At 33.4% G+C, this 71152-nt stretch overlaps 7 protein-coding genes and 1 non-coding gene across 16 annotated transcripts in view; 4 read left to right on the top strand and 4 right to left on the bottom strand.

Moving 5' to 3' along the window:
* LOC18055620 (protein NDL1) overlaps positions 1-2616 on the bottom strand; it is a 3941-nt gene extending 1325 nt beyond the window's left edge. Inside the window, exons 1-8 of the mRNA XM_006451360.2 lie at positions 2321-2616; positions 1289-1388; positions 938-1035; positions 723-811; positions 518-578; positions 348-434; positions 177-254; positions 5-61 (exon numbers count right to left, since the gene is read on the bottom strand). Coding sequence (XP_006451423.1) covers positions 5-61; positions 177-254; positions 348-434; positions 518-578; positions 723-811; positions 938-1035; positions 1289-1388; positions 2321-2392 — 642 coding nt within the window. The 5' untranslated portion in view covers positions 2393-2616. The remainder of the gene's footprint in view (positions 1-4; positions 62-176; positions 255-347; positions 435-517; positions 579-722; positions 812-937; positions 1036-1288; positions 1389-2320) is intronic.
* Positions 2617-17320: 14704 nt separating this feature from the next.
* LOC18055619 (pentatricopeptide repeat-containing protein At2g33680) lies at positions 17321-22522 on the top strand. 6 transcript variants are annotated; one of them, XM_006451356.2, is made up of 3 exons: positions 17321-20203; positions 20622-20739; positions 21451-22522. In XM_006451356.2, the coding sequence occupies exon 1, from the start codon at positions 17437-17439 to the stop codon at positions 19984-19986; it is 2550 nt and encodes an 849-aa protein (XP_006451419.1). In that variant the 5' UTR covers positions 17321-17436; the 3' UTR covers positions 19987-20203; positions 20622-20739; positions 21451-22522. The 6 variants fall into 6 exon arrangements, with proteins under 6 accessions (XP_006451419.1, XP_024033806.1, XP_006451417.1 ...); XM_024178038.1 differs by having other exon boundaries at positions 20513-20739; XM_006451354.2 differs by having other exon boundaries at positions 17321-20739; positions 21451-21524; positions 21624-22522.
* A 492-nt stretch (positions 22523-23014) lies between these two features.
* LOC18055618 lies at positions 23015-26727 on the bottom strand. The gene is made up of 5 exons (XM_006451353.2): positions 25838-26727; positions 25344-25396; positions 23909-24075; positions 23682-23833; positions 23015-23583 (listed from the first exon to the last, which is right to left on the bottom strand). Exons 1-5 carry the CDS (start codon positions 26643-26645, stop codon positions 23135-23137), a joined length of 1629 nt encoding a protein of 542 aa, XP_006451416.1. The 5' UTR covers positions 26646-26727; the 3' UTR covers positions 23015-23134.
* Positions 26728-30682: 3955 nt separating this feature from the next.
* On the top strand, positions 30683-33968 carry LOC18055617. Its single transcript, XM_006451352.2, has 7 exons — positions 30683-31004; positions 31108-31218; positions 31463-31531; positions 31755-31886; positions 33188-33265; positions 33348-33482; positions 33562-33968. Exons 1-7 carry the CDS (start codon positions 30795-30797, stop codon positions 33742-33744), a joined length of 918 nt encoding a protein of 305 aa, XP_006451415.1. The 5' UTR covers positions 30683-30794; the 3' UTR covers positions 33745-33968.
* A 1293-nt stretch (positions 33969-35261) lies between these two features.
* On the top strand, positions 35262-40368 carry LOC18055616 (pentatricopeptide repeat-containing protein At1g62260, mitochondrial). Of its 4 annotated transcripts, none has more exons than XM_024177385.1 (4): positions 35262-37776; positions 38144-38246; positions 38492-38560; positions 40285-40368. In XM_024177385.1, exon 1 carries the CDS (start codon positions 35599-35601, stop codon positions 37609-37611), a length of 2013 nt encoding a protein of 670 aa, XP_024033153.1. In that variant the 5' UTR covers positions 35262-35598; the 3' UTR covers positions 37612-37776; positions 38144-38246; positions 38492-38560; positions 40285-40368. The 4 variants fall into 4 exon arrangements, with proteins under 4 accessions (XP_024033153.1, XP_024033154.1, XP_024033152.1 ...); XM_024177386.1 differs by lacking the exon at positions 40285-40368 and adding an exon at positions 38824-39117; XM_024177384.1 differs by lacking the exon at positions 40285-40368 and adding an exon at positions 38783-39117.
* Positions 40369-40449: 81 nt separating this feature from the next.
* LOC18055615 (probable protein arginine N-methyltransferase 1.2) lies at positions 40450-44647 on the bottom strand. Its single transcript, XM_006451350.2, has 9 exons — positions 44291-44647; positions 44127-44137; positions 43317-43472; positions 43104-43167; positions 42862-43004; positions 41783-41870; positions 41464-41579; positions 41182-41332; positions 40450-40892 (listed from the first exon to the last, which is right to left on the bottom strand). Exons 1-9 carry the CDS (start codon positions 44571-44573, stop codon positions 40687-40689), a joined length of 1218 nt encoding a protein of 405 aa, XP_006451413.1. The 5' UTR covers positions 44574-44647; the 3' UTR covers positions 40450-40686.
* Positions 44648-57233: 12586 nt separating this feature from the next.
* On the bottom strand, positions 57234-63555 carry LOC18055613 (xaa-Pro dipeptidase). Its single transcript, XM_024178153.1, has 16 exons — positions 63361-63555; positions 63206-63255; positions 63042-63102; positions 62816-62911; positions 62567-62716; positions 62220-62351; positions 61637-61764; positions 60619-60661; positions 59586-59669; positions 59458-59499; positions 59214-59284; positions 58953-59006; positions 58744-58849; positions 58579-58647; positions 57749-57892; positions 57234-57591 (listed from the first exon to the last, which is right to left on the bottom strand). The coding sequence occupies exons 1-16, from the start codon at positions 63496-63498 to the stop codon at positions 57472-57474; spliced, it is 1488 nt and encodes a 495-aa protein (XP_024033921.1). The 5' UTR covers positions 63499-63555; the 3' UTR covers positions 57234-57471.
* Positions 63556-68433: 4878 nt separating this feature from the next.
* Positions 68434-68540, top strand: LOC112095930. Its single transcript, XR_002904090.1, has one exon. It is a non-coding gene; the product is annotated as a small nucleolar RNA R71 (small nucleolar RNA).
* The last annotated feature ends 2612 nt before the right edge of the window (positions 68541-71152 follow it).

The following is a 71152-nucleotide window of genomic DNA, read 5'->3' as shown; positions in this document are numbered from 1 at the left end:
TGACCCTTCTACATGCTTGAACGATATCCGACTCTGGGACTTCAGCAGTACCTCGAACTTCCTATCATAATTCATAATAATCCCATCAATCAACCTATCCTATAAGTAAAAGAATATGTGAAACCAACAACAAGAAAATGACTTTCCAGCCTTCCAGGGCAGAAAAGCTAGAATACCTTGCTAAAATACCGCTGAAGCAAAAACTCCTTAAGCAATCCAGACATGCCATAGAAATATAGCAAATTTGACATCACCTGCAGATTACAAGTGATCTCCAGTGATATGGCCGAAAAGAAAGTACAAACATTTGGATATAAGAATAACCAACAGGATCAGAAAAAAAGAACCTTATTGTAAAACCATTCTGACCAAGAGGGTGCTTTGCATAAAGGAGATACAAGTATCAAACCAAGAACACGTTCTCTATATTTCATCTGCAATGCAATGCCCTCGTCAATTTATAGACATGAAAATCATATAGAAAACATTAATCGTAGCATCAGATCAGAAAACATACAGCAAATAAGGTGAGAATATAAGCACCCGCAGTTACACCCATACACATCACTGCACCAAGTCTGAACAAGAAAAAAACTTCATGTCATCAGAAAATATGCCAAAAAACCACAAGTACAAATTTCAAGAAAAAGCAGTTACTGCCACCCAAAAAACAACTCCATATATATTTTTAACTCCTTGTGAATAGCATCGAAGCATCATACCCAAAGTAGTTGAGAACCTCAAGGATCTGATCAGCCAAGTCATTGACAGAAGGAGCAGGATCATCTGGACAAATTGGAGCAGCTCCCAACTGCAAGAACTCTTATGAAAATGCGAGAAAGGAAACTCTGTGAATAATGGTGGCCAGCCATTGAATGTAAAATAAAATAATCATTAAGAATATAAAAGTTGAGCTCAAGTGAACTAAGTTACAGACCTCATGCCCAGGAGGACATATATGGTATATGCAGAAGTTGTGAAGCAGCATGGAGGCTGCCTCAGGCCAGAAAAACAATCCTTGGAAGCATGACATATCTGATCAACAAATTAACAGAACACGGAGAAGCAAAGCAAGTATCAGTTTGAAGATCTTCATATCACTAATTGAGAAACAAATGCAGGGGAAGCTAACTTTCTGATTACTAAAAGACCAAAATTCCCCACTCCAAAAAATAACAACAGACTAACAAGGATGAATGGATTGATGAGGATTAGACTTCACAAATACAATATCAATAAATTTATTACAATCATCTGCAACTAACAAATCTGAATCCATTCTACTTACGATTTAGAGCTAAATCAGGATAAGTTATCAATGCAGGCTTGTCTTGGTCTCCATAGATAATAACAGACACAGAACCGCGGCCGGTGGGTACATGATGTTCCTGAAAAGTTTTAATAAACACATTACTAACAAACAAATAATTGCGTGAGAAAAGAACAAAGCAGAAATTTTCCAGCTAATACTAAAAGCTATTAACACTTGCAAACACTCAACTCCCATTAAATTTTCAGATGAGTCGGATACTTGTTCAGCAAGAATTGGCTTCAGTAAAATAAGAGCAATCATTTGTCTTCTATAGCTTAGACCCTTTAAAGAAAAGAAAGCTCCTACTTTAACCAGATAGTATTATTCCCTAAAAAGGGCTTCTTCCCCATGTGCTATAGTTTTTAGGGAAACATAAAATTACTTGATACACCAAATTAACAGAACTTATCAAAAAGTTAATAAACGAATCAAGAAATAATACCTAGTGATTCCTGATTTTAATCATTGTGTTCTTACAAAAGCTAAGACATCTTAAAAAGAATCTCTTGCATCAAAAGAAGACATTGACTTTAAAACTCAAATGTAACAAAAAAAAAATATTAATAATAACAGCTAGACATCAAAATATATTTTTTAAAAAAAAGGCATAAACAATGCTTCTGCAATGGACTGCCAGAAAAAAAAAAAAAGGAAGAAAGATAAAACATTGAATAAACCAAAAGAAATTGATTCCAGCTTCACAAGAAGAAATGTATAAATCCAAATGCGGGAACAAGAAAGTAAACGAAGCAAAATTAATTAAATTAACAAATAAAATCCAAAAAAGAATGTAATGTAGCATAAAAAAATACACATTAAACCTACTAACACTGAATAGTACTGTGACCGTTAAAAAAGAAAAATGTAAGGATCGGAGAATCACAAAAACCGACGCCGTATATTCTCCATCACACCGCAGAAATCGTTTCACAAGTAAAAACAAACAAATGAATAAAATAAACTTAAAAAGATAAACAAAGAATCGAGAAATGAAGAAAATTTACGAACTTTGCCACCGAGGTAGATCTTCTCCATGTTAACGGAAACGGATTCATTAGAATCATGCATAGCCACGGCCATGGCCGAGTTTCTCTCCTCTGTGTCTGAACTCTGTGATGAAGAAGAAGAAGAAGAAGATTAAAGAAAGAAAGGCCTTCAACAAATTTGGCCTCTCTCTCTCGCTCTCTAAAACTCTTTTTATCTTTCCCTCTCGCTCTGTCTTTTTTATTTTATTTTTTCAAAATTTATTTGCCCGTGATTTTATTGGCTTATATACAAAGCGATTCTTTGATTCTTTCCCTCTTCAATTCTTAAATAAAATAAAATAAAATGAAATAAAAAAACGAATTTCTCTCTCTTGGGAGCTAACAGCTAAATTAGCCTCCGCCGACGGTTTTAAATCACCTTCCCTAACTAACTTACGTTCTAAGTTTTTACCTTTTACCGCAGTTAATTTTCAATCCAACGCCATTTTAACACTCAATTAGTCACTCCAAATTTTTTGTAATGATAAGAAATGAATAATGATAGATATTTCAAAATTTATTTTAATTGATGTATAAATTATATAAATTAATTATATTATTTCACAATTAATTCATGAACGCTGTATTATCTGAAATAATTTTTTAAATAAAAAAATTTAGAGTATGTGGTAGAAACTAAAATTTACCCTAAACATATTAAATAACTTTCATCCGTTTGAGATTTACTGCTTCTTACAGAAACAATTGTGTCCGGTGTGAATATGGTTTCGGAATTTACGGAATTGCTTTTGCTTTTTGTTTATTTATTTATTTAGGCTAATACTAAGTTACATGCATGTACCTTACACCCCTCTCACATAAATAGTGAATGATGTGAGTCCACTCACTATTCATGTGAGAAGGATGTAAGGTACGTATGTGTAACTTAGAGGGATCCATTTATTTATTGTTTTTTACAAAGAAAAAATTAGAAATGATGAATGGCATATTAGGCCTATCATTTAGTTTGACTAAAAGTGAAATTTTTAGTTTAGGTGTCATGGAGTCATGGTGATGTGATGTGTACACCTGTCATTGGATGCTCTTTCTCTTGGTGGGTCCCATTTTCTCAAGCGGGGGCCACGGCCTTGTAGCCGTCGACATGTCATTAGTTTAGGGGACCTTCGAAGCTAAATCACAGATTGTTGCGGGCGTTTGCTTGCCGTTCATTTGACTCCACTCGTTAATCATGCGTTGGTCTATCATCTTCACTTTTCTAGTGGCAATTTTTATTAGCTTATAAGATTTTTGACTTGATTATTCATCACTTCTATAATTTATAAATAAAATTGTATAATTTCTTTTATTAAAATATAATATTTTTAACTCCCTACTTTTTTAAGGGTTCAAACCCAAAAAGTATTTAAATCATTCGACGGTGCATTAAGTTGTAATTAGAAGCATGGAAGAAATTAATTACTAAATTGAAAAATTAGCTAGAGTTTAGAATTGCATGTAGCCGTCTTGATGGATTTATTTGCAAAGGGTATCAAATTGTTTGATTACCATAATTATTACGAGAATAGAAAGAAATATATAGATGTTCAATGCTACCTAACATATGGTTGATGATAATTTGTTTAGTATTAATTATTTTTTGTTCTTTTTCGTTATTCTTCTTGTTTCTAAATTCAGCCTAAACTTTGATGACAAACAAAATCTTTCCAAAAGATATGATTAAGAGTCCATAAACTTATTTACAATAAGCATAATTCGCCATGTGATTAAGAATCCTTTTATAGTGAGAATATTTTTACTTTAGCAAATAGAGAATAACAATAAAATATAAAAATTACATATTTTAATATATTAGAAATTATATTTTTTTTCTATTTATATATTAAAATATATTTTTTTATCGAACAATAACATTCTTACTTTATTAAAATGAAGATGTACTTATTACAAAATTATTCCTCATGTTAAATATTAAATAATTATTATAAAAATAACTATAATGATTACATTTCGGCTGTGTTATACAATTATAAGTGTCATAATGGGTGCCAAATTGGATGCCAAAAGACCCACCATTTCATTTTCCTCTTGTTTTTTTATATTTGTTCTCATCAAACAAATAGAATTTGAACAAATCTTGCTTACCAAATGGTAATAAATTATTGTACTAACATATTACAGATGTTTGAGAGGTCTAATATTAAATTTTCTATTTGTAATAATTTATAAAAGCTTAATACTCTAATGTTGCAATTTTTATTATAAAAAGGAAAAATAAAAAATATTTCACCTCTTTAGGACTTTGGATTGATTTGGCCAGCTTGATGGGACACCAATCCACATGGCTGGTTTAAAGAGAGCAATTCCCAAGCTGCTAGGAATAATTAAGTATTGTAGATCCCAAGTGCATGAATAGGATTTAATGAATTTTAATTTAATTCCACAATTAATTTAATTCCACAATTTAATGGGTCCCCTTTTATCAAAATCAGTACACGTGAAAACGCTCTTCAATTGCTTTTCAAGCAATACAATTAAATTACAGGTGGTATGAGACAGCCATCCACCGTCTGCGAGTTTTTTTTTTTTTTTATTTAGAGAGTGAGAGGCCTCCCGTGAATATTCAAATTATCCTGTGAAGCCATTTAAAAAGTTTTGATTTGTAAGGCTTTTGAATCAATTTTCTACCTGAAAGTACTTGTGGTTTTAGTTTTGCCAATCAAATGGGAATCGAGCTCTGAATTAAGATTTGAATTTTTGATTGAAATGTGAATAATGTTGAATAATTTAAATTAAAAATAGAGATCTACCTCTAATGATAGTTATTCAAGCTTCAACTGTTTTTTATATACTCAAATTAACAAAATATGTCTTCTAGCCTATTTCACTTTATAGCCTTTCTCTTGTGATGGAAGATAAGTTCTTCTCAAGCATTCATTTTTTGGCTAGGTTAGGGACCTATTTTTTATAGTAGTATTTCATAATTTAAAAGACTTTACACTTTCTTTCATCAAAAAAGTAAAATTAATAAACTTGATCACTTACATTATGAAAGTCGTTAATAAACATTAATACGCTTTATCACTTTCGTTATGTATTTAATAACCTTTGTCACTTTCATTATGAAAGTAGTTAATAAACTCTACCACTATCTCTTAAACCAAGTAACTAGGTCATTAATATGAGTTTATATATTTATTTATTTAAACAAGTGAGTTATCATGTTGATCATATAATAAAAATTCTCACATTCTCGAATTTGGTCTACATGATAAATGAAGAATAAATTTATAACTTGATATGAGTATCAAATTATTAGTTACCCATGTACAATTAAAATTTTATAAACAATGCACGAATTGTGAGGGTGATGCCTCTAAAAAGAAACATTTCCTTCCATATATTACAAGTATAAAACTTTCTTGAATATAATCACTTTATGAATAAAAATTCATAAGTTATTTAGGGTTTAACTTAGACAGTCCCAATAGACTTTTCAAAAATTTTTATGTGCACAAATGACACACCTATACTCTTTACCAACATAGCCAATAATAAAGCTGAAAACAAATTCAAATTTAGCAAATAAAACCATTCAATCTACATGACCATTATACACTTTAGCTAGCAAAACATAACCATGGGATCTTTTAACATGAGCTTTATCTTTATATATGACCAACAGTAAGCCCATGCTCATAAATGTGACATCTCATAACTTAGGTTTATATCGATAAATTTATTTTTGGCTTCTACAATAATCGATGGTCTTTATATCGACATTAGTTTTCAAACCATTGATAAAATGTGTTAATCAAACTACTTGCATATTCTTTCAGAACATGTAATGACTTTATGTATATAACCTTAACTTTATTGCAAAATATTATCATCTATATATGAAATTAAAATTTCATAGCTCCCACTAACCTTAAGATTTATACTTTGATCACAATATTAATTAATAGTAAATTCAAACCTTCCTACAGATAGAGGTTGAAAAATGCATTCAATTTATTACATCTTTACTTACATATTAGATATATATGAGCTTTTAATGATAAAACTAGCAAATATGAACATAACATTAGAAAATTCCATATCTATGGGTCTAGGAAAAATTCTCATAAATTGATGCCCAATCTACTATCTTATTATAAATTAAAACATTAAAATAATTATCTCCCTGTGGGGCCAAATAACTAGTTAATGAATAATTGCAAACTTTTGATACCATATATAATTTTATTCATCTTTATATGATATTATATTCCTCATCAAATATATATCATCATATCTTGAATTGTTATGGCTACTTTTAAGATACAATAATATTTTAAAACTTAAATGGCATATTAAAAATAATTGGGTACAAATAACAGGCTAGAAGTTGATGTTTGTTATGAATCGGAGGGAATGGATGCTATAATTTAAAAGAATCGTATGTAAACAATTATTTAAAAATAATATCTGAGCAAACGATGTTTAAATCATAGAGAGACAAAGATTGAAGAAACAAGAGCAAAATACTTTCAGGGAGAAAATGAATTGTGTATTGTCATTAGTAAAGGAAGAGTAATATATAGGCATTAGTAGGTAGAGCACTCACATTTTTTAATTATAAAAAATATTAATGGAGAGAGCACTTAGGATTGTTAACAATAAAGAAGATAATGGGGAGAGTAGTAGTTGGTGGAATGCATATCTGAATTCCATGATTTACAACGCTCCCCTTTGGATTCACCAATTATTCATTAGTTGTGCTTAAGATTGTTTCATTAAAACCTTGCCAGTAAAACCATTAGGGCAAATCTGATCGAAGGAAAAAGAGTATAGTGCACAATTATCTAACATGGCTGCAAAATTCTTCTTTTTAAAATGTGCTCCCCTGATGACATTGGATGTGATTTTAAACTGCCTCATTAAAAACATTTGCTAGTAAAAACCCAATGGAAAAACATGGAAAAAAGGAAAAAAAGTATAGTACATATGCGTATAATATTATTATAATTCTTCTCTTGTAAGACCATGCTCCTCTTGTTGAGTGCTCTTCTTGATGAGTACTCCTCTTGAAAGCAACATGTATTAATTTAATAGTTTGTTAAAATGATGCATGCCGATGCCATATACAATTTTCTCAAATGTAGATGTAGGTAGAGCTTTTGTAAATATATCAGCTAAATTATCTATGAAGCATATCTGTTTGATATCAATCTTCTTGTTCTGTTGGAGCTTATGAGTGTAGAAGAAATTCGGTGAATATGTTTTATTATGTCCCCTTTAATGTATCCTCTTCTGAGTTAAGCTATAAATGCAACATTGTCTTCATATATCACTGTTGAGATATTTGAACTTGAAGATATTCTCACGTACTTTGAATAAGATGGATTACAGATCGCAACCATATGTATTCTCGACTAGTTTTATGTAGTGCGAGAATTTCAGAATGGTTGGAGGATGTTGTAATGAGAGTCTGTTTTGTAAACTTCTAAGAAATTGTTGTACCATTGAAAGTGAAAACATATCCTGTTAGTGAACGAGCTTTATGAAAATCAAATAAATAACCTCATCAGCCTAAATTTTTCGTTAGTTCATTAAAATAAAATAAACCTAAATCAATTGTTCCTCGAAGATAGCGAAAAATGTGTTTGACACCATTTCAATGTATTCTAGTTAGTTTAGAGCTAAATCGAGTTAACACATTAACAAAAAATGCTATGTTCGGTCTAGTACATTGTGCTAAATACATCAGAGCACTAATTGCATTTAAATGTGATACTTCAAGACCAAGTATTTGTTCATCATCTTCTTTAGAACGGAATGGATCCTTTTTAGGATCAAGAGACTGGATTACCATTAGGGTACTTAATGGGTAAGCTTTATCCATGTTGAAACATTTCAAAATTTTCTGAGTATAACTTGACTAATGGATAAAGATACCATTAGGTTTGTGCTTGGTCTGCAACCCGAGACAATACTTAGTTTTACCTAAATCTTTCATTTCAAATTCATTTTTCAAACATTCAACAGTCATTTGGAGCTATTCAAGAGTTCCTATTAAATTTAAATCATCAACATAAACTGCGACAATAGCAATTTCAGATTTTGATTGCTTGATAAAAACACATAGATAGATAGGATCATTAATATATCTTATTTTTATCAAATATTCACTGAGGCGATTATACCACATGCATCCATATTGTTTTAATTCATATAAATTTTTGTAGCTTTATTAAATACAATCTACGATGTGATAATTGACAAGATTCTGGCTTTATATATATATATATCCATATCAAGCGACCCATATAGATAAATTGTCACTATATTCATAAGACGCATATCAAGATTTTCTTATACAACCAAATCAATTAAAAATAGAAACATAATTGCACACATTACTGGAGAGTATGTCTCATTATAATCAATACCAGGTTTCTGTGAGAAGCCTTGTGCAACAAGTCGTGCTTTATATCCTATAACTTCATTATTTTCATTACGTTTCCGTATAAGTACCCATTTGTATCCAACAGGAACAGTCTTGACATCCTTAGGTGTTTGGACTACAGGTCCGAATACTTCACATTTGGCTAAAGAAGTCAACTATGCGTGAATTGCTTATTTCCATTTAAGCCAATCATGCTTTAGTCTATATTTATCAATGGTTTGCGGATCATGATCATTTACAATGTCAGTGGCTACTGTAAATGCAAACATATCATTGATGATAATTTCTTTATCTCCAATCACTTTAAGGGCTTGAGTCATATCTTGGGCATATGACTCTTTAAGGGGTTCTTCGAGGTATTTAGTCTCATTAAGGACCAAACGCATTTTAAAAATAGTATCATAAGTATAATCAATAAAAATCTCACTATTTCTAGATTCAAGTGCCTTTCAAGGCTTTGTTCCTCATGAAGAGTTTGTGTATTGTCAGGGTTTTTGGTATTTTCAGAGACTAGTTGCTTTTCTAAAGCAATTAATTATTTTAGATTTTTATCATCATTTGCAGCAGAACCTTATTTAATTGTTTTCCTTTTTCTCGGAACACTATCTTTTGAACCAATTGGTCTACCACGCCACAGATAATTCTTCAGTTGTACTTTTCATTAATTGTTCTTTAGGTACAATGACTCGGCCGAGCATATTAGCAGTTAATATATATGATTTGGTCACTTTTGCCATTTCTGTAAATGCATCTGACAATTGTTATGCAATTTGCTGTAAATGAACTATCTGACGCACTTTTTTTTCACTATGAGATGTGCGTGGATTTAAATGAGACAGATGGGGCCACTTTTCACTGAGGATCATGCCTAACCATATAGATATTTTTTCTTTCTCCTAATGGAGAAAAATTTGTCTCATCAAAATGATAATGCGCAAATCGTGCAGTAAATACATCACTCGTCAATGGTTCAAGATATCTGATAATGTATGACGAGTCAAATCCCACATATTTTCCCAATCAACGTTTGGGTCCCATTTTGGTGCGTTGCGAGGGTGCAATCAGCACTTGTACTGCGCAACCAAATATGCGTAAATGGAATAAATCTGATTGATGTCCCAATACCATTTGCAATGGGAAATATTTATAATAGGCAGTAGGCCTTAAGCAGATCACTGCCACAGCATGCAAAATAGCACGTTCCCATGTCGAAATAGGTAATTGACTTCGTAATAATAAAGTTTTGGCAATTACCTGTAAACGTTTAATGAGAGATTCTGCTAATCTATTCTAAGTATGTACATATGATACTAGGTATTCTACATCAATCTCAATTGTCATGCAGTAATTATTAAATGTTTTAGAAGTAAACTCACTAGCATTATCTAGACGTATGGTCTTGATTGGATAATCTAAAAAATTTGCACATAACCTGATTATTTGTGCAAGGAATCTTGTAAATGCAACATTACATGTAGAAAATAAGTAAACATGTGACCACCGTGCAGATGCATCAATTAAAACTATAAAATAACAAAATGGACCACTTGGCGGGTGAATATGTCCACAAATAGCTCCTTGAATCTTGTGTAAAAATGATGGAAATTCAAAATTAATTTTACTGGGTGATGGTCTAACTATAAATTTTCCTTATGAACAAGTAGTGCAACTATTCTCATTTGATAATAAAAATTTCAAATCTTTCAATGGATGTCGATAAGAATTTTCAATAATTCTACGCATCATTGTTGATCAAGGGTGACCAAGGCGGTCATGCCAAAATATAAAAGATTTTGGATCATATAACTTATCTTTTATGACTGTGTAACTTTTCTTTGATTTTATCATCGTATAATATAAGCCAAATGAGAATGCTGGAAGCTTTTCTAATATCTCTTTCTTTCCAAACATGTTAGAAGTAATGTATAAATAAATATCAAGCATTATGAATATCTAATTTCGTACTTTTTGCTAATATGATCATTGATCTTCCAGTGCCTTCTAAGATCTATTGGACCTGATATTGTATTCACATTTGCCTTAATTATATTTAAATTAAAAAAATACCTCTTGTTTCAAAGAATCGTATGTGTAGTTGCACTATCAGCCAAACATATTTCTCCATTAAACATTTTATTGAAATTTATATCTAGAGCAAAATTCGTGCTAATAACGTGTTATGAATTGGAGGGAATAGATGGTATAATTTAAAAGAATTGTATGTAAGCAATTATTTAAAAATGATATATGAGCAAATGATGCTTAAATCACAGGGAGACGAAAATTAAAGAAACAAGAGCAAAATACTTTCAGAGAGAAAATGAATTATGTATTGTCATTAGCAAAGGAAAAGTAATAAGCATTAATAGGTGGGGCACTCACATTTCTTAATTATAAAAACATTAATAGAGAGAACACTTAGGATTGTTAATAATAAAGAAGATAATGGGGAGAACACTATTTGGTGGAATCCACATCTGCATTCCACGATTTACAACAATGTCAACATTCTCCTTAACACAATCAAACTTTAAGTGTAGAGAAAAATATGGATTTTATTTATGCAACAGAAATAAAAAAAATTGAAATCTATTACAATAAAAATGTCATTTTATATCTTCATGCATTATATCTTATATCAAAATATCTTAAGATGCTATGGCTATTCTTAAGATATATGATTTATTTTGGCTCAAATAAATCAAATAATGCAATAATGACATTAAATATACACCATATGTTCAGTTCCACTAAACAAAATTCAGATTCATTAATTATATGTCTAGCATTGTTTTTATAAAATAAGATGTATGTCAACATCCAAATTTTATAGTTAAAACATAATTATATGTTTTAACTATTCAGTAAAAGAGTAAAGATTCTTAAAATTGGTAACTAAAAGACACAATATGAAGGTGAGAAAATTTTATCCAAGGAAAAAATAATTGTAGAAAATGATCAAATTCAAGCACTCACATATGCTTTTCAGTTTTCACCGCTAATGGTTGAATATCTTAGACCTTGAAATTAGAGCATAAAACTAAATGTATATATAAGTACAACTATAGCTCCATTTCTAACATCTTTATGTGAGTAAATCATGCCATGCTAGCTTCAATTGGATGATTCTAAGCACCCATCTCTGTTAATGTGATCACTTCTAGATTTAGAGGCGACACATTTATTCCATGCTGTCAAAAAAATTGTCAACTTAGGCACATAGACCGTTGTATATACATTTTAAGATAACAGCTACATAATCAAAGTACTCCAATAAAATCTTATCAAAGATGTACTTATGAAAAGCATATTACCTTTTAACGACATTGTATATATCTTTATTAAATTGTATTTGATGGTAAGTATTACAAAGTAACAAAGAACTATATATACTGAACAATATGAATTGAAGTAGATTCTGATACCACATGTTAAATAATTTAAATTATAATAGAGATCGTATCTCCAATCATAGTTGTTCAAACTTCAATTGTTCTTTATATACTCAAATTGACATAAGACATCATCTAGTCTATTCCACTTTATAACCTTTCTATTGTGGAGGAAAACAAGTTCTTAGTAAGCATTCATTTGTTAGCTAGGTTAAAGACCCTTTTATAGTAGTATTTCATAACTTAAAAGACTTTACACTTCCTTCTATCAAAGAAGTGAAATTAATAAACTTTATCACTTAGATTATGAAAGTGGTTAATAAACATTAATGCCTTAGAGGTACCATGTCACTTTCACTATATATTTTATAATCTTTATCACTTTCATTATGAAAGTGAGAGAAATTCTAGAATACATTAGAGGTATCATTTCAGTCATACAACAAGCAAATAATGTCATGACATGTATACATATTTTTTGAAAAACCATCATGCAAGTGGTGATTATATTAAATTCAATTACACATGTCATGCGTGCAGGAATTGATTGTAATACATTATAAGTATTCTAAAATTTTTCTGAAAGTGATAATAAACTCTACCACTATCTCTTAAACCAAGTAAATGGGTCATTAATATGAGTTTATCTATTTTTTTATTTAATCAAGTGACTTAAATGAATATATGTTCTGTATGCTTTCTTTTAGAGTAATATGTTAGATTCTTGGTCAAAGTTACTAATGAAATGCAAGTTACGCAACCCAATGGGGGGTGAATTGAGATTTTAAAAATTTATGCAATACAATTCGTACAACAAATCAATCTAACATCTTAATGGAATAGAAAACAATAAATTCAAACAAGCATAATAATAAAAGAGTAAGGGAAGAGAAAAACAAACACATAAATTTTTACATGATTCGGCAATTCCCGCCTACGTCCACGCCTCCAAGCCAACCAAGCTCGAGAATTTCACTATCCAAGTCTACCAATACTTCAAGTTCTTACAATTGACTTCCAAGGTGTCAATGAACCTTTACAATCAAGAGATTATCTCCTCAGTCTCTTCACCCTAAGTATTTCTCACACTTGTACACTCACAATTTGATAAAAACTGAAAATTACAACAAAAACTCTCTTTAAGAGTGAATATGCAAATAATAGCACAATAATAATTTAATCTATGATGATTTTACGATTTGGAAGCTCAATATATGTTATATGATCTTGTTTATTCTTGCATTAGTCCTTAAAATGAAGTTGGAATTGAGTTTTTATAGTTAAAGCCCGAAAACTAGCCGTTATAAATAAATTCCCGCAACCAAGCGGTTAGCCGCTTGATTTATCAGGCTAGCTGCTCATAACAGTGATATTACCATTAAATTTGAATTTTACTACAGTAACAATGTTCATTAAAATTACATTTTGGCCCAAAACTTTTTATAATTATACTATAGCCCAATACGTCATAAAACTTTGTAAACATGTCTAATTTCAGAATTTCTAAATAATACTTGTCGTACAAAAACTTTATGAAATTATGATATATTAGTATTTTTCAAAGAGGTCCTTTCAAAATTTAACATAATACCCATATTTTTCAAAGTTTTTAAAATCTTTCACTTTAGTCCAAAATTTGAAAATATGAGATTTTCCTCAGGCGGCAAGCCGCTAGCCTCAGGCGGTTAGCTGCTCATCCAATTTTGGATTTCAAATGTTTGGATTACCTTCGGGTCTTCAAACTTTCATAAATTATGGTATGACCCAAAACGTTTTAAATGTTTGCAAATAGATCCAACTCCAGAATTTAAAATAATGCTTATTAAATTCTAAGATTGTAAAACTTTTCATTTTAGTCTAAATTACTCAAATCCACAAAATACTTTATCTTATAAATATAAAACATTTTAGTTTATGAAAAGTAATTATTTAAACTAATCTCTTGAGTTTCTCAAATGCTAAATCATGAATCAATTAAATCATATCGGCTTTACAAGAATTTATCGCAAAATTTGTCCGTTGAGCTCTGAACTTTATTCTTAATTTCGTCGTTGTCCGTTGAATGTCTTGAACTTGATTTCACTTGATTTACTTGCATAAATATTATTCTTAAAAAACTAGTGAAAATGTGAAATACAATATTTATTAATTTTACTTAAGACACTTGTTTGTTGTCATCAAAATTATATTATGTATAGTCTTTTAGGCTAACAACTAAACCCTTGATTATCATACCATATGATAGGCATTATAACAAGCTTGATCTTGAGCTCATTCAACAAGAACTATATCTAGATCACCTCTAAGGTGGCTTGAGCCAAAGCTCTATATACCCTTTGTACTAGACCTTGAAACTAGTAGCTACTTTTTAAAGGACCAAAACATAAGATTAAGGCGGAGAAACATAGCATAACCAGCAACCGATTTTCTATAATTATTGATGCAGGCGCTATAAGAAAATTGATGATGATGCGGAAATATAGAAGTTTGATAGATAAGATAAATTATGTTTGTGGATAATGAAAAATTTATTGGAAAAATTTGAATGAACAAAATTAGGGTTCTAACCCTCTTTTGTACTAACCCTAAATATTGCGAATTTATCAAGGTGAACAAATCTAACATATTATTTTGTAATAAAATTCTCTTGATTTAAATAAGGAAAGAAAAAAAAAAGCATCCAAATATGTCTTTAAAAAAGATAAAAATCCTAAAAGTAATAAGAAAAATAGGTAAATATCTTAAAATTGAAAAACATCCAAGAAAGAAGTGGAATTTTTGGTTGGATGACAGGGTAATATGGCGTAAGCATTTTGAATTAGATTTGTCTTGTTGCAAGATTTAGAACGGTATGTTATACAAAAAAAAACCAAATACTTATAACTCAAGTTATGATCTATAGAAAATACCCTACCATGCTCATCTTATGAACCATCCTACATCAAATAACTTACAATGACAAATAAAAACTGTCATTTAGAAGGGTAGATAACAGTTGTCATATTTGTCATTTTAGGTGGAGCCACGAAAAGATGATATACAAAAACTCGTCGCAATTTACAAAAATAATTATAATATTTCAAATTAATTTCGTCGCAAGTGTCACATGGTTATGACTAGTAATGTCCATCACGAATTTTTTGAAATTTAAAATAATGAATTTTTTAAATTCCTAAATTCTACGAATTTATTTATAGAATTAAAATTTATTAATCTAAAACATCCTCCATTAGCAACAAGAAAAACTAGATTTGCAATTTCAATTTACATCACAAATTGTTAAAATTACCACAATAACATATAATGTACCGACTCAAATACATACTTAAAAGCTTAAGCACTCACTATAATAAGCAGAACAAAGACCGCCTCAATAGAAAATTTCAATAATTAAATATTCACATAACCTTGGTTTTTTTTTTTTTTTTTAGTAGCGACACCGACTACTGTATTTGGTAAAAGTAGAAAGCACCTGCAAGACAATAATTGCCTTACAATCAAATTTATAGTAAAAGAGGGTTGAAGAAATAGCAACTATTTTAAGGCACGATTTTGAGTAGAATTCACTTAATTTTAATAAAAGGTGATTGGTATAATTTTTTGCGAGTGCTTCAAAATGGTTTTTTTTTTTTTTTATATTTAAAATGAGTGAATGAGAAATTATTAACTCAAAATACATCTCTGTAGAGTTGAAAAAATTAAAGAAAAATGCACTTGTCCCACGTGGGAAAAGAGAGCTAAGGTTTAAAAGGTGTATGTAAAATCACTCAATGTGTGTATGCGCAACAACATATCATAGAGGCTTTTTTATCCATGGGAGGGGTTTTAATTTTTGGTGGTGAATTAACTGCTGAATTAAAAGCATAATCTTGTAACATAAATCCGTTAATAATTTTTTAAATAAATACAACAGTCACAGATGTTGTGATTTAATTAGCTAATTATGACTGTTGTGATTTAATTAGCTAATTATTAAAATTTTAGATGATTAACTGCAAGAATTAATTTAAAAGCATAATCTTGCAATGTAAATGAGTTAACAATTTTTTTAAAATAAATACAGCATTTACAGATTTTGTGATTTAATTGGCTGATTAAGTTGTGAATTAATTTTTTAAATGATTAACTGCAAGAATTAAAATCATAATCTTGTAACACCAATGAGTCAATAATTTTTGTAATAAATACAGCAGTTACAGATATTGTGATTTAATTAGCTGATTAAGTTGTGAATTGAAATTTCGGAAACAGACTTTGTCCTACCCTAAAGAAAGTTGTGAATTTAGCTGGTTAATAATTTTTCACAATTTTATATTGTTTACAGTTTTCAACTATTCCAATGCAGCAACTTTCACGTGTCTCGCACTCGATCCCATATCATTGCCTCATTGATAAAGAAAGTCTGCTTGCTTAGTATGATTGATTGAAATTGAATGCTCGGGCTATGGCTTTACCCCAATAGAACTTCAATAAGTTCCATCGGAATGTCAGCTCTCGTAGAAGAATATTTATAAGGTAAATGCTAAGTTACATTGAATATAACTTATATTAACTTACATAAACGATGTATGATAATATAACTTACATCTACTCACATAAACAGTATGAAGTATGGGCTCCTTACTTATAATTGCAATTCTGCAAACAAGCATGCCGAAAAATCAGAAGAGAAAGCTGTGTCAGAGCGGTTGGAGAAGTTGCTTTGGTGGTGGGTTTCCTTTGCGCACTTTGTACTGCTGAGTGCTGAATGGTTTCATTATTTACCATTAGGGCCTGTGCTTGGGCCTGGATTTCTCAAGTCCGTTGCAAAGCTGCCTAATGCCCAGGCTAAAGATAAAAGTCTGGGTTCGGCCCATGGCATTTAAAGTTTTATAACATTAAATTTAAATCTAAAATCTTTAGCCCCTAAAGATCACAGAATACATGTATCAAATGATTCAAATTAATTAATGATAATTGAATAATATTTCAAGAAATCGATTTATTATAAAAACTGGAAAATCCGGGACCGGGCTCAACTTTGCCCGGCCTAGACCCATGATGATTGTGAGCCTAGGCCGGCTCTCCGAGTTCAAACTGGACTTCCCCAAAAAACCCACGACCTGCCTCCACCAGGCCCGGCCCATTTACCATCTGCAAATGGTACCGACAACGATTCGGTAACAGACCCGAACCTGGCATATTTCGCAGAGCTTCTCTTACAATTGTAACCTGTATGCGTGTCGGGGTCGCTGTTGTCCTTCTTCTTCAACTGCCGTCAATTCGATTCTCTTTGTTTCTAAAATTAGATGGGATTGAATGAAATATGAGTTTTTTCCTTTAAATATGCGAGGCGCAATGCCCCGTCCGCTGAGCCTCTTATTGCCCTCAATTCATAAACCTCATAATACTTTACCCTCGTTATTGCTGTTTACACGGTCAAATACTTGTTCCCGTGTTCTTGCTGTAGCCGAACATGAATCCACTGATGATTTTGCCGAAAACTTCCCACTTGAGTTTCATCCAGTGTCCGGCAAGATTGCCAGAAAATTAAGTGAACCAAATGCGAGAAGCCGGCACGAGGACAGAGACTACAAGAAGAGGTTGAGAGAATATTCCTCGTTGCTGCATGACTCTGCTGCAAAAGGGTCTCTGAAAGAGGGGAAGTTGATTCATGGTCATGTCATTAAGTGCGGATTAGAACTAGATTCACATTTATGGGTTTCGTTGATCAATGCCTACGCCAAATGTGGGACCGTTGTGTATGCACAGAGGGTGCTTAATATAATGCCTCAACGAGATGTTGTGTCTTGGAGTGCCCTGATCACAGGGTTTGTGGCTCAAGGATATGGTAGCGATGGCGTTTGTTTGTTTTGTGCAATTCAAAGGGAAGGTGTGAGGCCTAATGAGTTTGCTTTAGCTACTTGCTTGAAAGCTTGCTCTATGTCTCATGATGTTGGTTTTGGGAAACAGGTCCATTTGGAAGCAGTAAAACTTGGGTTTTTTTCGGATTTATTTGTTGGTTCTGCTCTTGTGGACCTTTATGCTAAATGCAGCGGGATGGAACTTGCCGAAAGAGTGTTTAAGAGCATGCCTGAACTGAACGTTGTGTCTTGGAATGCGTTGCTGAATGGTTATGCTGAAAGTGGTGATGGCCAAAAGGTTATGCATTTGTTTTGTAGTATGAAAGATATGGAGAAGAAATTCAGCAAGTTCAGTTTATCAACTGTCTTAAAAGGTTTTGCAAATTCAGGTTATATAAAAGCGGGTCAAGTGGTGCATGCTATGGCTATCAGACTTGGCTGTGCGCTTGATAAATTTCTTAGTTGTAGTCTTGTTGATATGTACTCCAAGTGTGGGTTGGCGGATAATGCACTAAAAGTTTTCTACATCAGGATCAAGGATCCTGATGTAGTAGCTTGGGGTGCAATTATCACTTGCCTTGATCAGCAAGGATGCTGCCAAGAGGTAGCTAAAATATTTAATCTAACGAGAGAGTCGAGCGTCAAACCAAATCAATTTGTCCTTACTAGTCTTGTTAGGGCTACAACTGAGACAGGTGACCAGCGTTGTGGTGAGAGCATCCATGCCGTTATTTGCAAATATGGGTTCGAATCTGACACTCTGGTTGGCAATGCCCTGGTTAGCATGTATATGGAAAACGGATGTGTGTCGTATGGTTCCCAAGTGTTTGAGGCAATAGCCCATCAGGATTCAGTTTCATGGAATGCTCTTTTATCTGGATTTCAAGACTATGAAAGTCCTGACCAAGGCCTAAGAACCTTCTACCAGATGCTTTTAAAAGGATTCAAGCCCAACATGTGCACATTTATTGTCATTTTAAAGGCCTGCTCTAGCCTCTCAGATGTAGGTTTTGGAAAGCAACTACATGCTCATACCATAAAGCACAGTCTTGATGGTAACCATGTTGTGGGAACATCTCTTGTTGACATGTATGCCAAAAGTGGATGCTTGGAAGATGCGGGTGTAGCTTTCGACAGCTTGGCTAATAAAGACCTCTTTGCTTATACAGCCATAATTACTAGTTATGCTCAAGCTGGTGAAGCAGAGATGGCTCTTAAGTGCTTTAGAAAGATGCGGCTTGAAGGAATAAAGCCCAATGAATTTACTCTTGCCAGCTGTTTGAATGGTTGCTCTCCTGTGGCAACTTTAGCAAATGGACGGCTGCTGCATTCTATAGCAGTTAAGACAGGGCATCTACTTGATATGTTTGTTTCTACAGCACTTGTAGCTATGTATGCAAAATGTGGATCTATTGACGATGCAGAAGCTGTTTTCAAGGGCTCGGTATTAAGGGATACAGCATCATGGAACATGATGATAGGAGGATATGTGAAACATGGACTAGGAGAAAAAGCTCTTGAAGCCTTCAGGATGATGCTAGATGAAGGATATGTGCCAGATGAGATCACCTTCGTCGTAGTTCTTTCAGCATGTAGCCACATGGGTTTGATTGAAGAAGGGAAAAAGCACTTTAGCTCAATCAAAAAAATTTATGGAATAACTCCGACGATCAAGCATTTTGCTTGTATGATTGATATTCTAGGTCGTGCTGGCAAATTTACCGAAATTGAAAACTTTATCACAGAGACAAAGCTCACCCCAAATGCCTTGGTATGGGAGAATCTTCTTGGGGCTTGTAGCTGGCATGGAAATATTGAACTTGATGAGAAGGATGCAGAGAAACTCTTAGAACTTGAACCGAAGATGGAGTCAAATTACGTATTTCCATCTGACATTTCTGCCACCCAAGGTAGGTGGAATGACTTCAGCGGGGTCAGGGCACTTTTGAGTAGTCAGGGTATTAAAAAGGAGCCTTCATGTAGTTGGATAGAAGTTGATGGTTGAGTCCACATATTCAAGTCTCAGGATGGGTCGCATCTGAAAATCAAAGAAATTTATATAAAATTAGATGAGCTAGTGGAGAATATGATTTCGGTTGGACACATGCCTATAGCATTTTGAGTTCAGATATGATCAAGGGTCAGTTTGATCAAGCTGGTGCAGCAGGCAGGCATTTATATCGCCAGATTTGTCCAGATGTTTGCGGTTAATGGAATTTGAGGTAATAATATTTAACCTTCTACTTAATAATATTTAGCCTTCTACTGACTCTAAAAGCCAGTTAATTATAAGAACTTTAGCATTCTCTCTCTGTCTGTCTCTCATATTTTAAAATTTTGTTGTGTGTGTGGTTCAGGGCACTTCACTTTTGTTTGAAAAATGTTTCTGTTATTAAATTTAGAATGGAAACTGGATCTTTCAAGGTTGGATACTTGTATTTCTAATTATATCCACTAATCATTTATTTGCTATTATCTTTTTGCTTAACTAATCTGATTAATTCATTGATTGGATTGCATTGTAACTGAAGGCGGCAACGCATAAATCACTGAGATTAAAGTCAAATTGATGAAGGCAGAACTCAAGAAAAATTGTCTTTGTTTACCCTCTTTTTTCCACATTTAATTTAATTACTGCAGCTAGAGAATCAATTTCAGCAAGTTCATTGGAACATTATCCTCCTGCTCAAACTCTGAATGAAATGACACCGATGCCCGATTGGTTATGTGCTACCAAGATAAAGATCCTGATCCAATTGTAAGCAATTCCTTCCCGTTTTTCATTTGAAGGGCTTCTTTTCGCAGTATATTGTCATTTCTCAACGTCTTGGTATGTTTGTCTTTATTCTGACCCTCTTGCTGGGTTTCTAACTAATTGGCGATTTAGATCAACACTAGTAGCTTGTGCGATAAAGATAAACTAACAATTAAGGCCAATTTTGTCTGTATTTTGAGTTCATAATAAAATTAATCACAAGCATTTGTCTTTGTTACTTGATTACCGCAATTATTAGAAAATTGTTTTAAAATTCTCTTGAAAATACTAATCTAATTCTTCTTGGTTAAATAACGGTTATTCAGTGGTCAAATATGTGGGTACTTGTGCAATTACAAAATTAATTCTCTCACTGATAACTGTAGAAGTTATCACACGAGTCACCACAAAAGCATTTTTTCACCTGATGGATAAGCACCCACAATGGTTTTTATTGTGAAGACTCCATTCAAAACAAGAATGATAAACATATGATGTGGTTAGAAGTTACATAAACCTTACGCGTGTGGACCAACCAACTTTCTTGCCCTATCTACTCTTTCCTTTTTTTTATGGTGTAATTTAGATTTTAATTTTACTTTAAATTTCTAAGAAAGCCCTTTCCTGAGAATGTTATTTTTTTGGCTTTTGCTGTATAACAGCATGGTTCACCAATTTCTTTTCATTCAAAATTTCACTTGCTTATGCATGCAGGCAATATAACCCCTTAGGAGCATCAAAATGAGACCCTCAGGGTTCTTTTGACAGATCACCACACTTCTGGCCAGGTTTGGCTCTGATACCATTTGTCATCCTCCAAGTACAGTAGTTAAGAATTTTTTTGTCCTGGGCTTCATGCACACATCCTTTCATTAAAAATGCACTAGGCATCTGTAGGCAACATCAACTTCTTCTTCCTGGATGACATTGGATGTCAAACTTTAAGTCCTCATACTGTCAGTAGCTTCTCTGTTGAATGAGCACAAGGATCATCGTTGGCTTAAGATCAACCATTGACTTGGTAGAAGGTGAGAAATCTCAAATATCAGTCAATGCATTTTCACTGCTCTTCTGGAATTCAATGATATATTATTTTTATTAAAATTCATATGCTGATATTGACCATAAACTTTTATTAATGCTGATAATTTATCTATTTCTAGCTGATTGCTGTTCCCTTGTGTTACTATATTTGTAAATTTTCCTTATTTTTTGTCTTTCTCTCAAAATTTTCCAATTGAAATGGTGTTCTCTTACAGAATTTTGCTGGAAATTTCTTGTTCATTAACCATGGTTCCTGAAATTTTGGAGGAGATCCTTTTTCAAATAACTTGAAGAAGCCTTCCGTCCATCTGCAGCTGAAATTCAGATATTCCAAATATACAAAATAAACAAAATCTCCCACAGTGCCGCTTACATCAATATTTACAGGTGCTATCATATTTTTCTTTTTTGATGATTCAGGCATACACAACCCATGTTTATAAGGTGATGCTTCGACTCATGACAGAGCCAAATGTGTCCAACCGATAATATTATAATCCGGCTCAAGCCAACTATAAATGGTGAAATAATTGGAAATACGCTTTACAGAGATGGATTATGCTTAATTTCTAAATATGTAGGTAAGTAAACCATACAAGGGTGATTTTCATTTAGGTAAGCCTTAGCCTTGTTTATGTGAGTTTCTAAATATAATCCGTGGATGTTTTGTTGCCATTCTTTTTGTAAGAATAAACAGGAAGATATTAAATAGCAGTTTTTCCTGTGGCATTCAGGTTCTAAATTTCTGCTGCAAAAAGAATACTGCTAACATTCTTCAAAGATAATTACATATGTATCTCATGTTTGTACAAAGTGTAGAAAGATGAAATTCTCTCTTTTACTCTTTATATCCATTTGTTGGTTACTTTATCTTTTATTATATCATATTATCGTAGTGTTATTACATTGAACAATATTCTAAACACAGCTAAATCACAAAAACATATTAGTTGGAGACTGGACTACTGCTATAAGCAGTATGTGTTTCCCTATTTACTTACCAAAAAAAAAAAAAAAAGATGCTAATAACATGATAGACAACACTACCAATTAGTTATGCTAGAGCAATAAGGTAAACAATATAGATATTCCCTAGGTATACTGGGATTTGATTAGAGAATGAGCTACTTAATGGTCTTAGACCAGTCATGACTCATGACTAATGAAATTTTAATTCATAGGGACAAAACAATCATACCACAAATGATGACCTAATTAAGTGCTAATCATGGTATCTTCATATGCCAGTATTTCTATATTCAAATTAGTAAAACATTACATATCCATTAGAGAGTAGCATAAGAAAGCCACAGAGATGTCATCTTTCACCATCTAAGATCTATTGCTCCTTTGTTTACACATCTTCGTCAGAAAGTGGTTCTGCAATGTCACTCTCACTACTCGAACCTTTGTTACTGACGGATGAGAACCTCTCTTTAGTTGAATCACTAGTGTTTGAGAGGTCGAATTTGTGATACTTGATCTTTTTCTTCTTGCCAGAACTTCCCCTTTCTTTTCTTTTTCTCCCACTGTCTTCAGTCATTTTCATAGAGTGAGCAGCGGCAACAAATGCTGCATTCATGGATTCGTTAATCTCTTTGTTCTCCTCACCTTCACTTTCCTCTTCCTCTCCCTTGTTATCAATGTAAAAGAGAAGATTGTCATTTGCTTTTTTCCCCTCAATTTTTGATGATTGATGCTCATAGTCTGCTTTGGAATTATCTACAGCTAGTTTGGCACGAGATTTCAAAATTCTATCACCAAAAACTCGTATACCTTGATTCTCAAGACTTAGCAGCCATCCTAAGAAATAGACCAATTACAGCTCAATATTGGAGAAAATAAATTATTGTAACCTACGAGGTACAGACAAGAAGTAAATGGCATTAATAGCTGCTTACTCAAAAGAGCTTTAGGTGAGGATCCAATTGATATACTTGCTTTTTCATCCATGCCAATCTGGCTTGCGATCCATTTGATGATTTGAGAAGGTAATTTGGAACTCGAGAAGGCACTAGCATAAGAAATAGCTCTCTTCTGATCTCCATCTTCCCTGCAGTATGCACAAACGATGAGCAAAATGAGCGCTTCATCAAAATTTTCTAGAGCAATATTCAGTTATTCATACCTTGAAAACTCTATGGCTTCTTGCATAGCAATCAATCTTGTCAAGGAAAGACTTTTAATACGTTCATCTGGTAGATGGGCTGCTCTCTTAGGATTGAGGAAAGAATATTCCACCAATATCACAGCATCATATAAAACTTTCCTCAATAACACTTCATCATTGGAACTCTGCACATATTTTCTCCATTAGATAAAAGTTTTAAAATAACCAAAAAAAAAATTTCAAAAGTGGGAGCTTACTCCCACAAGAAAAAGGCAAAATTTGGCTAATAAATAAGAGTGCTGATGTTTACCCTGAATCAAACCCCAAGCATTACCAACGATGACACTGTTTTGATTCATTCTATTTTTTTTAATTTGAACTTGAACTTTTGCTTTTTACTTTCCCTTTTTCATCCCAATTACAGACCCCCTTTATCTTCCTTCTGGGCTACACGATTTAGCTTAGATAAAAACAAAAATGCAAAAGCAGAAGCAGAGCAACCTGCCACTAGTCAAACCACACGATTCAAGCATCTTCATTTGCTGTGATGTGTCGTTCGAGAATATGTGCAACTTAACAAAAAAAAGTCTTCCCATTTTATCAAAAACTAAATCAATTAGCTTAGGCCTCATTTTTCATCAAAAATATGAAAGAACGAATATTTAAATTCATCATGCATATATATAATAAATAAACCCAGGTGCAGAAATATCACGTTGGTTGTGGCTGTGGCAAGATGGCTGTGGGTGGTGGCAGTGGCAGTGGCTATGCGATTGGGTGATTTTAGGAGAATGTGGTTGTGGGGAGTCATGCTCTGTGGTTGGAGTTGTTGCTGCCACTTTGTGAGTGGTTGTGGCTGTTGCGTGATGGCTTGGCAATGGCGGTGGCTAAGGGTGGTGGCTGGAGCAAGTTGTGGCTGACTTGTAAATTTCTATGATGGGTAGTGGCGATTGGGCGATTTCAGGAGAATGGTTGTAGGGATGCTCTGTGGTTGGAGAGAGTTGTGGCTGTAAACATCACGATCTATATATATTTAGCTTAAGTAAAACAGTGCATTTCAAAGTGCTGCTGTTTGACTCAGGGTATGACTCAGTTGAAATAACATTTTCCTATAAAAAAATATTTGCAAAGTTGATAGCCCATTGCTCCAAGTAAATCGTGATAAAAAAGAAAAATTTGTAGCCCTCCAAATGGCTTACAAACCCATCTAAAAGGACCATATGAAAGAATGTGATGAAGTGGAAACAAAAACCAAATGAACATAGAGACAAATACATTTCCTCATTTTTTATTTTAGATTAAGAAATTGCTAGGGGGTCTGTTCCTTCTTAAAATTACATTCAAGTAACAGTCACATCACAGGAGCACAAGAGCATTACCAAGTGAGGCAGAGACCTACTAAGAAGTACAAACCAACAGGAGAAGACACATAAATGGAAGAAAACATACTAACCAATATGGAAGTAAAAAGAAAAGATGGCTCCAAAAGCATCTTCAGTAGGGTCTCTGGTAAGCAATTAAGAATAAGAAAGAGACTAATCAGACTAGAAAACATACTAGAATCAATTTTACGCTTAAGAAAACATATCCTACAAATACAATACAACTACTTATTTTTCTATCAAGTTCCTAAAGTGCACCTTTATTAATATATAATTGCCGACGTCCAATAACAAGGGCATATTTTCGGCAGAGAGAGTAAAAGTATTGAAGAATAGACTAGAGAAGTTGAATATAATAGTTTCACACTATAGATGAGAGCACATTCAAAACTTTCCAATCAAAACAAGGATTAACATACCAATATGTAGAAAAATGCAATGTTATTTGTAAAAGTTGAAAACAACAGATAGATCTAAAATAAGGGGATAAAAACTACCACCCGAATGAAGAAACTCCAAATTTCAATCTTTTGCCCTTTACAAAAGAGTAAGTAAGAGCACTCACCAAAGAAGTAAACATTTTGAATTTTGGTCATGGAGCTAACAACCCAACTTGTCAACTCTTTTTCCAACTCCTTCCCTGCATCCCCAACCATGAAATTCAAGCAAAATTTCAACAAAAACACCTCCACAACCACCACCCCAGCCAAGTGATTCACATCACACTCTCTTTCACAAATCCCTCTAAAAACATCAGCATTTACTAGCGGCAAAAAAGACTCTAAATTTCCATTTTTATCCATCCACAAACTAAAGAGATACTTGACCGGCACAATCGGATTCAAATCATTGTCACTGATAACATCACTTTGTCCATTCAAATTCTTGCAATAACACACAATTACAAACCCAAGAATCGCATCAATCAAAGACTTCAGCTCTCGTATCACTTTCTTGTCTCTCTTTGAACCCAAGTCCCTTCCTTTTAGTTCAACAGCCACTTTATACACTTGAAAAGCAACTGGAGCCAGCAATGCAATACTCTTTGAAGAACCACATGAACCTGAACAAGCTGATATCAACTGAAACAGGTCTTTTACTACTGATAATTGATTCAAAGGATCCTCATCCGTGAAATTAAGTCTTCGAAAGCTCAAAGCAACATAGACCCAGATGGTTTCGAGAGGTGGGTCAATCTTTGCTTGCATCAGTTCGTAGAATATGTCTACAAAATGAGTGAAATTTGGGGTTTCTTTTTTAATTTCAGCTACAACGCTCTGCATTGATTGGGCTAGAGTGAGATTATAATTTTCGCTGATTAACCCATTGGGATTCCGTTGGCTCGTGAGTTCGTTAAGGAGAGACGTAGGCATTTCGATTGTCAAAAATTTTCAATCGGCGAGAGAAATTAGGAAGTGAAGCTAAAGCAAAAACAAAAACCCTAATTTCTGTACTTTGGTCAGGGAGCAAGGTGTTTGGGTTTTAGGGGTTTGGTCCAGTCAGCATTAGACTTTGACACGTAAGCATTGTGTCTACTGTGTCTTCTTTCACTCCCTTTACGTGTACTGTTGCATCCTATTGGCTGAAAAAAGTAGGCCCATATTGTCAGCATCTAAACAACCAATCAGAAAACGCGAAACACGTTTAAGTGAAAGAATGAATTCTCGGGGGGGTTTTTAATTAAAGATGCCTTAAAAATGGGGTATTTAGTTAAATATATCTTATAGTTGAAAATTATCTATATATACTTTTTTATGTGGTACATTATCTAAAATACCCTTAAAGAAAAAATATAAAACACACACAACTCACCTCCAACACTTTTTACTTCTTACTCTTTTTAACTCCACACAACAACAACTCACTCCACACTCTCAAAATCACTCATGCACAGCTAATGCACTGAGAATTTAGTTTGAGCTGGGTGCATTATTCATCTCATGAATAAGGTATTTGAAGCTTTATTTTTATTTTGTGTTATTTATTCATTTTGTTGGCATTATATTATATTTAGGGGTTTTGTTTGGTTTGTGATAAACAATAAAGCAACTCACATTTTCATTACATTTACATCATATGACTGTTATTTGATGGGTTTTATAACTACATTCGGTAAAACCTGAATTTGTTGCTAAAATTCTGTTCTGCACCCGACATACATGACTCTTGTCGTGTATGTATGAATTTACACGACTGTAGTCGTGAAAATGTGTAAAATATTCTAATTATTATGACACCCTAGCATTTTATTGGTGCAAAATATATATATTTTTTCACTAGATATGTTCTCTTATTATTACTAGATTATAGTCGTGTGTTTTAATAAGTTACACTATTACTATCGTGTACGTATGAATTTACATACTACAGGTATGCATATATGTAAAATGTTTCAACCGTTATGAGACCCTAACATTCTATTAGTGCAAGAAAAATATTTTTTTGAGAAGAAATATGTCCTCTGACTATTTACTGGGCTGTAGTCATCTATTTTTGCAACTTACACAACTTTTGTCGTGTATATATGAATTTATACGATAGCAGTTGTGTAATATATGAAAAATATAGTAGTCATTATGACACCTAGGATTCTATTAGTGTAAAGAATATATTTTTTTCTAAATATATCCTCTGACTATTTACTGGACTATAATTGTATATTTTAGCAAGTTATGACTACTGTCGTGTAAACAAACAATTACACGATGGCAGTTGTGTAAATGGACAAACGATTCCACATTTTGTTTTATACATTATTTGAATTTGTTGTATAATTATGTGTTATATTATGATAGGAAAGAATATCTTGAGTTATTTCCGTTGATATTTCTAAATTTAACATTTAAATGAAGTTCAAGCTTAAAACATTTGATCCAATCCCTCCCGTTTCAATTATGACAGATGATGATGTAGATTATTTTCATGACGAAGCAAAAAAACTATATTTGCTTGGGTATTTTAGCTATGATAATTGAGTAGCAACTTGTATTCCCTTAAAACTTATTATGATCCTCACATGTATTGGACCGATGTTATTTGATGTAAAAAAAAAAAAAGAGAAACTTTTCTTGTTTGATGTATTGAATTGTGTTATCATTTTGTTGTAATTTTTGTTCTTTATTCACTTACTCGAATATAGTCGTGTATTTATAAAGTTACTCGACTACCGTCATGTATATATAAAGTTACTCGAATATGCAAAATCATCTTTAATGATATCATATGTTAACAATATCCTCATTGCAACTATTACATCTTATGATAATTAATCCAAAAAATGGCAAAATCACAACAATGAAGTTTTTAGGTATAACACTATGTTGTTGGTTTCAACGACCTGTGTCCAAATAATTTGACAGCCAATGCTTTTCGAAATTGTGTAACATCATCCTATTGACAATATGTGTTGACGTCAAGGCCATGTGATAGGACCTCCAAGTACTACAACAAAAATGCTTCACAATCACCACTAATAAAATTCATAGACATCAATAATAAAATCACCATTCTTATTGGAAAAAAAAAATATGATGTACTCAATTGCATACCCTGATTTTATTGCGGGATATTACGTACTCACAAGGATGATCTTTATTTATGTCTTTTATTGCATCTAGTGATAATTGATTAGAAATCTTTGCTTTGAAGTATTCAGATTTCTTAATTTTTAATTCCATCTGCATAAACATAAAATATTTTAATTATAATATAAAACAACTGAAAAGTTGCATAATAATATATTCTAGACCAATCAAAAAAATTATACGATACACAAGTCAAGTAAAGTAAAGTATTCATTACACGACAATAGTAGAGTAAAACATTCATTACACGACTACAACCGATTAAAATATTCATTACATAATTACAGCCGAGTAAATCATTCATTACACGACTACAACAAGCATCAAATATGTTTTGACTTCTATATCTCCTTGGATTTAAATCCTTTCATGATAAAACATAATGCTTACAACATAAAACTAAATAAAAGCTAAATATGTTTTCACTTCTATATCTCATTGGATTCAAATCTTTGTACAGAATTTTAAGTGAATGACAGTGTGAAAAAGAATTTACTTTAATATGGCTTGTCAACGAATAGAGAGAATGAAAATTTTTTTTATTATAAAAAATATATTGATGGACCATTAAAAAGCCAAATGGACATTTAATCATTAACATATTATTTGAAATCCATTTAATATGGGTAAGAAATAACTAGAATTGTAAATTGAAGGTTCATAGCAAATAATGGAGAAAACCTAGATTGCGACATAATGAATGCATACAAAGTTGAAGAAAATTCATTTATAATTCCCATGGATGAAGTCGAACTACAAACAAGTAAAACCAAACACAGATCTAATAGATAAATCAATGTAGACATAACTGAGTAGTCACAAGGATAATATTTGTTTTATCTAATTCCCTCTTAATATTTAATTAGGAACTCCCATAACCATTATAAGGAGAGTGAGCTCCCTTGAAATCACTCTCTTCAATTTCAACTCCACAAGTTCAAGAAGTTTCATTACATGAATCATGAAGAAACATTATCAGCAAGTATGCAAGTGAAACAAATAACTCGGCCAACTACAATAATGACCAAAATCGCATGGGCAATTTATTTTTTAAAACCCTAATGCATATGACCCCAACAATTATGAATATTAAATTCTCTTTATGAAGTAAAAATTAAGTGTAAATGTGGTAAATAACCTTTAATTCAGTGAATTTCCAGCCTTAGTTTGGTGAATTTCTAATGAAAGTAGCGGATTTGTGGTGTTAGAACCAGCAGCAAAAGAAGCACGAACTTATAGTTAGGGATGGCAAAACCCCGGGCCGGGTCCGGGTATTGCAATGACTGGACCCTGCCAGGATGCAATCTGTCCGGGTCTAGGTTCGGACCGGGTTTTAATCCGGGTACCCGAATTTTATATTTTTTAATATTATATGTGTATATATTTTTTATTTTTTGGTAATTTTTTAAGTTTTAAATTTATTTCAATAAAATTTGACATGAAAATATAAACTTTAAGTGTTTAAAACTTTATATATGTATAATAAATGAGTCAAATAAATATAAATATTTAAAATAATATATATTTTATAATTTTTTTAATAAAATCTGGATTCCGGGTTTATCAAGTGATGCCCAAGACCGATCCGGCTTCATACCCGGGTCGGGTAATACCCGGCCCATAACACCCAAGTACGGTCTAAATCTGGACCGGGCGGATATTTTTGCCACCTCTACTTACAGCAGCATAAGCATCTTGGGCATTGTAACATCTGTGATTTTGTAATATTAGATTTTGAATTGGGGTAATTATGTAATTGCATATTGAAAAAAGTATATATGAGAAATTTTAAACTATGAGGATGTATTTAAGTAAATACCCCACTTTTGGGGTATGGCGTGGATAAATCCCTGAAATTGTTCTCATACTCGCGTAGTGGGTTTCAAATTTGCCATATAAAGCTTCAGTTTTCATTAAAATTTAAGAGAGGCTAGAGAGATGGCAAGAATAAAGGCAGCAGTATTGGTTTATGTGGCAGTAATATTGCTATTATCGACATGGGCACCGATCTCTTATTGTGCAAAGAAGCCAGTGGCTGGAGCTAGAAAAGAAGACGTACCGTATATCACATGCCAAGTGTGTGAAAAGTTGGCGTCTCAGTTGTACCATCAAGTACAAAAGAAGCAAGCCCAGATCTCTCCCAAAAAGGCAATTTTATCATCTGGGTTTCTTTTTTGGTAATTGGTATTGTCATTATGCCAGGATTGGTTGATTTTCTGTTTTCTTTTGACCTTTTTTCCCCTCTTTTCAGATTTCGGAGTTTGAAATTATTGGGATTGCGGAGAATGTTTGTAATTTGAAGAAGGAGGAAGCTGACTGGATTTTGAAGATTGATATAGTTGAACAAGGAGATAAGTTGGTGGTAAGAGATTTGTTGTTATCGGTTGGTTGGTATTTAAGATGATTTGATTTCAATACAATAGTTGACCTCGAGTTCATGGTAGCGTTTGATGGGATCCGGAAACTGGTTCAACTTTTTAACAGAAAATTGTTGTGGTCAGATACCAAGATTGAGTTAATGAGACATGTTTGTGCTGATTTTATGTGCATTATGCTCTTGCTCGATAAATTCAAATGATTACTCATAAGGTTGCTTCCATTTTCAGTTGGTTGAGCAGGAAGCTGAGGGACAATGCAATTCAGAATGCAAGACAATCGAGCGGGCTTGTCAAGAGGTAAGATGTATGCCGTTATTTTGTAAAGTGCCTCATGTGGCCAGAATTTAAGCTATATGCGATTAATTATTTATTGTCCTTATTACCTGCATGATGATGGCTGTAAATCACATTGTGGTAGTGTAGGAAATTGTTCACTCAAAATTTGTCTAGCTTTAGCAATTGACTATCTTCAGCTTAAATATGTTGCATTATAATTTGATTTTAATTGGAATATTTGCAGATTATGGGATATTCTGACACTGATGTTGCTGAATATCTCTACACATCCAAGCCTGACATCAAATCATTGGTGAATTATCTATGTAAAGACTTGAGTAAAGCATGCAGCACCAAGCCACCACCAGTGCTGAAGGTAATGGCATTCCCTGTTTGAAAACTGAACATAATCTTCCAATCCATTATGTATGCCTCCCTGAAGACTATGACTTGACAATCTCAGAGATTTTGTTTGTCTTCTTATCTTATGATCTTTTCAGTTTTCAAACTCAGATGAAATTTAGTGCTTGTTCAGAGCTCTTTAGTTTTCTATACAAAATTGCAGATCTGAATCTGTTGGATATCTGAATATACCTGGATGATTAAGTCTGAATCATGTGTTTGTAGTTTTTCTCTGGTATCTCAGAAATATGAGTGTCAGGGATTGTGAAAATGAGGATTTTGGTAGGAAAACGAGAGTGAAGTGTCATGTTAAGAGGATGATGAGAGTTGAGGAAGAAAACGAAGATGAGACAGACATGCCTAAGAAATGTGAAGTTTTCTGTTCAAATATTTCAGTAGACCTTTGCTTCAGATAAAAGTAAGAACTTTGAATTTTGATTTTCAAAAGCATATTTAGACAAACGATACCAAAATAACTAGTGAACTACAAAAAAACAGAGAAAGAAGATTTCTTAGGCCTGACACAGGATATCATAGCTAGTTCCTTCATTGCAGTATCAGTTTTCTTGGGAGTGTCATCTGTTATGGTTGCTTGCACTCTCCCTGTCATCTAATGATTTATGATCAAAAGCATTACCAGTTATTAGAAATTGTTTACTTCTCCCCTGAATTAGCCACAGTAAATTCTTAAAGCATTTCTGTGTGTTACCAATCCTTGGAAAGTGTGTATTGACTTGAGGAAGGATATCCCTGAGATTGTGGGAGCTTACTTTTGGTGGTTTGTTTTCTGATATACCTACCCAAGGGTATTGATTCTTCAGTTTATCTTATAAACTACTTTATGTTAAAGAAACCTAAGTATTAAATTAGTAGGTTTTAAGAAGAATTTATTTCATTTCCATTCTAAGTAAGTTTTTCTTTAATTTTTTTTAGCATTTTCTTTGTTTTTTTTTTCTTGGCTTCATGTCCTGTGAGCCAAAAATGTACTACCCATTTGGATGAGTGTGATTTTAAACTTTCATTTGACTTTTGACATGTGGATTTTCTATTTCATCTAACTGATTTTCCATTTCCCAGTACCTTTATATGTTCAGCCTCTGACAATACTTGAAATACTCATATCAAGGTTCATTTACTTCGATAAATCAGTGTCGTTAGTGCAAACTTTTTGCCATTGAATTAATTGTGAGATGATGTTGATAGAGGATACTTTGGTTTGCATGTCTGATAAAGGACGGTGTTTCATTTAGTTAAATTGTTGTTTTTGTGGCCCAGAACCGGATACCAGGAGAACCTTTTGTACCCAAACCAGCTAAAGAGGCTGAAATGGAAAGGATTATGAGATCTATGGAGGTAAGAATCTTTTCTCTTCAGTGTATGCATCATTACAATTTTTGTTGAATTCCTGTCTATATTCTGTTTCAATGTTGTTCAGGGTATGCCAGGAGCACCCGGCATGCAAATGTATTCCAAGGAAGATTTGATGAACATGAAAAATTTTGGTGGAGAAGATGGCGATGATAATGATGATGAAGATGATGATGATGAGTCAGATTTTCCCAAGAATTTGGTACTAACTTAATATCCGTTTGAATTTTTGATTGTGAATATCTTTGTGCACTGACTGTTGAGACTCTTAACTTTTACAGGGCAAAGTTTTCAGAGAGAAAGAAAGTAAAAGTGGTGACTGGAAACAAAGGATCACAGATGGAATCTTGAATACGGGTGATGTATTGAAGAAGCAAGCAAACAAAGTCTCAAACCATGTACAACGGTGGTGGTCAGGAATTAAAGCAGCTCGTTCTAAGAAGCCCGGCAAGACAGAGTTATAGGCTTCCCACCCAAGATGGAAAGTATACCAAGAGTCATGAACAACCTTTTTCGCTGTACTAGTATGGTTCTTACTTCCGAGGCACCCATCTAGAGATTGTAGGAGAGTCGAGAAATTTGGTTTCTTATATTGTCTTTCAACATCCGAAGTACATACTGTCTTCTTCGAATGAATATGTCACACAACTGTTTATGTTGAATTCTCACTGGCAAATTATTTTGCTGAGATGCTGTTTCTGCTCATGTGTGAGGTCTGTACGTAGCCAGATGATCACTCATCTATGATTGTGTTATCAATGGCACCGGCAACATAAGTGAGCCTTAACCTCTGGAATGCAAGCATGTGCCGATAAATTCAAACACCTTTGAAGGAAAATATGCTATTCTCTAACGTCGACTATAATAAGATGTTATTATACCAATTTCTCTTTGCATATAATAGAATGCTATTGGACAATAATCAACCATATGCTTTATTTTCTTTTACTCTTTTAGGGATATTATCATTTTACTAATAAAGTAATTTTGACATATCATATCAGTACCACGTTCTGTCGAAAAGTGCATTTTACCACCAAATATTTGCGTCGTTATCAATTTAACACCCTTATGTTAAAAACGTTAAAAAATTTCTAATGTTTTGCTGATGTCATAAGGGCATAAAACATTTCGTATTGAAGCCAAAATTCTGCATTGTTAGTGTAAAATAAACAAAAGTAAAATAAACAAAAAAAACAAAGTAAAAAAATTTCAAGGGAAAGAATTAGAGAATTAGGAAATTGATAGCCCTAAAATTGGCCCCTCTCTCTCATTAATTTTTTTCTTAATTAAATTGTTATTGTTTTTAGTTGTGATTAATACTTGAATTTCATAAATTATAATATTAATTTTGAACCAGAATTATTATTATTATTTTTTGCTGTTTTTTGTAATTCTGCATATTGTTCATTATTTTTATTAATTAGAATTTTGAGTTGTTTTCTAAATCTTATTAATTGTTATTATTATTATAAATTATTATTAAATTGTTATTGTTTTTAGTTGTGATTAATACTTGAATTTCATAGGTTATAATATTAATTTTGAAACATAAATATTTTATTAATTATTTTCTTTGCCATTTATTGTAATTCTACATGTTATTCATTATTTTTTATTAATTACAATTTTTAGATGTTTTTTTATTTTGTTGATTGTTTCTTTCTTTTCAAATGGTAAAATTAACTTTTATTCTCTTGGGTAAAATTTTATTTTCTATTTAATATTAACATTTTTTAATAAAAATATAATAAATTGATAACAACGTAAAAGTTAAGAATAAAATATATTTTTTAACAAATTATATTACTGACATAATATATTAGAATAACTTTAATGGTAAAATAATAATATCCTTTCTTTTATTACTTTTTCTCTCTTTCTTTTTCCTGTTTATAAAGACAATGACAGATTTACAGCTAATGGTTTGTTTTGGTTTGATAAATGGATAATCTTTTGTGTGTACAGGGGCTTAAATTTGTAAAAGCTGTTAAGGCCAGCGACCTTTTGGAAAGTTTCATTAGGAAAAACAAGTCTTTTAAATAGGAATTTGTGTTGTAAGGACCACAGTTCTCTCCTATTTGAAATATTGGCGCTGTGCAGTCGTGCTATGTAAACTTAAATAAAAATATTTAATAACATACCGATACATTAACAATTTCGAATATTTTCACTGTACATAATTAAATTTGTTTTTGCTTTTTTCATTTTTTTTTTAAATTCTTGAAAATGAACGACAACAGCAACAACGATTACGATAGAGGTAGAATGAGCGTGGACAAGACTCTGGTTGATGTTTGTTAATTAAATTTGTTAATATGATTATTATGCCGCGGGTAATAAGAGGAGCTCGAACTCAAAGCTATCTTCCTAGTCCCTTGCTCAGATCATGCGTTTCCCAGAGTGCATCTTCACCGTCACATTCTTGTCGTTACGCCTCAACAACGAAACCCAATATTTCTTCCTTTCAGGGCTCGGACTTTCACGCACAAATCAAAAGGATTACCCATTTGATAAGAACAAATCGCCTAACCGAAGCAAGAGCAGTGTTTGATCAAACGGAGCAAAGAAATACTAAAACATGGAATGTTATGATTAGTGGGTATGTAAAACGAAGAGAAATGGCTAAGGCAAGGAAGCTGTTTGATGAAATGCCTCAAAGAGACGTCGTTTCATGGAATGTGATGATTTCGGGTTATATTTCGTCTAGTGGAAGTGGGTTTTTAGAGGAGGCTAGGTACTTGTTTGATATAATGCCTGAGAGAGACTGTGTTACGTGGAACACGGTTATTAGTGGGTATGCCAAGACTGGTGAGATGGAGGAGGCGTTGCGGCTTTTTAATAGCATGCCTGCGCGGAATGTTGTGTCCTGGAACGCTATGATTTCAGGATTTCTGCAAAATGGTGATGTGGCAAATGCTATTGAGTTTTTTGACCGAATGCCCGGGAGGGATTCTGCTTCGTTAAGTGCACTCGTGTCTGGCCTTATTCAGAACGGTGAACTAGATGAAGCTGCAAGAGTGTTAGTTAAATGTGGGAGTAGATGTGATGGTGGAGAAGATTTAGTGCGCGCTTATAATACTTTGATTGTGGGGTATGGTCAGAGAGGTAGAGTTGAAGAAGCTCGAAAGCTTTTTGATAAAATCCCGGTGAATTGTGATCGAGGGGAAGGAAATGTGAGATTTAAGAGGAATATTGTATCATGGAATTCTATGATTATGTGCTATGCGAAGGCAGGAGATGTGGTTTCTGCTAGGGAAATTTTTGAACAAATGTTGGAACGAGACACTTTTTCATGGAATACTATGATTAGTGGCTATATTCATGTGTTGGATATGGAAGAAGCGTCAAATCTCTTTGTTAAAATGCCACATCCTGACACATTAACGTGGAATGCTATGGTCTCTGGTTATGCTCAGATTGGTAATTTAGAACTTGCTCTTGATTTCTTCAAGAGGATGCCACAAAAGAACTTGGTCTCATGGAATTCAATGATAGCTGGGTGTGAGACAAATAAGGACTATGAAGGAGCAATTAAGCTCTTCATCCAGATGCAAGTTGAAGGAGAAAAACCTGATAGACACACCTTTTCTTCAATTCTCAGCATGTCTTCTGGAATTGTGGATCTACACCTGGGAATGCAGATTCACCAGATGGTCACTAAAACAGTTATTCCAGATGTGCCAATAAACAATGCCCTTATTACCATGTACGCAAGATGCGGGGCTATTGTGGAGGCACGTATTATTTTTGAAGAGATGAAACTTTTGAAAAATGTAGTCTCTTGGAATGCAATGATAGGAGGATGTGCATCTCATGGTTTTGCTACAGAGGCTTTAGAACTTTTCAAATCAATGAAGAGTTTCAAAGTCTTGCCTACGTATATAACATTTATTTCTGTTTTAAGTGCTTGTGCCCATGCTGGTCTAGTTGAAGAAGGCCGTCAGCATTTTAAATCCATGGTCAATGAATATGGTATTGAGCCAAGAATCGAACACTTTGCCTCCCTTGTGGACATTGTGGGTAGGCATGGGCGGCTTGAGGATGCTATGGATTTGATCAAAGGCATGCCATTTGAGCCAGATAAGGCTGTGTGGGGTGCATTACTGGGTGCATGCAGGGTACATAACAATGTGGAGTTGGCTCAAGTTGCAGCTGAGGCATTGATGAAAGTAGAACCAGAAAATTCAACCCCTTATGTGTTGCTATATAATATGTATGCTGATGTGGGACGATGGGATGATGCAAATGAAGTAAGGCTGCTGATGAAAAGCAATAATATCAAGAAGCCAACAGGCTATAGTTGGGTAGATTTCTCTCCTTGTGGATAGTTTATTTGCTATATATGTAATTGTTGGGTCAATGGACCAAGTGGTAAGGTGCTATGAGATTGATATCCAGCCATTATAATGTGGAATTATCATTTCTCATGAGAATTTCGTTCAGTCAATATCCACCAGCTTGAGTGAGGACAAACAGGGAATTCCTTTATTCAGGTATGTGCTTTAGATGTTCCGAACATATTTATGATTGTTGGTAGATTTCTTATTAGTAACCTTATACAGTGGGATACCAAAATCATAAAATTTCTGCTCTTGTTTTTCTGATTGCATATTTAATTGCCCAATTCTCATCATTAAAGCAGATAATTTTACTGAAAAGGCACTAATTTCCCTTTCCGATACACAGAAACCATTGATGAATTCTTCCAAACTGTTTTCTTGACTTTCCCTTCACTACATTATACTGGGTTTACTTTTCAGGAATGCGGCTTATGATTCCTACATTATACTTGGTTTTTTCTTTTTGTTTTCTAACCCCTCACTTTTTGTACTTTGTCTTTTATGGGTTCTCGGATTTCAGCGTTTGAGATTACTGGGATTGCGGAGAATGTTTGTAATTTGAAGGAAGGGAAGCTGGCTGGATTTTGAAGATCGATCTAGTTGAACTAGGAGATTAATTGAAGGTAAGAGAATAATTATTGGTTTGTTTGTTAGTATTTAAGATGTTGCGATTTCAATTCAATCGTTGACTTCAAGTTCATAGTAATGTTTGATGGGATCCAAAAACTGGTTCACCATTTTTAGACAGAATTATAGTGGTCTGTAACCAAGAATGAGTTAATGAGATATGTTTGTGTTGATTTTATGTACATTATTCTCTTGCTAGATAAGTTCAACTGATTACTCATAAAGTTGCCTCCATTTTCAGCTGGTTGAGTAGGAAGTGGAGAGACAATGCAATTCAGAGTGCAAGATAATCAAGTGCTCCCATCAAGAGGTGAGACTTATGCCTTCTCTTTGGTTACAGTGTATCATGTGGCCTGAATTTAAGCTATATGTGGTGTTTATTGTCCTTGTTACTTCCGTGATGATGGCTGTCTACCACATAGTGGTAGTGTAGGAAATCATTCACCTCAAAGTTTCTGTAGTTTTACCAATTTTTTGTCTTCAACTTGAACATATTGTATGTATATCTGGACTGTAATTGGAATTTTTTTAGGTTTTGGATATTCTGACACTGAAGTTGCTGAATATCCATAGACATCCTATCCTGACATTGAATCGTTGGTGAATTATCTATATAACGACTTGAGTAAAGCATGCAGCAACAAGCCATCACCAGTGCCCAAATTAATGGCAATCCCTGTTTGAAAACCTTAACATTGATGTAGGCCTTCCAGAGGACTACAAACTTGTCAATATTGGAGATTTTTGTTTTTCTTCTTGTCATTGATCTTTTCATTTTTCAGATTCAAATGAAATTTATTGATCCTCTAGAGCTCTTTAGTTACCTATAGAAAATTGTGGTTCCAAATCTGTTGGATTATCCAAATATACCTGGATTCATAAGTACTTTTTTCTTTCTCTCTCTCAATACGTCCTGGATGGATAAGTCTTTTTTTTCCAATAAATACGTCCTGGATGGAAAAGTCTGAATTAACTATTTGTAGCTTTTCTCTGGTATCTCTTAAATATGAGTGTCAGGGGTTGCTTGAACGAGGATAATGAGAGGAAAAAAGATTGAAGTGATGAGGTTAAGGGAGACGTGGGATTTGAGTAAGAAAAAGAAGAGAAGAGATGGATGCTAAGAAATGTAAAGTTTTTCGTTCAAATGTACCAATGGACAAGTGTTTTCAGATAAAAGTGAGAACTTTGAATTTCTTTTTCAAAAAGCATATTTCGACAAAATGATAACAAAATAACCAGTAAATTAGGAGGAAAAAAAAAGAGAGGAGTAGACTGTGGATGAGTAGTCTTAAGGCTGTCACAGGATATTGTAGCTAGTTCCTTCAGGGCAGTAGCAATTTTCTTTAAGTGTTTTCTTTTATGGCAGCTTGCACTCTCCCTGTCATGTAATGGTTTATCTTCATAGGCATCGCCATCTGTTAGAAAATTGTTTATTTTACCCCTGAATTAGCAGCTAAACATATTAATGTGTGAGCCAGTCTATGATCCTTGGAAAGAGTAAATTGACATGAGGAAGGATATCCCTAAGATAGTGGGAGCTTAATTTTGGTGGATTATTTTCTGAAACAGCAACCCTAGTGTCTGGACTCTGTAATTTACCTTATATCCTATTAAAGTTTTCATGTTTGCTCATGAACTCTTGAAACCCAAACTTGCATAGGGTTAAGTTTTGGAAGAGAGAGTAAAAAGTTATGAATGGAAACAAAGGATCACCAATGAACAACCCTTTTTGATGTACTAAGGTGGTTTTGACTTCCGAGGCACTCATCGAGAAATGGTACGAAAGTTGTGAAATTTGGGTTCTTGCACTTTCAACATCCGAAGTACATACCTCTTCTGCGAATGAATGTCATACAAGTATACAACTGTTTATGTTTAACTCTCCGTAGTAAATTATTTTGGTAAGATGATTGTTTCTGCTCATTTGTGAGGTCTGTAATTAGGCAGATCGTCACCCAACTGTGACTGTGTATCAATGGCACTGGAAACATGCTTCAACATGCAACAATAATGGAGCCTAACTTCTGGATGCAGGCATGATCCAATAAAGCCGAATACTCAGTCAGCTGTGGACCCAAAGAATACCGATATTTGAAGGAAAATCTTTTATGCGAACGAGGGCTTTGTTTTTCTGAAAGGGAACAAGGGTTTAAATGTGCCAAAACTGTTAGGTCAGCGACCCTTAGGAAAGATTCACTGGGAGGGGAAAAATTGGTACAGCGGTACAAATATCAAAATTTTAAGAATACATTTCCATCAGCTGGAACATACGTTAAAAAGAATAAATACGAACTACAGACAAAGTTACACTTAATAAAACCAACTCATTTTTCCAGATACTGGAGCAATGAGAACTAAAAGAAGGGAGGGAGAGAGGGGGGTTGTTTTTTTTTGGCGGGGTGGGGGAACACAAGTTATCGCTGACAATGGCCAAACTCAACGCATCTTGTAATATTGGATCCTGGAAATAGCAGAATGCCTACCCTGCAATGAATATTTCAGCATTATATCAACATCTCGTGGATTCTTTTTGTTTGGCGCCACAGTCAAGCTCCCACTTATTGCCTCCCCCTCACAAATAGTTAATACATCTTCCAGATAAAGAACTGTTTGCTTCCAATGTGTAGCCCGTGATTTTGGACCTGTATTATATACTTCAAGTTGTCAAAAACACATCAAAATTTTGCCAGCAATTTAACTACAAAAACCGTACAGATTTTTGGAAAAAACCATTCTGAACCGTGATTCACAGGCTTATTGATTTTAAAGAGAACTAAGATTTGAAGCAGCAGATATCTAGAGTAAGCCCATTTAACTAACGAGAAAAAACTTCATAAATGCTTGGAGGTCACTTTTCAGATTCAATGCTCATTTGTCCAGATAAAGATAAAGATAAATGAAGTGAAGAAGTTGAAGGACAGAGAAATGAACCTGTTGAGAAGCCCATTAATTTGTGGCACTTGGTAAAGGTTACGTCAAAATATGCTACAAGAGCATGGATGTAATCATTACGTTGTGCCACAAGCTTAAATGGAGCTGTAAAGGAAGCATCCCCAGGTCCCATCTTGGAGATATCCATTGTCTGTTGTAAAAACAATTCAAGTGCATCAGCCAACAAGTCTATTAATATCTTCAGGGGAATGGCTCAGAAAGCAGAGGGAACACACACACACTGTTGAAAGAAAAGGCATTTAGTAAGTTTTCATCCACAACCTTGAGTAGCTGGCAGTTGGTAACAATTTGATTCTGATCAACTGTGTCAACAAGAGGTTCCATCATAGCTTGCTTCTTGATGCAGCTCATGTCAAAGCCATAGACGTTATTCCAAACTGAACAAGTGAGAATGGCAAAATGAAAGAGTAGTATGCGTGAGCCAATAAAATGCAACGCATTAAAAATTAATGCACAGTAATAAAAACACTTCAAGAGCAGCTGAAACCCCAACCACACGATGCAAACTAATTTCTTTAACATATTCCCTATATGAACTAGATTACTTAATTGAATCCATGCAAGAGGGCAATAGACTCACATTCAATCTTGTCATCTTTGTACTCAGCATCTTCAATGGCTGTCAAATAGAGAGAAGCTTTATCTGGTAACACAATTCCATCATCAACCTACAATCAGTCAAGGCATATGTTAATTGATTTAAATTGCCAAAACATGGTCTAGTAAGAACAAAAAGTAAACTCGATTTGGGGCACTACCAAAAAGCACTTGGCAGAAGGCGAGGAAAAGATTACATTAAGGGTAGCTAGCCAAACAGGGTGCAAGCAGCAATATAACTAAAAATTCAACTTCATGGAAATTCCATATTGAATGGAAAAATAAGACTGCAACTCAAACAAACACATGACCCAGCTCAGCCCGAAGGTCCTATGAGGGCCTCAACCAAGTTGCAAGTTAACTAAGTCTTTTCATAAAGCCATCAAATTGACCATACATTGCCATTTCATTTAAACAAGACAATTAATCTCTATCAATCTGAATTAATTTTGGATCAATGTATATCCTCAATGCAGACTTCACACGTCTAGTACTCAGATTAAGTCATCAAGAGAATGTATACCACATAGCTAATGCCCAGATAATTTAACAAGCTAAATATATGTAAAATGAAGTTCAGAGTAGGTTGACTTTCAAAGAATGCCTGCATCCCTCAGTAACAAGAAGACCCAACAGACTTAAAAACGCATGCTCACACATGATGTTTTGTCAGTAACACGTCAACATATGACATGGATAAACACAGAATTTGGCTTGTGAATGGAAAACTACCAGTACAAGCTCAGCATAGCAAACAATTCACAATTATATATATATATATATATATACTGTGTGAAAATATTTAACTGATATGGTAGTTTAAAGTATATAGTCTAGAAACTTAGCACAAGAAAAAAAGATAGCAATTCTTTGACCATGACACTGATTAATCATCAAGGATTTTTTTTTTTGAAAAAAAAAATATGGAAAAATAAGAAGAAATGCGTTCATATATCTGCAATGGAATAATGATTAGATATATGATAGTAACCGTCCAAAATTCAATATATTATAAATTTAACTGAAAGCACAGTGAGATATAAAAATTTAGGTGCATCTTACTAGCCATTTATCACGAGCATACAAGACTGTGTTTAGCATGTTCTCGAACAACAAAAAATAACCCATCCACTCTGAAATAATTATATCCACTTTTGTAACTGGGAGCTCAATTTCTTCAATCTTCCCTTTTAAAACTGTTATAACTGTAATAATAAAATGAAAAATGAGTGAGCAAAAGGCTAAACTTTTCAAAGCAATTATACAAGAAGTCACAAATGGGATATGGACTTGAGTGAAATCACCATTAGAAAATCCATTTGCTTCGACAATCTGTTTAGCCATGTTAGCCATTTGGGAGCACTCAACCTGGAGATATGAAATTTGTCAGCCACATCCAGCGAGCATAGATAAACGCATGAGAAACTACAAACAAAAGCCAGGTATCGTATGCACTATATTGGTTGAGAAGATATTAATTAAAAAATAAAATAAAATAAAAGAAGGGCAATACATACTGCATAAACATGAGCTGCCCCTGCTTTTGCACAAAATAAGGATAAAATTCCAGTCCCGGCTCCAACATCAAGAACTACTTTGTCCTTGAAAAGAAACTTGTTCTGATAAATAACATTTTGATATGACTTAGTTCTCACTACATCCTTTAGCATTTCCTGCAATTTAATAAACTGTCAGCAATGATCTACTAATTATTTTTCAAATTGGGATGAACTCAATTGGCCTTCCATGAGGAAATAAAGAAGAATAAACTAGAGACAGCAAATAACAAAGTTGCCAGTCTACCATGTGTAGAAATTCTAAGCACAAAGTCCGAAGGAAAAATGGGAGAACAATTCCCCTAAAGAACAAGTGATTGAGCAAAATTCACTGACACAGGCAAGGTTTTCAGATAGCTAAAGAAAGCAAGATATTTTCGAAACTCATGCCACAGAGACCCTAAAGCAAATTAATGTATTGAATTCTAACAAGAAGCTTATTATCTTGCAACTGCTTTTATATTCTAAGTGCAACACAATCATTTAAGCACAATAAGCAGATAATCAAAAATATTGAATAGCCAGTCTAACAATAAACATATCATTTAAGGATTAAAACTTTAAAACATTAACAAAAAAATGTATTTAAAAGAAAGTTATTGGCAGAAGAAACTTCTACACACTACAGACAGCACAACATACACCAACATTCCATTACGTCGGATAAGAAAATAATACAACATCCAAATTGGATCTGAACAAATGTGTTAGAGATATAATGTTTCAATAGCAAAAGCCAAAGAGTTTTGTGTCCAGGTTCAGCGTACATACTTCATGAATACCTGCAAACAAAAACAAAAGGACAGAAAGCCAAAATGAGTTTTGCAAGAAACAGGAGCAATAAAATTTGCATTCATCCAAGTATCGATCGATTAGTAAGTTCAAAAAACCCCATTTAGTTTCAGCTAATGAAAGAATACAGAATGGATAGATACCAAAGTGAGAGTAAGAATCGAAGTAATAATCGGCGCTGGTCTTATCGTCTTCGCCGTCAATCATCGACACGTCAGCGTCGCACATGGCCTCATCTTCGATAGCAGTGCCATCGACGGGCGCCGCAACCGAATCATCGAGAATGGAGCTCGCAGTGGCGTCGTCTTCTTCCGCGTCTGCGAAGCGAGTAATAGTGTTGTGTTGCTGCCGATCGGGATTAGAGTCGGAGACTTTCGTTGAGCTTTCGTTGTTGTCGCTGCTCTTGTTGTTCTTGCGACGGCCCATCGACTAGGGTTTTCGAAGAATTTTCGTTTAGGGTTTATGGGCGTGCGGGTATAGCTTTTTGGTTTCAGTTTGGCTGCTTGCTTTGCTTTAGCTCAGAGGGAGTGCGTGTTTGGGTTTAATTAAAGGGTTAATTCCGCCCTGCCCCCAAATGTTTCAACATATTCCACTGCGTACTCAAATGTTTCAACAATGCTCAATCCACACCTAAATTTGTTAATTTGACCGTTTATTCTAACTGTCAAAAGGTAAATTTGGAAGTTCATGCTCTAAATATTATTTGATAATGATAAATTATATTTATTTGATAAGTTAATTGATGAGATTATTATTAATTACTTTTAATTAAGAATTTTTAATGTAAATATTAATTATTAGATTAACATTTTATCTCATTTTATTCTTTTTTAATTCAAGATAAGGGGTATTTCAGATATTTCATTAACTTTTAAATAGCTCCGTTAAAAATAACTGCCAAATTAACGGAATTAGGTGTGCAGTGGAAAACGTCGAAAAGTTTGGGTTCGTGGTGGCAAATGTTGAAAGATTTGGGGGTTAGGTGGAAATAACCCTTAATTAAATATTGCGAGATTTTTAGAGGGAAGCAATCACGCTCTGATGCTCTCGAGCACCAAGAGCCAATCAAATTCATGCAAGTTTGGGCGGGAACGAAACGGCAGCGTTTCCCGATTTAAACATAAAGTGGGGTCTAGTTGCAATTTTTCATCCTAGAAGTAATTATTTACTTTGCAGTTTGCACACTCATATTTTAGTTAAAAATTATTATTAAAACTTGAAAGACCCCAATCACAGACAATTTAATTTTAATAAAAATAAAATATCTTAAAGAAGTGTAAGAGGTTTAAAATTCAAACTCGTTTCCGCGCTAAAGAAAGAATTTGATCACCACTAGACTATAATAAACATAATAATAGCAACCATAATAATTAATAAATGTAGCTTTGTCATTGAAGCTAATGAATTATGAAAATATAATTAAAAAGAAAGAGAGGATCTAGGAGTTGTGGCGCTCATTGCTCAATCAGACACAAACCACATAAGTACTAAAGTTGTCTGGGCGTGGATGTTCTTACTTGAATATTTTGTTTGGGCTACTGGGTTTATTTTCTTAATTTTTTGTGCGGGTATTGGCAAGAATTGATTGAATAATGTTACTATTGGCATCCTTTTATAAATCTCTTAAAACGCATTTCCCTATGTATTTATGCTTTAAACTTATTTACAATTATATTGAAAATAAAATCTTTTTACACCCATATAATTATAAAATTCGGTCTTGACGTTTCATCTCTCAATATTTTCTTTAACCTCATGTCCACTCATTACCGACGGGTTGAAATAAAATTTTGAAGAGTTATCTCCAAAGTGTGAAATTTCAAATTTGATTAATATTTTTCTCTGTGTTAATGCATTGGGTTGCAACTTGCACGTTTGAAATCTAAATTTGCACCGTTAAGATTTAGAATCTTGGTTCGATGAGTTTAATCACAGTCGTGGTAGACAAAAATTTAGATTTCATGTTTGTCAATGATAAAGCAAAGAGCAATAAGCAATGAAGCAGAGCTCTTGTTTAAGAAATGTGTTAACTTTTTGTTTATTAATGTTGTGTTTGGCACCCATCATATCATGCACAAAGCAGCCTCATGTTTGGTTACAGCAATTGCTGCATTATAGTGCCTTTTAATGTATCATAAAGTACATTTATATTACATTAATTTTATTGCATTGTGTTATATTGCACTAAGGTTTATTAACCTATAATATAATATTATGTTTGGTGCAATGGTGCAATATGAACGATGATATATGTAATAATATTTTATATCATTATTTATATTACTATTAATTTTAAATTAATAATATTCAAATTTATTAATATTTAAGTACTTATCATTAGTATATTAAATTGTTAAATAATAATCTATTTTTATATATTAATTATTCAATGTAATATTAAATTGTATTTTTATTTTTATATATTATTTAAGTATTTATTGCTAGTTAAATTGTTAAATCATAATAAATTCTCATATATTATTGTTGGTGGTAAATTATAGACAAAAAATATTGAGGGCACGACACATGAGGATTGTGACTCAAATCTGTGTCAAAGAATGAAGGGGGAAGTTCAAAAGGGATGATGACATAGAAAAATTTCAAAGAATCAGACCTAAATTGCCCAAGAGTGACATAAAGTTGCCTCCTACAAAGTATCTAAGTCACCACGTGTCTACATGGGACCACGAAACAATGGCAGCCATGCTAGCGCCACCAGGCCACGTAGCTATTATATATTCCCCACCTAAATTGTCTCTAAAGTATTTCCTTGTGAGTCGCCAAAGTTAGGACTGAGAAAGGGGGACCACGGACAAACCACTCGTATCATCCCCAATGAAATCAGGTGCTCCTCAGTCCTGTTGATTTATTTAAAATGGGCCAATTAGAATTAAGTGCACATTATCAACACAGACTGTCCTAAAATGGACAGTTGTCCAGCCTAAAGTAAGCTTAAAGGCCTCCACAAAACAAGCCAAATTATTGTTAAAATCCTACTTGAGGACGGGAATCATCAATAACGGCTTGTCACGTGTCTAAAAGGACATGAAGATGCCCTCAGGACACTCCACTTTAAAAGATCAAGTTGGTCTGACTAAAGACATAAGTTCACTCATACACCAAAAACACCCAATTTCTTTCCTATTCTAGCGTTTCTTTGAAACCCACCACCTCCTTTGACCTCTCATTGACTTGATTGCCAAAGAATTGTCATCGGCCACCACTGGCATCGCCTCTAACAACTATTTCTTGTGGTTTCAGTTTTATCTCAATTGCAACCTCCCCTAGCAGGCTATTTTCGAGCATCTTAGACTCTATCTTCACCAGAAAGCCACCCTCTGCAGAAAAAGCTCTCAGAATGTTGGGTTGAACTAAAATTAGACCTATTGCTTTAGCCCAAACAATTATTATTATAATATAATTAAATAATGTGATATTATGTTATATTTTTATTTCTATATTTTTTTAATATTTATTATTAATTATATTAAGTTATTAGATAATAAAAAATTCTATATATTAATTATTATAATACATTGAAATTATATATTATTTAGTTATATTTTTAATATAATTAAAATAAAAATATTATATTACATTATTGAATAATAAATTAAAATTTTCTTCATTTATATTAATAATTATAATGTAAAAATAAAAGAAAATAAAAATTAACATTATATAATATATTATGTTAAAAATTTATTTTATTTATTATTGTAATAAAAAAAACTAATCCAACAAACTATGACATTAGCTAAATCTGACTGGGAGTCGGGTTTAGCCAATGCAACAATTTGTTGTAACCAAACATAAGGGTTGCCAAACACGCCCATAATACAACAAATTGCCGCATTAGTTTTTTTACTTAGAATAACAGATAAAAAATATAATATAATATTAATTTTTATTTTGTTTTATTTTTATATAATAATTATTAATATAAATTTATAAATTTATAATTTATTATCCAATAATATTATATTTTTATTTTAAAATATTCAAAATATAACTAAATAATGTGTTATTTAATTGTATTATAATAATTAATATATAAGAATTGATTATTATTTGACAATTTAATATACTAATAATAAATACTAAAATAATATATAAAAATAAAAATATAATATAAGATTACATTATTTAATTATATTACAAAAATTAACTATTTTTAAATAATTTTATTTAACTAATAATATAACTTAAATAATTGGATACTATTAATTTTGATGATATAAAATATTATTATATATACTACTATCCATATTGAATCAAATATGATATCACATTATAACTTAATACAATTTAATACAATACAACTAATGTCATATAAGTGTGTAAAATGCATTCTAACTGTAATTGTTTGACTTTATATTGGCGTCTTCTACTATTGCTGTAGTGGCTTCCTTCTTGGAATTTGTTTACTAGTGGGTTTGGTTGGCCAAAGGTTGTCGGAGACCAAACATGCTCACGATTAATTTGCAGTGATGGATTTATCACTATATTAAAAATGAAGATATACGTCATTAATGTAGTAGAAGTTGGCAAGGAGTTTTAAAAGAGTTACTTGAATGCCAATAGCACCACTTTTGATTGAAACTTTAGTGTGGGTTCATGAACGCATACACCAGTTGCCTAATTTGATTTGATGGAGAGATAAACCGGTGGTTTGGGATAGTAATGGTACTGGTAAATTCATCCAAACTCGCGATTGCAGGTAATTTTATGGGTTACAGGCGAGTTTGATATTGTAAATTAAAACCCGCATTAGGTTGCTAGTGGATTTAGTATCAGTCAAATATCCGGCAAATACCCACATGGGTATCCGTCAACCCGTAGCTTTTATTAAATGTTTTTATTTTATTTTAATTAAAAATATTTAAATCTAAAAATATATAAAGTAAATAATGAAATGTGCAAACGCATGTGCAAGTTGCAAAGTGCCTAAATCGTAAGAGGCTTTAACTTAATGCATGGACTATTATATACTTATTATAATTTTGTATAGACTATTAGTTTTTAACTTAATGCATGGATTATTTCATTATTATAATTTTGTTCTTTGGATTAGTATTTAAAAAGTATTATTCTTTAGAAAATATTAATCTTAATTATTATTGTAGGAATCTTATTGGATGGTTGCTAATGGTGGTGAATGAAATGAAGATCTTCTTGTAACTTGTGTTGAATGATAATTGTTATTTTTAGACACTACGTTGTGGAATTTTTATGGATTTGTATATTTTATACTTAAATCTGCGAATTTGTGTTGGATTGATGTTGAAATTTTAATTTTCTATTTACATTGGTTAAATTTAGAATTGAGTATATTATGTGAAATTTTAGGTTATTATTATAAATTTACGTATTGAAAATTTGTGATTTTAGACGTGGAAACCTGCAAAAAATTCGTCGGGAATTATTGCGGATTTGGTGATTGTCAAACCCGTAGCGGGTGGGTTTTCTTAAAAAGATTAAAACCCACAATGAATGAGTTTGATAATTTAATTTTATGAGAGTTTGGATTTGGTAATAGCAAACTCATTGCGGGCAGTGCCCATTGCCATCCCTATCAGTAACCTTTTCCATTGTATAAATAAGATTGGTTGGATTAAGCAACTTCTCTATAGGTTATATATTCACTTATACAGCTTTTTTGATTGCCTCTACATCAGGTGAATTTAGTTAATTCTACTGTCTTGTACCTGCGCATCCATTTTATGTGGTGTAAGGTCTTAGACGTTCATTACACCCTTTTATTCATAAATTCATCCTTTATTATGGCATCACTCTTACTAAATTAACCTTTATGAGGCTAAAGGGTTTGGTTCGATTTTCTTGCTTTATGTAAGATCAATGGCTTGAACTTGAGTTTTTACTGAATTTCATGACTTGCCCAAAATTTGATAAAGGATGAGATATTGGAAATAGAAGGGAATTAGAGGAATTTATTTCTGGCTCTTGGCTAAAATTTGACAAAGGATGAGATATAGGAAATAGGAGGGAACTAGAGGAATTTATTTTTGGCTCTTGTACATATTTTTCGCTCTTGTAAATGTATATACTACACTGCATTCGGTCATCGACATTGCCAACCCAATTAGCATCAGCAAAAGCATGGAAGTTAATGGAGGAGGACTAACGAAGGTAAAAGTCCATGATAAAGAGTGCCTTAAGATTATTTTGACTGTCGTTCAATGAATGACTGAAGGTTTATTTGTGCATGTATTATGACAGCTTGTTAATAGCAATTAAGAGGGAGACTATCAATTTTTCATTTACTAAAATTTATGAATACTACTGATTTCCTTATTGTTTTTATAGTATCGAAAAATTATCTTAGTATAATAAATTTAAAGAAAAAGTAGGGTAAATCAATCATTTATTTTGGTAATATAAATACATTTTTGTTATAAGAAAAATATTTATAAAAAAATATCTTACTATTAATTTTTTTTCACTCTGAAACATATATTTTCTTATTTTTAGTACTTAATGTTGTAGATGTCAGCTGTATTTTACAGTTGTGTGCTGACTATTGTTGTAGATGTTAGATGTATTTTACAGCTATGTGTTGACTTAAATACTAGATTTTAGGAGATATAATTTCTAATTTTCAGGGATACTGATTTGCAATATCCTAGCTGTTTTTACCATTTTGTTTCTAGGGTGTAATGTACATAAATAGCTATTATTCTCTATTGTATAAGATGAGAAAATAGAGATTAAAAACTGAAGAAATCTGAATTTTCACATGGTATCAGAGCAACTCTTTTGAACTGAGCCTCTGAATTTTTCTTTTCTTCCATTCTAAAGTCTCAAGCCTTCCAATGGAGAAGACAACAAACCCTACACAAGAATATGAGATTTCCTCCAGTTCTGTAACAAGGCAGGACATCCCTTCGGTCTCCTTAGGTACTGAAAACCCTTCTTTGCAAATAACTCTGCACAAGTTAAATAACAGAAAATTTTTGCAATGGTCTCAATCCGTCACCTATTTCTTCGTGGCAAAGGACGATTAGGGTATATTATAGGGAAACCAAAGCCCCTGATGTCTTGGATCCTGGTTATCCACAGTGGGATGCTGAAAATTCAATGGTGCAAGCCTGGTTGATCAACTTGATGGACGTGGATATTGGTAGGACTTATCTCTTCCTACCATTTGCGAAGGAGCTTTGGGAAGCCGTGACAGAAACCTACTCTGACCTTGGGAATGCGGCTCAACTCTTTGAAATCAAGTCACAATTACGTGACCAGAAGCAAGGGAGTCTTTCGGTGACTCAATACTTCAATTCTCTAAACAATATATGGTAGGAACTCGACTTTTACTATGAATCACAGTGGCATAGTTCTGAGTATGCCATCAAATATAAAAGGATGTTGGATAAAGAACGCCTTTTTGATTTTCTTTATGGACTCAGCAAAGAACTTGATGAAGTTAGTGGCAGAATATCAGGAAAAAATCATCTACCCTCCATCCGAAAAGTTTTTGCTGAGGTGAGGCGTGAAGAAAGTCGAAAGAAAGTCGAAAGAGAGTCATGATGGGACTAGTGAAGGGACCCGAGACAGAGAGATCAGTGTTGGTGACCAAAAAAACAAATCAGTCAGCTGACCAAAAAGGACAAAAACATAGAAAACGTCCCTACTGTGACTATTGCCACAAGAAAGGACATACTCAAAACTCATGCTGGAGGCTTCATGGAAAGCCAGCAGATTGGAAACCAAAACATTAGTAAGAAGCAAAGGGAATGGTGATAGAGAAAACTAGTCAATTTGCCCTCACAAAAGATCAATTTAAGATGCTGCAACAGCTTCTCATACAAAATCACCAAGCAAAAAGAAATGACTTGATCTCTTCTAGTTGTAATGTAGTCCATACAAGTAACCCATCAGCCCTTAGCATCCAATCCCTTGAAAAAGGTCTTTGGATTGTTGATTCATGGGTCTCAGACCATATGACAAGGTCTTCTCAATTTTTCTCTAGTTACACTCCATGTCCAAGTAATTATAAAGTGAGGATTGCTGATGGATCATTATCCACTGTTGCTGGAAAAGGAACAGTAAAACTATTAGATTGTTTGTATCTTTTTTCAGTTTTACATGTCCCAAATCTTAAATGTAATCTTCTTTCAGTTAGTAAACTTACCAAGGACACAAACTGTGTAGCTAAATTCTGTGGTTCTAAATGTTTATTTTAGGATCCAATCTTGGGGACGATGATTGGGAATGCGAAGGAATATGAGGGGCTGTATTATCTCGAGAATAAAGGACCCGTGAAAGGACACGCGCATGTCTCTCAATGTGAATTTGTTTCTTTTGAAATAATGTTGTGGCACTATAGGTTAGGCCACCCTAGCTTTCTATATCTAAAAACCTAGTTTCTTTTCTTATTTAAAAATAAAGATTTGAGTTTATTATATTGTGATTTTTTTCAAATGGCTAAACAAACATGTGTTCCATTTCCTGCCCGTACTTATAAACCATCCCAACCTTTCTCTTTGATTCATAGTGATATTTAGGGTCCCTTAAGGGTCAACAACCTGTCTAAAGCAAAATGATTCATTACATTAATAGATGACCACTCTAGGACCACTTGAGTGTACCTTCTGAAGGAAAAATCTGAAGCTGGACAAACTGTTAAACAATTCCATGCCATGGTAAAAACTCAGTTTCAAACTGACATTCGTGTACTCCGTACAGATAATGGAACTGAGTATTTCAATTCTATTTGAGGGAGTTACCTATTATAACAAGGAATTGTCTACCAAAGTTCTTATTCCGGAACACCACAACAAAATGGGGCTGCGGAACGTAAAAACAGACACCTTTTAGAGGTTGATAGGGCCATTATGTTCACAACTAATGTACCAAAAATATATTAGAGAGAGGCCATTCTTATAGCATCTTATCTCATAAACTGTATGCCCTCTCGAGTTCTTAAATTCAAGACACCTATTTTTGTTTTTCTTGACAGCTACCCATAAAATCACCTTGTTACCTCTAATCTTGCACTCAAAACTTTTGGTTGTACAGCCTTTGTATATCTTCTGAGTCTTCAAAAAACAAAGTTGTCACCTAGAGCCATCAAGTGCTTATTTCTAGGATATTCTCCAACCAAGAAATGGTACAAGTGCTATAATACTCTTACAAAAAAAATTATTCATCACCATGGATGTCAAGTTCTTTGAAAATCAGCCTTTTAACCTGAGTAATTCTCTTCAGGGGCAGAATTTGAGAGAAGATAATTCTTAGGATCTTCTTGACATTTTGGAACCTAAGATGCCTAGTAATTCCAGCCTAGAACCCAATATGTCCAGCGGTTCTAGCCTAAAACCCAACGTGCCCCGTAATTCCGGTCTAAAACCCAATCTACCAAGTAATTCCAACCTACAACTCAATTTGCCAAATACCTTCTCCCTCAGTCCAGACATTCATCTTAACCTACCTAACACCATAGAACTTAATCAATCAATAGTGTCACCAAGGAATGAAAGGATAAAAGCCAATTCACATTTAGAGGAATCTATAGGCGAGTTTCATGTCTATTCACGAAGGAAGAATAAAACTCAAGAGGTACAACCACTTATAGACCAAACAGAACCAAGATCTAAACTAAGGGAGGATTAAAACCCACCTACTGAATATGCTGAGAACGAAGTTCAGAAGTCCATAGATTCGCCTATTGCAATATGGAAAGGGGTAAGAAATTACACCAAACATCTTATTTACAAGTTCTTGTCATATGCAAATCTATCTAAGGAGTATAGGAATTTTGTGGCTAATCTATTTAATACCACTATTCCAAGGAACATCTATGAAGCCCTTGAGTCAAATGAGTGGAAGAAAGCTGTTCAAAAAGAAATGACAGCCTTAATAAAGAATAACACATGAAAGCTTGTACCAAGACCTAAAGACAAGAGGACTGTAAGGTGCAAGTGGGTATTTATAGTTAAATATAAAGTTGATGGAAGTGTGGGCAGGTACAAAGCAAGACTCATGGTGAAGGATTTCACACAAACCTATGGGGTGGACTACCTAGAGACTTTTACCCCAGTGGCAAAGCTTAATACTGGAAGGATCATTCTCTCTCTTGCTCCAAATTTAGATTGGCCTATCAACTAGCTTGATATCAAGAATGCCTTCTTGAATGGAGAATTGGAAGAGGAAGTTTACATGGATATGCCGCTTGGTTTTGCAGAAAAAGGACCTGCTGGAAGAGTTTGTCGATTAAAAAGGTCTCTCTATGGCCTTAAACAGTCCCTTAAGGCCTAGTTTGACCGATTTGGAAAAGTCTTGAAGAACTATAGTTATTCTCAAGGGCAAGCTGATCACACTATGTTCTACAAACAGTCTAAAGAAGGGAAGTTAGCTATTTTGATCGTGTATGTTGACGACATTATACTAACAAGGAATGACAAAGAAGAGCTGGAAGGATTAAAGGCAAAATTAGCTTGTGAGTTTGAAATCAATGATCTTAGACCACTACGTTATTTTTTGGGTATGGAGGTAGCTAGAACAACTGAAAGTATTCTAGTTACACAACAGAAATACACCCTAGATTTGCTAAAGGATACTGGTATGACTGACTGTAAACCTCCTGCCACACTAGTTGAACCAAATAGCAAGTTGGGTCTTGAACAAATAGTGCACCCATGGAGAGGGGGAGATATCAAAGACTAGTAGGGAGATTAATTTATTTTTCCCATAGTAGACCTGATATTGCTTTTGTGGTTAGCTTAGTGAGCCAGTTTATGCACTCTCCAAGAGAAGCTCACTTAGTGGTAGTAAACCAGATACTTCAATACCTAAAGTCAACACCAGGAAATGGACTTTATTTTGAGAAGGGAGAAAAAAAGAATGTAAAAGCTTTTATTGATGCGGATTGGGTTGGAAACGTCATGGGTAGGAAGTCCACAACAGGTTATCGTACTAAGGTGTGGGGAAACCTTGTAATTTGGAGAAGCAAGAAGCAAACTGTAGTGGCACAAAGCAGTGCAGAAGCATAGTTTTGAGCACTAGCACATGTAGTATGTGAGCTTATAATGTGCTTATTTTAAGGAATCCAACGTTTTGATTTTATAATGTGCTTAAAATGTATTTTAAGCAGTGCAAAAAGATAACTAAAGAGAGAGAAAGTGTGTTGAAAAGAAAGAGAGAGAATGTGTTGGGTAGAGAAAGAGTAAAATTCTCTCATCTTTCTCTCTCTTTAACATTACTCACTAACTAAATGTGTTTTAATATTATAAAAATACTATTTATAGCATTATATCCTTGCGAGATAGTGTTCATGGGACCACATAATGGGGGGAGATATATCACGTGCCATATTTTTTGTCAAAATAGCTAATCATTAGTCAATAAGAGGTATTCAACTATGCACATTCTTCACTCAAAAATGTCATCAACCGTACTTTTAGAGTATGGAAACAAAGATGGAGAATTTTAAGAGGTATGCCAATATATATGAATCGTTCAATAAGTATGTGAAGATAATCGTTGCAGTCATGACATTGCATAATTATATTAGGAAGTTTGCTTCACATGACTATCATTTTGGGAAAATTGAGAATGACTTAAGATTTTGTTTTAGATGGGGAGATAAACACTGAGGTAGATATTCAAGAAGAATATTGTGGTAGTAATGTTTCTAAAGGATAAGAGACAATATTATTACAAGTTTAATGCAAAGATAATATAAATATTTATGGTGAGCACCTGGACAGAGAACTATATGATTCCTAATGAATAGTATTTCAACTATGCATCAATCAAATAATATCAAATGGTATTGTCGCTCACCATAAGTTATCATCGTCCACTAAACTTTTTAATTGCTATAAAAATGTAGTTAATTAATTAATTATTATAATGACATATTAAGTATACAATAAATAAAGTAGAATATATTGTAAAAATAAACAGTATGTGAAAAATAAAATTCAAATAATAAAAAATGTAACAACATCATTTTTTTTCTCATTGTACATTAACACTATATTTTTAAATTCATTATCAATCAAGCATAATAAATTATTTAAAAAGTGATTGTCAAACAATCATAATTTATTAAACACCCTATTATTCAAATAGTCATTATTCACCAAAAACCCTATTGAGTTATTTGTAAAGTTGATTGCTTGAGAATCAAGGTAGAAATTAATTACTTAGTAGGTTAATGCAATCTCAAACACTTTAAATTAGTTTTTCCAGACAACTTTTCCATAAAGAAGACAATTGTTCATGTTTATATTTTGCTTCCTTATACGTATCTTCAAAAGTTCTTCAAATGAGATTTTATTTCTTATTTGAAGAGTTGTATTAGTAATAAGGGTTTCAAAAAAATCTTCAAGTAAGATTCTTCTTCTCTTTTTAACAAATCCAAAAGACTCTTCAAATATTAATATTTTATTTTTTATTTCATTATAATTGAAGAAAGATAAGCACTATGATTACGTCATCAAAAAAGTATGAAGAGTAGTTAAATTTGACGAGAAGAGAATTTGATTAAAAAAATATAAACTTTTTTTTTTGTTTGAAAAATCTTTTTGAAAAAAAACTTATTTTTTCGCTTATCATGTAAGTAAATAAATATTTAAAATAATAAAATTAAATTGATTTTTGAGAAATATTTTAAATGAACAAATAGCTAGGTGCCATATTTTGTAACTGCATTTTTATAGCAAAGAATAATTTTTGTGTAAAAAGAAGAAACAAACACTTGTTATTTAATTTATCAAAAATAATTTTTTTTTCCTATTTGAAGAAAATGTAGAGTGTTTAATTGCCAACTATTTGATATTTGGAAAGATGGACAAACTAAAATTTAGTTTTTAAAATTAAGGTGTCGGGTAACATCCACTTAACTTAAAAAAATGACTTATTTTTTTTATGATTCTAATGATAAAGATTTAAAGTTAAAAAGTAATATTTTATATCTCTACCTATCTACTATTGGATTGCATAAATCTAATGGATGAAAAGTTAAATTTTAAGGCAACCAACCACCCTGATATAAATGTATCTTTCAAACCGAAGTAAAAATTATCTATTGGTCCTTGTGACGAAAACCATATGCATAATCTCTAAAGAAAAGAACATAGTGGATTACTTTCTTCCCCATTCATTTACACAGAGACAACTTTTGTCCAAGCTAACCACTCAAATTCAATTGGGAGAACGACAAGCACTTGCCATTTGATAAAATTCTAGTTTCAGAGTTCCAGTTTCAAAATAATTGGCTCATAATTCTAACAAGAAATTTGGTGTTTATGACCAAAACTTCCACTAACAGAGCCTTATTCTTAGATCTTTGGCACTACTTTCAACTATTTGATGGAGCAGTCTTGTTAGAAGGCCATGGAGCGCCTGCCATTATGGCTTCAATATCTGATATTTCCCGAGGTACACTAGTCATGTTCTTGCTTCCATTGGCAGTGACAAGCTAAATACATTGAAAAAGAAAAAGTATAAACCATCAAATAATCACAAGATATCGTAAAAAATGTCTCAAGTCAGAATAATAAATATGCAAGTATGATGCAAAAGCAAGAAATTTTCTTCCAATTAGGGGCAAATGTGAGCAGTGTATAGAGGAGTACCACATCACTTTCAATGCGAACACCGCCAAAATCTTTGAATCTGCCAATTACTTCATGATTAAAAAACTTGGAAGTGCTTTCATTTTCCATGGCCGGGACCAACAGAGCATCAATGAAATAACATCCAGGCTCCACTGTGATCACCTATAAGATAGCATCTAAGCTTAGATGTTTCCCATGTCTTTCAAAGAACAATTCGTCTCAATAATAGAGCCAATGTGAGAAACAACAAAAGAAGACAACTAACAACAACGTCAAAGTACAGCAACAATGCAATATCCAAAGGACAGCAACAATGCAATATCTAGATAACCATTGCATTTAAATAGACATTCAAGATCCATCAATATCACTGTAAATGCAGCAGAATGATTTGATTTTCATGAGGCATAAGTATATGCCTATACCACATCATCTGAGAACTTAACCCAAAATGAATCCTCCGAGTAAAACATAGGAGAAAGCAATCACTTTGATCATAGGTCATTATGTAATATGTAAATCACATTATACAAGCTAGGCACATCAAGGTGGATCACATATAATGCTATGTTTTAAATTTTAAATCAATTTTTACTTTTTTAAGTTTAGTAAATTAACCTGCCCCACAGAAAATTTTAGTCAAGTAAATAAAAAACGACAATCATATTAAAATTCCAAGTACGATCTCTTGGGAAATAATTTGGAAAGACAAATTGCATATTTGAAAATCCGGTAGAAAACCAATTTAGAATTAAAAGAAATAGAAGAAAATTAGTAGGAGATAATCTATAAGATTTAATCATAATCTTAAACAGAGCACAAGTTTGACTTAAAAAAACATTGGTTACCATTCTCTCCTGGAGTTCTCTAACTGTACGTAGAGATTTTAAGCCAGGTTCTTTTGATCTTTCTGTTCCCTGCAAATCATTTTCATTGTTCCAGTCCAAAGAAATAAGAAGACAAAACAAGAACAGGAACTAAAATCCATCAGCTGTTAACTTGATCATATAAACCTTTGGGTAGCCGCCAGGATCATGAGTGTCAATACCCAAGAAATGCCCAAGACCATGAGGCATGAAAACAGCACCCAATCGTGCAGCCATCATCTCATCCACATTCCTACAGATAGATTCAGACTATGTAGAAATTGTTTTTTTCTCTTCTAAAAAAGATGAGAACCTGAAAGTAAATGACAAGGAGTCGCAGTGAAATTGCAAATTACCCAACCATGACACCACCCTTCTTCAGCGACTCCAGAATAATTTTCTCTGCCAATCTATGATAGTAACAACAAACAATTACCAATTTGACGATTGCAAGGCTAAGAAAAAGTTATCAGCATTTTTTAAAAAAAGTCAAAGGATATCTTCAAGTGAAGAAAACAAAGCAGAATATGCAACTTCATGCCTACTGAGAATCATGAATGAAACCACATTCAGTGAGTATATATAAGTAAAACACTCATTTTCACTTTTAAACTTACTTGTGCATATCCACCCAGCACACTCCAGGTTTCATTGCATTTATGACAGCATTGTGAGCTTTGAGGACGGCCTGCAGAACATGTTAATTAAAAAACAGGAAATCCTAGCAGTGAAAACCCTACGAGACACTGACTATGAACTTCTTTCTAATGACAGAGGATTTAATTTGAAGCCAGCTCTCCCTCAAAGCAGAAATGGGAAGGAAGAGGTGGTAATAAACACGCCCCTAAGTGCATCACTTACATTATATATAAGACTCTGATCACTAGTAAACTTCCCATTTACCTGCAAAAACAGTTTGAAATATTTAAGAACTAAGATAAAGGAACAGAAAACAACATGAGGTAATCCTTTGTAGTACAAGGACTCACAGGGAATGAGCAAGTAATGTCAGACCCGTAAAATTGGTACTCAGCTCCCATATCAAGCAATGCCATATCTCCATCTTCAAAGGTCTGCAGAAAAAGCATTAGACAGATTACAGAAACTTAACAAACTTAACTAATTAACTGGATAAGTAACTGAGAATTCCGAACCAGTCTTCTAATGGATAAAACCATTCACATATTAACTATTCAGCCATAAAGTTTCCATCAAAGTACCATACGGTGTTTAAATAAAATGAACGAAAAAGCAGAAGTCATAGTACGAATCAGATCGCAATCACATAGAGCCAATATCAGACTTCATCTCCTAATCTGATGATTCACAAATAATTAATTCAACTCTGCACCAAAAAGGATCCTAGCTTCAAGAACATTTAAGATCTTCAATCATACGACATATTACATATTAAACTGATCAAGAAATTACAGAAGTGTTCATGCATGTGTAAGAAATACTAAAATCAACAAATATGAATCTACTTGGATAGAATCATTGAGTATTTGCTTGCAGGAACCAGACCAACGGACATAAATCTTGAAGCTTTAAACAAAGAGAATGTTATGTCTTGCTGATATTCTTTTCCTATTTATGTAATTGTTTCCACCTATCCATCAATTTATCTATCTATTACAATGAAATGTTCTTTCATGCTCCGAACAAGATAGCATGTTTTAGTGATACCAATACAATTTTACCAGGTTATGCAATGGAGACAACTTCCAACATAAAACGTCCATTTTTCTCAAGTGCATGGTTCTCCATGTCTAAATCCAAGATCACGCATTCAAATTCAAAACAACGTTTCCTTTCTTTCAAAGTATTAACCAAAACTACATATTATCTTGCCTTTTAAACAGGATTCACCACAACAGATAATAAAAAAATAAAATGTCACTACTTTTGGCTTCAAAAAAAATAACCAGATTGAAAATAGCATGGTAGTTATAGCTTCTTAAGGCATTGATTCAACCATTATTTAAAACTGATGAAAGGATAAAGAAGCAGAGTCAACTGTACCCTGTCATTTGGAGCTGCCACATGCCCATAATGGAGAACAGCACTAAACCATAAAACATAAATGCCGTTAGCTATTCTATATGTGGAAGTAAAACTTACATTAAAAAATAACACCAAACACCAATCAAACTGACACTATATTTTTAATGCATAAGTAAGCAGCTGCAAAAATCTAAACTAAATACTGACTGCAGAACCCTTGTGAATAACTAACAAATAGCATGCTCAGCCTTTCTGGAAGATAAATATCGTTTTCACATAGAAAGCTGGTGCTTGTAAGTATGAATTCCAAAATGCTCGGATAGAATCAATCAAAAGCAACCATTATTAATAAAGAGGTCTGAAGGAAACATTTTTCTTCAAATAATTAAATGACATGATTAACCTCTATTTCATCTATATTATTAAATGAAATATCCTCAATTAAATTTCTAAGTGAAGAAATTAAATCAACATCTTCCAGTTCAAGAAATAGAAAAGGGACAATCACAGAGTCAAAGGTTTCATCTCAAGAAGCTTATATGCATCTACAATAAGCCTATACGAACAAACCATGCACTCAGGAATGATGGCAGGACACGGGAGATATAGACAGATTGAGTTTGCATTGGGTTATCCAATTCAATGGCTTTGAAGCGTTCCTGCAACAATATTTCTAATCAAACATTAAGTTTAAAAACATAGTTTCGATGATTTATCCTTCATTAGACCCTTCATAATCAACCAAAGCAGCAACATAACTTGTTGGTGCCCTATTTTCTCTTACAGACTGAAACACTTTTGGAAAGAAATATTTCAAAGCACATGCAAGAACATAATAAAAGAAATAAACCAAATGACCAAATATTATTGAATATTTCAGAAATCAAAGAACGAAATATTAGCTATTTGAAGTTACATATTTTCCTTTGACTTAGATGTATCCTCAATACACACGCATCGAAGTTTCATTAACATGCAGCTAATAGGCATCACTATCCTAGAATGATAAAAAGTTGCAGTTTAAGAAATCTCTCACCTGTTCTCACCAGTGGCACAAATACATGTATACGAACAATGCCTACAGCCACCGTACATGTAAGTGTGGTGAAGAAACATGCTCTCCATCTGATACTCTTTCATGCCTACTCTAGTTTTTTTCATAACCTAGTTGGAATGCCAAATAGCAACACACATTATATTAAAACATAATTTTTGAAATCAGGACAAGACAAGAATGGTTTTGCTCAATAGATTTCCAAATATTAGAAGGATTTTCTTCCCCCTGTGTCCTATTTGTTTCCTTGCAAAGAGTTTATGAAGCCACTTACCCAATCCAGATGTCGTGACAGTATAATAAGTGATTAATTGTTCTATGGATACACAACTGATTTGCAGAAACTATTAGCTAGGTCTATAGTTAAACAAATAGAATACCTTCTCAAGGAGGGTCAGGTAAAACAACTAAGAAGAAATTAGTGAACCCTTTTAAAAAAATATTAAAAGATTATGGTTCCATGGTTCTATGGCCAATGAACTATCAAAGACACTGCTCTTTAAATTCATCTAAATAAAATACATTGGTATTCATTGATACGACATAACCACCACCAAATAGTTACCTCAACATGAGCCTCAGAGCTTATATCATTTGCAAACTGGATAAGAGCAAGCTCGTGGTCTGACTTAAAAACTCGGCACTCAGACAAAATAGGATGCAATGTATTCAGCTCAGTCTCAAACTTTTCCATCCCCTAAATCAAGAAATAAACCAATTAAATTAAAATCAAAACATATACTTTGACATAATTTTGGAATTTTGATATCTATGCAACACTGTTGACTTCAAGATATAAATGATGCAATGCAGTAATGCCAACAATAAGGAAACTTAAGAACTCAATCATCACTCTTTTTGTAAGGCAGAAACGAAAAACACAGGAAGATAATAAAAGAATGAGACTAAAACCTCAAACTGAGCCGGTTTTGAAAAATTATTACTATCAGTGTTCAGTCCGTGCAAGAGAAACAGTAAAGGTTTTCCAGGCTCTTTGTAATGGCCTTGTAAAACTCCTACAATCTCATCAGTATAGTAGACCATGTTAACCATGTATTTTTCCTGCAAGAGAGGGAAGTAAAATTGCAAATAAAAATATAAACAATGAATATTCATCACAATTCAACCAAGCAAATCAACCATCACTGACATTGTAGTCACCTGAAAGTAGGATAATGGCTTTATTTTCCCCAACCAAACTGCATAATCAGGAGGTAGTCTAGGAGCAAATAGAATAGATTTTCCAGTCGCAATATCCTTTGAGAAAGAATAACCAAAAATAAATAAATAAATAGATAAATTCAATGATCAATAAATCACATAAGCTTCCACACCAATAGATATAAACATATTTAGCAGCAATAACAAAAAAGCAGAATGAGCTCACAATAGTTCCATAGAAGCCAGGCTCTCTAACTCCAAACAGGTAGGCAAAATAACTCTCCTGCCTAATAATCCAATCAACAATCATCAATAATCACAAGCTACAAGCACTGAAATCTAAATATGAAAAATAGTAAGGATGTTATCAAGTGATCCCTGATCACGCACCTGAAGAGTTCGAGGTGATCGGTGCAGTAACGTGTCTGCTCCTCGCCTCCCTGTAAAAGGATTGATCGAAAAAATCGACCAGTGATCATATAAATATAAGAACATGATTAATTTATAGTTATTGCATATCATTATGAAGAAGATTGATTGATTACCTGTAGAAGGACGAAGCCGTGTAAAGGACGAGATGTTTCTGTGAGGTGTTGGCGGAGTGAATTCAGGACCTTTTCGCGGTTGATGAAGTAGAGCTCCTTGGGAACTTTAGGAGGTGAGAGTGACGATGACGAAGCCATTGAAATGGCTTCTTTCGTTTCGACTGGTGTTCGTTCACTCTTGCAAACTGCGTTCTATAAGTAACTGAAAAATAAACGACGGACTTGACGGGCGCTATTTTAAAATGACGACGTTCTGATTCGGCATCTTGGGCTCTGTTGGGCTTTGGATCTGGGCTTTGCAGAATGACTCGGCCTAAAAAGTAGATGCTCCACTAGTGAATTTGACAGGCTATTTTTAGAAACTTCCCTTGAGGTTTGATATAATTTTACTTAGGTAGCGAGATTAATTATATTCTCACTTATCTCCCCTGCCGTTAGTATACATACTGGTTGACCGTTAGTTGACTTACGAAATGACTACAATATCCAAACCAATTTGGGGAGACAGAACATGTCTCGCGAGCGACAAATGCTTGTCTCCCTAAATTACAGAATGTTTATTTTTGTAATTTCGAGCGACAAATATTGTCTCTCAGGTAACAAGTGTTTGTCTCTCTAAATTACAGAATGCTTGTAGTGTTGGAGGGTGAAATAAAAAATCACTAAAACATAATTTAGTTATATCAGTAATAAACTATACTAGTCTCCACCAAACAAACCACCAATATTTTACTTATTTAAAGAAATAATTAAATTGAAAACCGTCAAGTTGTATGTCACCAAACCAGCAACACAAATAAAAAATAACAAACATTTTAATTTGTGTCGAGAGGAAAAAAAATTAGTATGAGTTAATTGAATTGGAAATTAACACTAAGTAGAATGACACCATCATTTAAATAACAGTCACATGTACATTTCTGCATCTTACAGTTGATAACAATCATAATTTGACTGAATTTCATCAGCCTGTGCATCCAATAGTCGCCCATATACACAAAAAGAACAAAAATAACAACTACACTAACATTGTGGCATGGTAGCTAAGTTATACTTTATACATGACATTATCCATTTTTGCTGCAAGTTTCAATAGAACAACAGACAGTTCAATTGGCCTTTCGTCCTTATCATATGTCAATAAGCACACATTAATAAGTGAAAGGTCACCCAAAAATACAGAAACTGTGTTCGTGCGACGATGGGTTGTTGCATGGGAGACAAGCCTTGTCGCCCAAAAACGCAGGAACTGTGTTCGTGCGACAGGCGCACATAAACACTGTAAATTTATAAATAGATCAATTTTAGCAAACTTTGGTGAGAAAAATAAAAATTACAACTAAGACTACTTCTATTTTACACACCCATTTGCATAAGAATAACAAATTCTTGGCTTTATATGTCTTATTACACTGTATGGTGTAAATCACAAACATAAAATCACTAATAATTAATTTTTTTCAACTCATGGTCACATATAACTGAACCCATTCTCCTTTTAATCAATTTTTCCACCACCAACTCATGAACAAGACAAATCAAACACAACCAACAACAACCACTTATAAAATCTCAAAAAATAAAAAAATCAAAGGTATTTTAAAATTTTAGACTTTGATAAAGTAACTAACCTCTTACAAACTCTAATACCAGTGGCATATCCTGGCCACCGTTGATCGTCACCAGTCGGCGGCCTTCTCCGACCACCCATGTTTTTCTTCTTCATGGGTTATATAGGCTCTTGGTGTTTATTTCCTTTTGTTCCAACAAATGAGAGTAGGGGAGTGGAGTGAAAATTGTGCGAGAAAGAAATGGTGAAGATCGACAATTATGAATGAAATTGGAGTGGAGTGGAGTAGAGTGAAAATTGTGAGTGAAAATGGTGTTTATCTTCATTGTTTTTTTTTTTGTGGTGGGGAAAGAGAAATGCACTTTTTTACACAATGGATATTGTGTGTAATCGGTTAATACAATTATCCAATAGATTTTAAACCATTTTTTTATTATTATTTGATTTTTTTAGAATTTCAGCTTGTCTTTTACATTTTTGTCCTCAAATACTAACGTTATACATGTATGTATACTAATGGCTTGGGAGGTAAGTGAGAATATAATCAATCTCGCCATCTAAGTGAAATTATATCAAACCTCAGGAGAGGTTTCTAAAAATCGCCCTGAATTTAACTAGTGAAAAGAACCCAATTTCGGTAAGAGTCTTGTCACGATTAAGAGAGAGAATTGTTGCTGCATTACAGATTTTATTTCATAACAAGCACAGTCCAACAAAAATTTTCCCCCAAACTTGAGATATTTTCTACTCTTTTTTTTTTTGGGTTTTCCTGGCTCTGCTACAACATTCTCATAAAACTCAACCAAAGTCTAAGTGTCGGGACATAAGTTCAACCTCCATCTATAACTATCTCTACTTGGCTTTCTCATAAATACTGAATAACACTCAATTTATCTTCATTAGGTTTTCAAATCCATACACAAATATTAGATAATAGAGCTTCACACAATACATGCATTCAGAAACACAACCCCCCCAAACTTGAGTGGTGATGTGTCCTCACAAGCACACAAAACAAAACCACATAAACTAGACATGCATACACTAAATAAAAGGACATGCAGAATGAATTAGAAAATTAAAACTAAATGAAAGAAAAGTTTTGCAGCAAGAAGTAAAATAAACTAGCGGGTAGGGGTATGCATAGGCTGTGAAGGGTCACTTCTTATTTGATCTACTTCTCAAACGCTCCTTATCATAAAATCTGATCAATCCATTTGCTGCTGCAAAAGCAAGAATGCCTCTGTTGTTTGAGACTCTTCTGTTATGTTATACTGTAAGTGATGCTGTAGCAATTCTCTCCTGTTCTTTTTGCCTACATTTGTTTTTTACTTGCTGCAATGTAACATAAAGACATTGAAAAAATTAGATGCACATTTGAAATAACAAAAAGACAAATTAAATAATTTAAAAGCTAAATTCAATGCCATAAAAAAAACTTGAAACAACTTCCCTTATTGGGTTGCCTCCCAATTAGCGCTTGATTTTAGGTCTTTCAGCCTGGCCTTTCTTATTTCCTCAACCTGGATCCTTCAAGAACCGATCCTTCCTTAGGCTGTTCACATCATCTCCCATATAGTGCTTTACTCTTGGCCTATTACCCTTGAATTCTTGTTGTTCTGGAGTGAGTTCCCTTTGCTGGATTTGCTCGTCAATTTTGAAGTGTTGCTTCTCTCCTAACCATGCTATGTTAGCTGCTCCATGATCTTCATCATCAAGTTCTTCAATTGTTACATAATTGATTTCTTCCTTACTACAGCAACTGTGTAATCTCTCTGCTACAACAAAGTCCATAACACTGATAAAATTATAATTTTCAATCTCATCGGGACTTTTCATGACATCCAGCACATTGAATGTAACTTGCTGGTCGTTCACCCTCATGGTTAATTCTCATTTTTTAACATCAATTAGAGTCTTTCCCATGGCTAAGAAGGTCTTCCTAGAATGATTGGCACTTCTTTGTCTGCCTCAAAATCTAGCACAATAAAATCCACTGGAAAAATAAATTTATCCACCTTCACCAACACATATTCAATCTTCCCTTCTGGATATGCATGAGATCTGCCAGCAAGTTGTAAAGACACTGTTGTTGGTCTACATTCACCAACTCCCAATTGCTTAAACACTGATAAAGGCATGAGATTGATGCTAGCCCCCAAATCACAAAGTGCTTTGCCACTGTATTTAGTGCCTATGGAGCAAGGGATTGTGAAGCTTCATGGATCCTTCATCTTCTGCGGTATCTTACTCTGAACCATTCGGCTACACTCTTGTGTTAGAGCAACTGTCTCAAATTCTCCAAGTTTTCTTTTCTTTGTCAAGATATCTTTAAAATTTTTTGCATAATTTGGCATTTGCTCTAGAGCTTCTACAAAAGGAATATTGATATGTAGTTGTTTCAGCACTCTCCAGATTTTGCTGAACTGCTTATCTTTTTGCTGCTTCTGAAATCTTTGAGGGAAGGGTGGTGGGTGCCTAAACTGCTGTACTGAAGCAGGATGTGCAGACTGCTTCTCTTTTGTCATGTTCTGGGTTGGTGCTACAGCCTCGTTATCCACAGGTGTTGGATCATCATTTTCGGCAAATGCTGCAGCTTGACTGCTCTCACCAGTGTGCTGTGAAGTAGAGGATTGTGACTTTTTTTCAATTTGAGTTTCTTTCTGGATTGAAGTGGGCTCAACTCTTCTTTTTGGTACACAAACGGGAGTATGAACATCCTTTCCAGATCTCAAGTTAATTACTTTGCAGTGCTCTTTCCCTTCTCTTTTTGGGTCCTCTGTATTACTGGGTAAACTTCCTTGAGGTCTGTTACTCAATGCTGCAGCAAGTTATCTAATTTGATTTTCTAAGTTTCTCAAAGATACAATATGACTTTGGACAACTGCTTCATTCTTCACAATATAATCCTTAATCAAACCTTCAAGGGAGATGAGTTGATCATTATTGATGTTTCTTTGCTCTTGATTTTACTGATAAAATCCAGGTGGTTGAGCAGGTCTGTTCTGTCCACTAGGTGCTGCAGCAGTCTGGTTCTGATAACTCCATGAAAAGTTTGAGTGCTATCTCCATCCAGGGTTGTGAGTGTTTGAATATAGATTGTCCTGGTTCTGTCTATTGAAGCTGCCCATATAGTTAACCGAAGCTGGATTACCAGGACAATTGTCAAATAAATGCCATTCTCCACAATAAACGCAAGACATATCAGATATTTGGTTAATAGTTGCTGGAGCAGTAGTCATAGCCTTTACCATCATTGTTAATGAAGTTACTTGGGCTGCCAATGTTGTCAAGGCATCTACGTTATGAACTCCTGCTGTTCCTCTTGCTGCAGCTTGTCTGGTTGATGGCCACTGATAGTTATTGTTGGCTATCCTCTCCAAAATTTCATAAGCCTCATTGTAAGACTTAGATAACAATGCCCCATTTGTTGAAGCATCCACCATCAATCTAGTGCTTGGGTGAGACCATTATAGAAAGTTTCCAACTGTATGCAGCAAGAAATACCATGATGAGGACATTTTCTGAGTAACTCCTTAAATCTCTCCCATGCATCACACAAGCTCTCATCTTCAAGTTGATGGAAAGATGTGATCTCGTTCCTTAACTTTGCATTCTTGGTTGGCGGGAAGTATTTCAACAAAACTTTGTCAGCCAAGTCACTCCATGTAGTGATAGAATCTGGTGGTAGAGAATTCAACCATGCTCTTGCTCGATCTATCAAAGAAAATGGGAAAAGTATGAGTCTCAATGGTTCCTGCAATGCTCCAGCAATCTTGAAAGCATCACTCACTTCCAAAAATAACTTAAGGTGTAGATGAGGATCTTCAGATGGTAAACCATTAAATTACCCCACTGTTTGAAGCATTTGAAACATCACGGGTTTGAGTTCAAAATTGTCACCTTGAACGTTGGGTCTAACTATTCCCGGATGTATGGCTTGAGGAGTCAACACTGCGTAGTCTCGAATGGCTCTATCTCTATCGTTCGCCATGTGAATAATGTTGTTGTTCCCTGGTTGCCTTTGAACACATTGTCCATTCAGACCTTCATGTACATTGACTAGTTGTATCCCCTCTTTACAGTTCAAGTTTCTCAAATTTTGCAAATCATCCATTGCTACAGCAGCTTGTAATTCCCGATGCTCTCTTCTCAATCTCCTTGCAGTTCTTTCAATTTCTGGATCAAACTGGAAGTCAACAGATTTATATTTGCGCATGCAAGGGTTGCTAGATCACCTATGTCAACAAAATAAACAAATCAAAATAAAATAAAAAATTAGCACCATTAAAACTAATTTCACAAATCACAATTAACAATTAATCCCCGGCAACGGCGCCAAAAGCTTGTTAGTTTATAAATACTAATGCTATTGGTGTCAATGTGCAAGTGTACACAACAAGTAATAAAGTGATGAGTATTCAAGATCGTCTCCACATGGATTGATTTTATCAGATTTGCTACAGCAATATTACCAGTGCAGATTTTGTGCTAAAGTAAAATAAAACAATTGGTGAAACTATTATACTAATTAAAATAAAAGCGCAATAAATAAAATGCAACAAAATAGATTATCAAGTCAAACTCAAGGATAAAACTAATGGGAATATATAGTAGTTGAGTGAATGATTATTTATGAAAAATGTAACAAAAATGCAATAGAAACACATAATTTACTCTCTAAGTAGTATTGATTTAAGTCTGAAAGTGCCATGATAACTCTCATTTCAGAGAGTTATCAATTTCCACTCCCTAGAAGTCTCACTCTAATAAATACGATATCAAGCGCTCAATGAGCTAGAGAGTAATGATCTTCCACTGAGTGTGGTGTCAAGTACACATTGTGTCAAACAATAATAATGTTTTTGTCGACAACTTGGCAATACCATTCACTTAATAACTTAGATGCACTCTCTATTAACATTGAGTCAAGATGATTGATAAATATTAGAGGAGAGTCGCTTTCTAATAAATATAGTATAAAATTCTCATTGTGCCAGACACACTACAAGAAATTAGACTTTAAAAGACAATATTTTTTACAACACTTTGAAATTTGGTCATGAAATGGTATTTATTGTGACAAATTTATGAAATTGTATCCAATGATTTTTTCCCAACTTGTGTTATATTTTGTGACCTATAATTTTATTTTGAGATGTAATATTTGGTCTCTAATTTAACCTTTTTGGAACAAATATTATTTTAGTCATAGAAAAACATTTTACTTTAGTGCAAAAATTTCACTCCAAATTTGAAACAGTTTGGGACAATATTTTATCATCTATGACAAAATAAATGGTTACAAAATATAATTATCGACAATGACACAATTTTGTAACCAAAAGATAGGTACAAATTTAACAAAAGTATCCGTGACACATATATTGGTCTCTAAAACTATTTTAATTTCTTATAAATTTAAGACCCCATTTTCTAGTCTTAGATGAGTAATTACAGTGACAAAACTATAAGTAGTAGCTGAAAGTTTTGTCTTGAATAATATTATATTTTTGCGACCAAGTTATTTCTTTTCTGAGATGCATTATTTGGTATCTGATTCAATATTTTTGTGACAAACATTATTATTGTCAAAAAAACAAATTTCTTTTGGCACAAAAATCTCCTTGAAGAATTGAACATTTTGAGATAATATTTCATCATTCATGACAAAAAAAATGGTTGTGAAATATAATTATAGGTGATGAAACTGTTTTGTAACAAAAAAAAAAAAACATGTATAAGTTTAGACAAATCATCAATGACATGTAATATTAGTCTCTTAAAGCTATTTTGATTTCTTTTAATTTTAAGACATTATTTTTTCATCCTTGATCAATCACTACAGTGAAAAAACTAAAAATAGTAGAGAAAGTTTTGTCTTGGATAACGTTGTATTTTTGTGACCAAGTTATTATTTCCTGAGACGCATTGCTTAGTCTCTAATTCAATTTTTTTTTTGTAATGAACATTGTTTTAGCCGCATGAAGATTTTTTTTTCTTTTTTTGCACAAAAGTTCATGTGAAAAATTAAATGTGCTCGGAAAATATTATTGATAGTCACAAAACATAATCATAGGTGATGAAAAATTTTATATTTTGTTGCTAATAATCGTATGTAGATAAAATTTTAACTCCTATGACTAGACTTTTCTTGATTGTTACTATTTAGTAATGACCGAAAAGAAGTGAACACAATTACTAATACATAATGGTAGAACC

Source organism: Citrus clementina, unplaced genomic scaffold (assembly GCF_000493195.1).
Source record: "Citrus clementina cultivar Clemenules unplaced genomic scaffold, Citrus_clementina_v1.0 scaffold_1, whole genome shotgun sequence".
NCBI classification, from domain to species: Eukaryota; Viridiplantae; Streptophyta; class Magnoliopsida; order Sapindales; family Rutaceae; genus Citrus; species Citrus x clementina.
The sequence above is the reverse complement of the archived record's forward strand: the minus strand, read 5'-3'. Positions and strand labels throughout refer to the sequence as shown.

What these genes read in the sequence shown, in the direction of transcription:
- LOC18055619 (XM_006451356.2), top strand. Translation starts at nt 17,437, where the DNA reads ATGAAATATGAGTTTTTTCCTTTAAATATGCGAGGCGCAATGCCCCGT.
- LOC18055618 (XM_006451353.2), bottom strand. Translation starts at nt 26,645, where the DNA reads ATGCCTACGTCTCTCCTTAACGAACTCACGAGCCAACGGAATCCCAAT. An exon ending in TTCTTTTTACTTCCATATTG is followed by an intron (nt 24,076 to 25,343) that starts GTTAGTATGTTT and finishes AAATATGTGCAG; the next exon opens with AGTTCCAATGATGAAGTGTT. An exon ending in CTCACCTAAAGCTCTTTTGA is followed by an intron (nt 23,584 to 23,681) that starts GTAAGCAGCTAT and finishes TCTATTTCTTAG; the next exon opens with GATGGCTGCTAAGTCTTGAG.
- LOC18055617 (XM_006451352.2), top strand. Translation starts at nt 30,795, where the DNA reads ATGGCAAGAATAAAGGCAGCAGTATTGGTTTATGTGGCAGTAATATTG. An exon ending in CCCAGATCTCTCCCAAAAAG is followed by an intron (nt 31,005 to 31,107) that starts GCAATTTTATCA and finishes CCCTCTTTTCAG; the next exon opens with ATTTCGGAGTTTGAAATTAT. An exon ending in AACAAGGAGATAAGTTGGTG is followed by an intron (nt 31,219 to 31,462) that starts GTAAGAGATTTG and finishes TTCCATTTTCAG; the next exon opens with TTGGTTGAGCAGGAAGCTGA.
- LOC18055616 (XM_024177385.1), top strand. Translation starts at nt 35,599, where the DNA reads ATGATTATTATGCCGCGGGTAATAAGAGGAGCTCGAACTCAAAGCTAT.
- LOC18055615 (XM_006451350.2), bottom strand. Translation starts at nt 44,573, where the DNA reads ATGGGCCGTCGCAAGAACAACAAGAGCAGCGACAACAACGAAAGCTCA. An exon ending in AGCAAATGGATTTTCTAATG is followed by an intron (nt 43,005 to 43,103) that starts GTGATTTCACTC and finishes TTATTATTACAG; the next exon opens with TTATAACAGTTTTAAAAGGG. An exon ending in ATTAATGGGCTTCTCAACAG is followed by an intron (nt 40,893 to 41,181) that starts GTTCATTTCTCT and finishes TATATAATACAG; the next exon opens with GTCCAAAATCACGGGCTACA.
- LOC18055613 (XM_024178153.1), bottom strand. Translation starts at nt 63,498, where the DNA reads ATGGCTTCGTCATCGTCACTCTCACCTCCTAAAGTTCCCAAGGAGCTC. An exon ending in ATCAGAGTCTTATATATAAT is followed by an intron (nt 59,285 to 59,457) that starts GTAAGTGATGCA and finishes CATGTTCTGCAG; the next exon opens with GCCGTCCTCAAAGCTCACAA. An exon ending in TGCTGGGTGGATATGCACAA is followed by an intron (nt 59,007 to 59,213) that starts GTAAGTTTAAAA and finishes TTACTATCATAG; the next exon opens with ATTGGCAGAGAAAATTATTC.